Source organism: Lygodium microphyllum, chromosome 6 (genome assembly GCF_053477565.2).
Source record: "Lygodium microphyllum isolate KBCC chromosome 6, Lygodium_microphyllum_v1.1.10, whole genome shotgun sequence".
Lineage (NCBI taxonomy): Eukaryota > Viridiplantae > Streptophyta > Polypodiopsida > Schizaeales > Lygodiaceae > Lygodium > Lygodium microphyllum.
This window is the reverse complement of record NC_141140.1, coordinates 71,531,180-71,603,268: the sequence shown is the minus strand read 5'-3', so window position 1 is coordinate 71,603,268 and position 72,089 is coordinate 71,531,180. Positions and strand designations below refer to the sequence as shown.

The window sequence follows — 72,089 nt, the reverse complement described above, 5'->3', positions numbered from 1 at the left end:
AATGTTAACCCTCAAACGAACAAGCTAGAAAATCCAAAAAATCTAAAGCGGAGGACAAGGTCAAGGCAAAAGTGGAACGGAAGACGAAGGCGTGCCAAGAAAAATATGGAAACACAAGAAGTGCAGAAAAGTCCTAAATAAAGGAAAAAGGTGCACAAGAAAAAGCGCAAGTCAATACTTTTGTAAAAGAGCGCAAGGCGCATCATGATTTAATTTAAGAGCGGCCTGGGCTCTCACCCGGTGCAATTTGTAAAGGTACATGGGCAGTAGGAAGGAAGTTACGAAAATAGGAGGACAATGGAAAAACGGCCTAGTCTACGGCCAGCCATGTGAAAAAGGGGATAAGGGGATGACCGCCCAAAAGGGATTTAGGGTTTTGTAAAGTGAATAAGCTCACTCTTGTGTGTGGCAAAAAGTGGCTCTCCTCTTCTTATTCTTGCTTACTTGAGCTTGTGCTTGAGAGAGGCAGTGTGAGAGTGTGACAGAGTGAGTGTGTGAGGGTGAGGGACCAGGGAGGAGAAGCTCTCCATCCTCTTCTCTTCTCTTCTCTTCTCTTGCTTGTGGCAATGGAGCTTGGAGTGTGGAGCTTGAGGATGGAGCTCACTTGAAGCTTGCACTTGGATCATGGAGCTACCAGAGTGCTTAGGAGAGGAGGTAACTCGATCGGGCATGGAGATAAGCTCACTACACCCGTAGAGATGGATGGCATGTCGGCTATGTGAGAGGTAGCCATTAGAGCTTGGCTTGGAACACTTGAAACAATAAGCGATCCGTGGGTCTCAACGGTTGAGGGCCTCTACATTTCTGCAAACAACTCAATGAGACCGAAATAAAGTACTCGGCAGCAGAGAGAGGGGGCTTGGCCATGGTATTTGCTGTAAAGAAATTTTGGCAGTATCTTTTGGCTACACCTTTTACCTTCTTTGTTGACCATCAAGCCCTGTTATATCTTGTTAACAAACCTTGTGCTACAGGACGTATCACTCGATGGCTACTTCTACTTTTAGAATTTGACTTCTCCGTGGTGGTACATAAAGGGAACCGACACTACATGGCTAACCATATGTCTCGCATCCCCATAGGAGAAGCTGTTGGACAAGGCATTGTAGACGAACTGCCAAACACGCATCTATTCCGCTTATCCAACAAGAGAGATTTTTTTAGAGCCAACACAACGCCGTATTGGACAGATGGCATAGTCCAAGTGCTTAAGCACGGACTACCTAAACGACCAATAAAAAAGGCCCGACTTAGGCAACTCATCTTGAAGATCCAACCCTATCAGTTCATAGCATGCCAACTTTATAGATTGGGGCAAGACAAGTTGCTACGCAGATGCATGTGTGAGCATGAGATACATGACATACTTGCAGAGGCACGTGGCAGAATCGCAGGAGGACACTTCAACGGAGACACGACAGCCCGCAAGGTACTACAGTCCCAGTTGTGGTGGCCTACTCTTTTCTGAGATGCAGCACAATTTGTAAAGCATTGTGATGAGTGCCAATGGACTAAGGTCCCTATTCGTAAGGATCACATGGAACTAACCCCAATCATTGCACGACAACCCTTCAAGAAATGGGGGATTGACCTCATTGGACCCATTAGTCCCATGGCACAGTATTCACAAGCTAAATACATCATTGTTGCCACATCGACTATCTAACAAAATGGGCAAAAGCACGAGCTACAAGAAAAATGATGCTAGGACCACTGCCAAGGTCTTATGGGATCAAGTGATCTCATGATTCGGTTGTGCCATCGAACTTGTTAGTGACCAAGGCATACACTTCATCAACGAAGTGATAGCTCATCTCCTATCCACCTTCCTAATCATCCATCAGAAATATTCGACTTATTACCCTCATGAAAACGGCCAAGCTGAATTCACAAATAAAATCTTGGTGAACGTCCTAACCAAGGTAGTCTTTGCTTCGCACAGTGACTGGGATAACAAGTTGATGGCAGCCTTGTGGGCCTATCACACAACTTATAAAATTGTTGTGGGTTAGACTCCCTTTAGGTTGACCTATGGAACTGAGGCACTTCTACACTTAGAGTTCTTTGTTCCCTAGCCTAAGGATACCCCTTCAAGAGAGATGGGATGGGAAGGAGGCATGGACAAAATGCCTGGTTGAGCTCAAATGCTTATTAGAAACTTGGCTTTTAGCCACCCATGTGCTAATATGTGAGAAGGCAAGATGCAAAATCCGGTTTGACAAGCATGTCAAGTAGCGAGACTTTGAATAGGGTGACTTAGTACTGTTGCACTCAATCAAGGGACATAAATAGAAAATGAAGTTTTGAGGGTAGGTCCTTTCAGAGTTAGAACCATCAGCTGAACTACCAATGTAGAACTCGAAACCCTAAAAGGTGAGGGCATAGGCTTCTTCAATGGCAACCACATAAAGAAGTACTTCCCTCCCACGCACCCACTGCATGAGCCTCCAATGCTAGTGTCCCCGGTCAAAGTACGAGTAGCCACTATCACTAAGATGGACGATGAGGATGAGGAAGCTGTAGAACCAGCTTACCTAAGCATAACGGTCATTGCCAAGCACACATACACCATCAATGCATTGATCGATAAGGGAGCTGACTTTCATGTCTTAACTCATGATCATTGGACCCAAATTGGCAAATTGCAAATACAACCCACTAACACTAAGCTCAGCCTGTATGGGGGACCGATCATACACACTCTTGGGAAAGTGCAAGGCTGCAGTTTCTATGGAGTCTGAAAGCATGCCGATGATCTTCTATGTCAACTACGAGTCGTCACAACGCATCCACCTAGCCATGGGCAACGTCTGCATAGTTATAGCTTTCAACAAGGGCTGTGTGACTCCTTCTAAGTCCACAAAGCCACGGGTAGAGAAACCCACCATCAAGTCTAAGGAGGGGAACCGTGACTCATCACAACCCGCCAAGCCTCAATGCCAGCAACCTGCTGAACCCAATGCTAAAACCCATGAACCTCAATTCAAATGGGTACCTAAACATCAAGGACCGCCACCTAGGAGCAGACACCCACACCCTCACAAAGCTAAAGACCCACACTTGAAACCTAGGAGGCATAGCAGAAGCTACCGATATCGACGAATGGTCAAGCCGTCACTCTATCTTTTCCATCATCTGAAAAGCTGATGATGTCTTTGACATTGTCTACTCAATAATTTCTCTCTAGTAATGGCTAGAATCATGATGGTGTTTGAAAACTGAACAGTTGTCGAGGCAATTGCTGAACTAACAGATTTGTATTGTTGTAAGCTTCCCAAAATATGACGTATAATCATTCTTGCCAGCTACACATTCCCACAGTGCAACACCAGAATTTTTTAAGATGATAGCCTTCAGTAAAAGAACATTCATTTTCCCAAGTGAACCTTAGAATCGCAATTCATGAACATCCCAAAGACCTTATTGCAAGCACAAGGTTACTATGAGGGTAATACACATGTCTGGGTACCTAAAGCCAAGATGGCCAAAGGCACTCCTCAAAAGTCACCCTCAAACTTGACCACACGAACCATCTCGGCAAGTCTGGCACTCGGGTCACAAGAGAATTAGGCCGCTAAGTCTATAGAACCTCTAAAGCCTAGATCAGCAGAGCCTAAACCAATCTATCGCCCAAAACCTCTGCCTATTACTAATAAACCGCCCAAATCTAGTCCCGCTAGTGCCCCTTAGACCTCAAAAGCACCTAGTAGCATGACAACCGCAGCTACAACCAAACCCATTGAACATGAGGCCAAGCTATAACCTCAGGAGCAAACCAAGCAACAACCATTAGCTGTTGTACTCTCTAGTTCTGTCAAACCTCAACCACCTACCAGTCTTAGACCCTCTTATGAGCGGTGATCAATTCCACGGACTTAGCTGAAAATATGGGGGATGACTTAGTTGCTTACCTTAGACGCTTGGACACCACTTTAATGACACTGGCTAAAAGCTACGATCGGTTTGTTGGAAGATCTTATAGCAACGGAAGTGCGTACACTTCCTTGCTCTTGGGAGGAGTTGGAATTTGTATTCATTAAGGCTTCTGAGGAGGCAACTGAGGAGTTAATTGCAACTGAGATACCTAGAGAACAAGCAATCAAACGGCGTCTCATTACATCATATAACAAGAACACGATCATAACCACAAACCAAGAAATCCAGAAGTTGAATCAGCTTGCTAACAACCACTCCGCTTTCTTGCAAAAATGGTATGCTCTTCGATTGCAATGGGAGCTACAGGGATGCCAAATAATGACCAAGGCTGAGCAGCGATGCACAATCAAGGCATCGGAATACGACCTAACCTATGTAGCTCCAACTTTCTATAAGGTGTTGACTACCATCCGTATCCCCTAGAAGAACACATTAGGGGACATCCCTATTTAGATCGCCTCCTCACCGAGGAGGAGATACACATTGCTAGTAGAGTGGACTCCAATGACTTCTTACTTAATGTCCCTACTTACATTACGTATGTAGGCATCCACCCTTTTGACATGGATAGCTATGCTAATTTAGAATATAATCTAAATTTCTATGTTTAGCTCATGCGAAAGTAAAACACTAAAATTATGTGATGAAGGCCCTTCATCCTCTAACCCTTTAATCCTAGGAAGGATTCTTCTCAATTCAGAAGGGGGAGGGGGTAAGGTGAATCAAACCAAACACATAAGAAGATGAATCAAACACATAAGGAAAATAATAAAGGAAAAGCACACATTGGAAACCTCAATGGTAGGATGAAACAACTTGTGATTGAGGAAAATGCCAATAAAATTTGAAATCAATAGACTACTTGGAGGAAAGTCTACTTCTGCACTCAAGCATTTTAGTTCAGCAAGTATGTAGTCATTTTCTTTTGCTTGTAATTATTCTGAAAAACACTAATGGTGAATATGGCTTCATGACATGCACCCATCATGGCATGCCAACAAAAGATTGGAAAATTGCCTTTTTCAGAAGAAGAGCGGGCAAAATATGGCCTTTTTGGTGGCCTTTAACCAATTTAAGTTTCGGCATGTCTTCAACCTAGAAGACATGGCCATCAAAGAACGGGCTATGAGAGGGCAAATCATTGAGCAATGCAACCTGCAGAAATACATGGAAGCAGTAAGCCAAGAGGTAGACTACATCCATTGTGCAAAGTTCTTGCGGACTTTTCACAGGAACCACGGCACCGTGACCGTGCGAGAGGGAGAGGAAACTCGTCGGGTGCAAATTGAATTGACCTCGGAGTTAGTAGAAAAAGCATTGGGCTCGACAAACAAAGTAGAGAGGAAGTCGAAGAGAGACGTATATGCCTTGCTAGGAATGGACAAGGTGAAGGTCCACACCAACGACGACGGTGTCAACTTGGCAAATATTTCGGATCCCGAAATCCAACTCCAAGCCAAGATGGTGTACGTTTTGTTCTCTAATTAGAGGTACAACACAATCATGAGCCGCATTAATGTCCCCTTGTTAGAGAGCATTGCAGCACGATCGTTAGATGAGGTAAACCTCAACGGTTTTGTGAGGAAGACCATCGAGACCTCAGCAAAGGTGTTTGGCAACAAGAGGACAACGCGTCGAAGGAGAATCCCTTGCCACAAAGGCTTAAAGGAAAGCTTCATCTTTAAAGTCCTCGACCATTCTGTATAGATTAAACACAATGAGTCTACATTCCCACAAAAGAAGTTAAATTTTGAACCCAAACACTAGTGGTTGCAACCATTCTTCACCTACAATAGACTCAAACTAGCATTGCATATCCATGCAACTCACAATCCTCTATTAGCTAGTCAACCTTAAGCGAACACACCTTAAGCGGACATGGTGGACTCCTTAACGCTACACATTAGCAATATCAATTGCTCTTCGCAATGACGAGTGACTTTCAATCCACATGAATAATTACAATTAAAGGGGTGTAATGGGATGGAACTTTTAGGGGCTTTGCACGCCAATTTGAAAAGTAACTATTCCTATTTTTAAGGCAAAGATATATGGTGCAATGCAAAGTTTCTAGATTTGTGGGGAACTAGGTACGGTTGGTTACACGTTGCCCTAGATACCTTGGGCAGTGTGAAAAATGTCCACAATTTTGTTTTCAACGCTCCGCTGCCAAGAAATGTTTGTCAAACAGAAAACATGAACCCAGTAATAATTTGGCATGTCATTTCACAAACTGATTTTTTCCCATGTGAACTTGTTCATCCATCCCTCTTTGTGTGACTGGCTTAAGGCTAGTTACCCACTGCCCCAGACAACCAAGGTAGTGCAAAAACTGTTAGAGATTATGCTTACATACATGTCACGACTAATATAAATGATTATCAAATAGGCTTTGGCCCATTGGTTACAAAATTATCCCAATTCCTATTGACGAGAGGTCAATACTGGCAGGTGCTCTTTTAACTTTTTGTGGTAAAACGAGTTGTCATTTAGTGGTTGGGTGTGAACGAAAGTCTTGGGTGGGGGGAGATCCCATGCCTAGGTGTGTCCACCAAGCGCGAATTGCGGAGCCAAATACTGGAGCACGTGGGCCTCCTAACACGTTTTTTTAATGTGCAACCCGTCTCTCGGCCTTGCATGTGACCACCCTAATTTTTTGTGTGGGAAGCCTCTCTTTGATGCAAAAAGGGGCACAAGGGGCATCTGGAAGGAATATATTCAGTAATCCAATGTTGCACAAGGAGAGAGCCAAGTCAGCAGCACAATTGGCGAAATGTTTAGGGTGGATAAGGCTTAGAGAGAATGGCAGCCATTGCTTGAGAGAGACAGAGAACCAGAGAGACCGAGGCCTCCGTCGCGTGGCCAGCACTCTCCTGTCGAGTAAGCCCTTCGTCTTTTAGGGCCTCGTTGGAATTTTCGCCATGGCTATGGCCGCAACCAGCTTCTCGTCTCACATCGCCTCCTCCTTCCTTGGCAGCAAACAGCGCCTGTCTTCCTCCTCCCCCACTCCCCTCTCCCCTTCCATGTAAGTTTCCTCTGCCTGTAATTTTTCCGCCATGGATGTCTTCTCTCCTTTGTTCTAATCAGAGAAGCAAAATATTTGCAACGACTAGATAAAAGAAACGGATTCTCGCTCTTTTAAAATAGGAAGAATATTTGGTCTGTTACATGATGGTTCTTTATTGTTATGAGAAAAAAAAAACTGTGGAATTTTTCTTGAATTTTGTCCTTTGTAACTTTTATTGGATCGATTTTGTCTCTGCACGGTTTCTTGGCTATTGTGTTAGAACTGTATGTTTCTTCATATCAATGCTCGAGCTTCTTGTTAATGGGACCTCGATAGGGGGTTGGGAGTTGGGCTACTGTCACAGCTTTACAAGCCATCTGGCCCAAACACAACACTTCTCATTACCTTTGATAGCCATGTCAATGCACAGGCACTCTGTTCATCCGGGGTTTGGTGCATTCTTTCACTTGTTTCATATGCATTCTTGGCATCTGTTCGGACCAATACCCTAACATCTACCCGTGCTTACATGCATACCTGGAAGGCAGGAAGGCAATCTTTCCCATTGTCAAAGCTACAGCTCGAGTTGACAAATTTTCCAAGTCGGACATCATTGTTTCTCCCTCTATTCTTTCTGCAAATTTTTCCAAGCTAGGAGAGCAGGTTAGTTTTTGAACACAGTTTTTTCATACTGCCTCGTTGATTTTTCGCATAAAGTAATCGGCATGTGTGAAAGGTTATAACAAACCTGAGCTTGGGAGCATATTGAGTTTGGATCTATCAGACAGAAAATAGAGCTAACGACATAGCCATAATGTATTTAAGTGGTGTTCAAGGTTGTTGCTAAAAAGTTAGCTATTATATAGGTCAACACACACACACACACACACACAGATGAGAAAGAGGATGTACACACGCACTCACAGCCATGCTCTCATGCGTGCACACATGCACACACAAAGAAAAATATAACTATTCATAATTATACGTGCAGTTAAAGTTTATCACTATTGTAGTTATACAATCAATATAAGTTGAATAATGAAATGGTTTAATGTATATGTATGCATGTCTTGCAATCCCAACTCGTCACACAAGACAATATTTATGGTCGTGTAGGGCTCAAAACTCTTGAGCTCAGTCGCAGATACTTCACTTCACATTTTTCCACGCATGGTTTTCTAGCTTTGAGGCTTTTGAAAGAACTGAAATGCTGGGCTAGGAGAGTGTATGAAGAGATGCATGTAAGGTAAGTATGTATTCACTAAATTGGAGGGTTCACATACTTGGCACAGGTAAAGGCTGTGGAGGAAGCTGGTTGTGATTGGATACATGTTGATGTTATGGATGGGCGTTTCGTACCGAATATTACCATTGGGCCTTTGGTTGTGGATGCCTTGAGACCTATTACTGATCTTCCACTGGATGTGCACCTGGTGAAGTTCCCTCTTACCTCTTCTACCTATTTATTAATCTATCTGATGTTTTTTTTGGAGTTAAACGTGCCACTTAATGAACTAGATTCAGTGAGATCATCTTCCTTAGCGTTCAATGCCACTTTGTTTGTACATCTACCAGACCTATCAATTGAGTGTGCAGAATCTAGATCACTCTTGGGTACTATCATGTCTCATGAAGTAAATGGTCTGATAGAAATTATCAATACTGTTCACTTACAGGATTGAAAGGATAGTTACCTGCATATATTGATATGCATCAGCTAGTGTGGCCAAACTGCTAGACAACTTATTTTCTTCAACCCATTCTGAGAGGGCTTATAATTTTTCTCCTAGTGCTGGCTCACTGATACATTGAGTGTGGCTGGGATGATGGGGTTGCAGTCCTTCCTATTTTTGCAAGGATGCATAAATGGTTGATTTATGCAAAGTAAACAAAGTGATGGACCAGCTTTGGTTTTCTGTTCTATAGATGATCGTTGAACCAGAGCAGCGGGTACCAGACTTTATTAAAGCTGGTGCTGATATCGTTAGCGTGCACTGTGAGCAGTCCTCCACCATTCATCTTCACAGAACCTTAAATCAGGTAAAGTTGTCAGTTGAAATGATTTGGTTGTAATGGCATTCTGACATCTTTGTAAGGAATGGGTTTCATGTGGCCACTATTTGTATTAGGTGAAGAGTCTAGGTGCAAAGGCTGGAGTGGTACTTAATCCTGGCACTCCATTGACAGCTATTGAGTACATTCTTGATGGTAAGAATAGCATCTGTATGGATGCTGCAAGATAGTCTGTGTTGTTGAGTTTCTAACAATTTTGTGACTGCTGCAGTGGTAGATTTAATTCTCATCATGTCTGTAAACCCTGGATTTGGAGGACAAAGCTTCATTGAGAGTCAAGTGAAGAAAATCTCAGAATTGAAGAAGTTGTGTGAAGAAAAAGTAAGGATTGTTTTTTCTGCAATCCTCCTTTGCTGACATGGTTATGGCTTTGTATTTTGCAACATTGACCTCTTTGCATTCTTCTCCTTAAAGGGAGTAAATCCATGGATTGAAGTAGATGGTGGAGTGACTCCTTCCAATGCATACAAGGTGATATACTATTTCTCAGAATCTGCCTGTTTGGAGTCTTGGAGCTGACCTTGTAATTAACATACTGTTTTCGGCTTTTTTAGGTGATTGAAGCTGGAGCGAATGCTTTAGTTGCTGGATCAGCAGTCTTTGGTGCTAAGAACTATGCTGAAGGTAATCTTTTGCCATTGTCAACTGCCATTTTCTTTTACCTGTCTTATATCATATGGATTTTGTTCAAATATTTGTTATCATTGCAACTGTCAGGAAGACACTGGCCATATTTAAACTACCCAAATGTTGTGGTTCAGTTGAATTCACTCAGTTAATCAGCCACCACTTATGTTTTGGCTTACAGCTATCTGGTTTTATTGTTAATCAAGATTCCAGTTCTACGGTGTAGTTGCTCATACATGCCTCCTAGAGTTACAATAGTCAGTCGTGTGTCTGATTGCAGCCATCAAGGGAATTAAAACAAGCAAACGACCAGCTGCAGTGACTGCCTAAGTTTGCCTTGTTTGTAAGGATTCATCATCAGTTCAAATGAATAACCATGTGAACCGAAGGACGCTTCATACTTTGAAGATCAACAATGTGCTGTCAATTTGGGTCAGTCAATTTCAGAAAGCTGCAGCATATAGTTCTACTACTATCTTTATAAACTGGCTCAATGTTTGAGATCCCTTTGCTTCTGTGCCCTCCGGAATCCATTTCACATCCATATATTTTTCTGGAGGCTGCATGTGGCCATTCAAACTGTACATTGCCTTTCTTTTGATGGGTTTTGACTTTTTGACATCCAAACACAATAAGACCATCAGGTCAGACATTTGTCAATTGAATCCTTGGAACAAGGAGGATATCGAATGATGCAGAGATTCTGTATAGACCTGCACCCAGTGTGCCTGCATTTTCTTGACTTGAATTGGGCAGAATATTTGATACACTATGATCGTTCGGCTGAAGGCATACAGAGTTGTTTTACGAACACTGATGTAATTTATATGTGATTGGAATGGATGTATTGTAACTGGTCAACACTAATGGTAGATCATGGTTCTTACGGCAGGGGTTACATAACACGTCCATCTGGACATTATGATATTTGTATATGATAGGACACATGGTTTGTGCTTTATGCTGTCTTTTAGGTCACTCAATATGTATGCATATATAGTTACAATGGAAAGGAGAGTATTACATGCCCATCTGGACATTTTGATTATTGTATATGATACACACATGCTTTGTGCTTTACGCTGTGTTTTAGGTCACTCAATATGTATCAAAGTCCAGTTACAATGGAAAGGAGAGCGTCATGTAGTGCCCCTATCTCAAAAAGGAAATCTCAAACCCCTAACCTTTATACATGTTACGTGATAAGTATTCATTCAACAAATCGGGGAGGGGGGGAGGGGATCTCATCGTTTTTCCTCTATGTATACACTTCCATACTTGTATGTATGCATAGATAAAATGCATAGGAGAAAAACTCGAAAGCTTACGAAGAAAAATTGACAGTAATGCAATCTTCAGCTTATGGCAGCCAACCAATCTAGATGTGCATATGGAAACGCATAAGGGATTAAAAAGAAAGCTCAAGAAGAAACACTTACTGTAATGGATTGAGTGCAACTGCTGGGCATAACTGTACTGTCCACACAACGATCAGGCAATGTAGAGGCTCCCTGAAACCCATCAGTTTGAGGCATAATAGGTTGAGCACCAATCTGTCACAACCGAGCTGGGAGAGATTTAGTCAATCAACACTACTATAGTCTACAGGGGTCACTCTCACAGTTGCAATCACATACAACCAAACAGTCCTGCAATCCACTTGTATGCGAATGCAAACCACCTATGTGCGACTACACGAAAGACTCTCTGCTCCCCGAGATGAGAGCAAGAGGGGATTTGCAAAACCAGGCCCAGCATACATTGTCTGGCCGTGCCCCTTAAGTCCCACGTAGCCACCTAAAGAGTGTTGCGCCAATACTTAATGAGGCTCTTACTAATACCAGTAGATTTTGCCATCGTCACATTAGGATCTTCCCATAACTAAGTAAATATCTAGCTTATGTGTTAGTGTTAAAGACTTGTGGGAGGATAACTTGTGGGAATTCTGATCCTCTTAATCATTTGGACATGTCTTTGTTGTGCTCCCTAAGGCACACGTGACACCTCCTATCACTTAGCCCATTGGTGGTGGTTATAGAGAGTGTCTTAACCCAAGAACAACTTTGTCAACTCCTAGAGGAAGTCCTCATCTAGTCCGAGTGCTTTAGAATCTCCTTTCATCCCTGAATGAACTTGATGTGAACACTATCTCTTTTAACCTTTAAAATAAATGGGTATACCATTTTTGTTTTATATCGAACCATGCTTCCAATCACACAGAAGGATGTGTTTTTGGAGTGAGTGTGTTTGCTTTATCAACGATTTTTGACTGGGACCTCCTCTGACGAAGGGGTCTAATATCAAGCTCCAACCCCCACAAGTCGTTACATTGTCAAACTTGAAGTTAAAAACTTCATGGAGACAGAACCAATCTTCTTCACTACGGGAAAGGTATGATGCATCGAAAAGTAAGTTGGATCATCTCTATCCCACTTGCTTTCACTTGTGCTTTATCGTATCCAAGAATATCCAAACCCCTTCTTTGTAGATGACATCTCTCTTGTTCTCACCTACATAAGCCTTGTGCTTTTGCTAACCAATTCTTTAGGACTCTATAGATTTAGATTGCTTCTCACTAAATTGATTAGCCTCTATTCAAATATGTTGTTCAATGTCATGAAAGTTTGAACAAACTATCCTTCCCACTTATGTTACTGATTATAATTGTCATACTAGTTGGTTGCAAATTTTCATCAAGCTATCTATCTTTGGTTGAAAGGCACTAGAATATTAAGCTTAATACCCAAATAAGCAAAAATTCAAAAGCTATTCCTACACTTATTTTGTGCATTGTCTTGTGCCCATAAATCTTGTGACAGCATTTCATTGATGGATAACTTGTGGCTGTGTTTTCAATCAATTGTATAATGTTGGTCTCTTTAGTCTTTCTTGGATAGTAACATACTTCTTTAGATAGACCATAATAGCAATTCTCTATTTGCTTAGCCAAATTACCCAACTTTTTTGTATATGCTCTTTTGGATTAGCATAATCAATTGCATCCAATTTGTGCCAAATTGTTACCACATCAACCTCAATAGTTTTTCAAATTGTACCCAAGCTGTTAATGCCTTGCCTTGCATCAAAAGAGTTGCTAAATGAAGCTTATTTGATAGGCTTGGTGCTTCAGAACAACTTGCCCTAGTTGCATTTACAACATTTGGAGTACACGTTGCTTTATCAATCTCCTCAATTGTCCATAAAACAACAAATTCTATTTCTTACAAGTTCTTGGTGTGAGGTTCTCTGGCTTCTTTGATTTTAGGTTTATTGTACCCCCAAAATTTCAAAAACATACATTTTGCATTTGGTGGAGAATTAGAATAAGCTATAATGATCCCTTGTATTTTAAGAAGATGAACTTCAATGCGTGAAGATCCACATCTAAAATCATATCCACAATACATCTCCATTAGATGGAGAATTAGTATAAGCTATAATGATCCCTTGTATTTTTAGAATATGAACTTCAATGCGCAAAGATCCACATCTAAAATCATATCCACAAGACATCTCCATTTCAATTGACATCTTATCATTGCTAAGTATGTTAGATTTCTTTCCATTGAATAATGTGACTTCTTTGCTTACTCGTCTTGGCATTGTACTTAGCTTCATCACATTATTCACATCATCAAAACAAAGTTATGCTTATCTACATAGGCTGTAAGATCCACCTTCAATCTAGGCTCATGAATAGTAAGTGAGCACCCATTTCAATCAATGGTCTTGATATTTTCCTTCTTACAAGCTACTTCCTTTGTCTTCTTTTCAAGCTAAGAGAGACAAGGTAAGTAGGGGGATAGAAGTGGAGGCAAGTTGAAGTGAGGTGTGTGGAGAGAAGGGCTATAGTGAGGGTACATACTATGAAAATGTATAAAGGTCACGATGAGGGGATGCACACCGCAATGGTGTCGAGCATGGAACAAGGACAAAGGGTGACCATGGCAAAGATTGCATTGTGTGCTGGTGAGAAGGAAAGTGCACTTATGGGGCGTGCAATGAGTGGCACCCTACTCTTGCGACTCAACAAATCATGTTATGTTTGGTTTGCAATGTTGTGTCACCTATGCAATACACGTTATTGTGTCAACCATCAAACACTCTCAAGATACTCAAATCCATGAAGCTCAAATAGTCTTATGCAAGTGAGAGCCACATCAACGAGGCTTCAAGCACACATTTCTCCCATAAGACTAAGTCGTCAAGTTTTCTCTTAAATTTTGTCGAGTTTTCTTTTCTCTATGTATTTTTGCTCTACCATTATCTCTTTCTCTAATCTACTTTTCTCCCTTTTTTATTTCTAATTCTTCAATTGATTCCTCACTGGTTGGCTTCTTAGTTAGCCATGTATGTTTCAAAGCAAGCAAGATACACAAATGGAAGATATGTTCCTCACCATTCCAACTCACTCATGCTCTGCCACACTATGAGAATGTAATCATTGTGAGTGTATTGATTATTTCCTTTGTCACAGCAATGGAACCAAAATATCGGTCTCTACTAGACCTCACAGCAAGATATTCAATGGAGACCCTAAAACCAACCTTCCTCCTCAGATAGGGTGGTAAATAACCTGATTAAGTACTAATTAGAGCAAGCATAAAATTCACATAAATTGAAAATGTACACTTTACTACTTTAATCTTGGACATTGGATATCCTATTGGCCCCAAAATTGGCACCCCTTGCGATATTTCTTAATCTTATATTGCAAATGGAAGGAGTACAACTAAGATCCCCTTATCTCCTCCACTAATCCAAGTGCCTCTTGTTGTCAAAACGGACCAGTAAGTCTCCAAATCAATTTGCCCCTTAGTTTGCTTAGGGATTGGCATTCAACCTACTCCTTGAAAGACAAATTTAGCCCCAAATCTGATCTTCGTTGGCTAGTCTCTTGAATCTCCTTGAAATTCCTTAATTTCAGCTACCAGAATTCAAGTCATGTGCCCTCAATTTTAATATTGTATCTCAAGGCAATTGTTAAAATCCCAATTTCTACTGTGTAAATTAGGGTTTACAACAAAGATTAACTCAAATATCTTCCTCTAATGGCTCAAACTCCTGGAAAATGCTAAGATAACTTGAGAAATGGTTGGGGGATGAGAGAAAATGTTATAGAGAAATAACTTTGAAATTTCATCGTGACAAACATTAAAAAACTATTGTTGCCTTGCTCAAATAGCCATGGAAGCTATTGCATATACCTTAAGACCATTAGAAGATTGTTGCCCCCTCTTGTATGTTGTCATCTACACCAAAAGGACCTCAGGTTGCTATTAGCTGCTCTTGGAGGGCTCCAAACTATTGTCACATGCTATAGGACTGATCCCTGGTGGCTGCAAATCACATCAATAGCCTCTTCTTACTCTCTAATAGCCTCCTTCTCTCTCACATTAGCTAGAATTGACTCCACCAATCGCTAAAAATGTTTTTCCTACTTGCCTGGGCAAGTTTTACCAAGTGGCAGCCTTCTAATCCCATTTTTTAGCATTATCCAACTCATTAAATTAATTTTTAAAATATTAATTTTGTAAATCAATTTAATACTTATTCTAGTACTTAAAAAATCAATTCCACTAATCAATAATTAAATTGGCTAGGCCAATTTATCTTTCAAGTATCCTTGAGTTGTTGATTCTAAGGCCAGCATTAATTAATTAATTAATGCATAGTCTCTAATGTCAACACTGACATTAGTGACCAATAAATTGATATAGGCCCAAATCTAACACCGAGTACCACCTAGTATCTGTCAAACCACATAACTTATTGCAAATTTTGCCTTTGGCACCCACTACATCCTTGGGGTCCTTTGCATGTTACCATGAAATAACTACCATGTGTATCACGTGCTAAACAGCCTTGCACATTTGATTAATATCTTAATCAAATGTTATTGGCAATATTAAAGCGTCTCAAAATTTCACATCCCCATGATAAAATGTTATTCTTTAAGAGCTCAACACACTCATGGCTCAACTATCTCTCACCTACTCAATTCCCGCTTAAAGATTCAAGTCATTGTGCTCTCTTATTAAAATCCCAATGCAAGCAAGAAAATAAAACGCCTCAAGAGGGCATAGTAGTCTCACATACTTACCTTCACCATATTGTAGTCTTAATGCCATCAAAGGTTCGTTGGTAGCCTTATGATTCATGTTGTACTCCTCAATTCACTCCTACTACTCCTTTGTATCCAATTCAATCCACCATGGCTCCGCTAATGAGAGGAAATGTAGAGGAGAAGAAGAATAAGAAGAAAGATATAGAAAAAAGCTTCTCCAACTGATTCCTCTCTCTCTCTCTCTCTCTCTCTCTCTCTCTCTCTCTCTCTCTCTCTCTCTCTCTCTCTCTCTCTCTCTCTCTCTCTCTCTCTCTCTCTCTCTCTCTCTCTCTCTCTCTCTCTCTCTCTCTCTCTCTCTCTCTCTCTCTCTCTCTCTCTCTCTCTCTCTCTCTCTCTCTCTCTCTCTCTCTCTCTCTCTCTCTCAAGCTATGGAAGCATAAGGGGAAGAAGAGAATGAAGAAAAGAAGAAAATGGCTTCACTCTCCAAGCCCCTCTCTCAAGCTCTTACTCTCACTCTCTCACGATGAATCAATAGTGCACAAGAGGATAAGATACAAGCAAGAAGGGCTACTCTCAAAGTTGCACTAAGACAAAAATAAGCTCTGTGTTTAATTTTTCACTTTTCATACATAAGGTTGACTATAAAGCTTTCTATTTAAGTTGTTCACTCTCTACCCTTTTCCACTTAAGTTGTGGCTAGTTCTTTCCCTTTTTCTTAGACTTGACCTTTCATGGATATGGTTTAGCGAAAAATGAATAGAGATTTCTCGCAACCTTCTTATTTGTTGTTGTAGGTCTTCTAGGTGTAGCTCCAAGTAATATTACAATTTGCACGAGCGAACCGGCTCTTACTGAATGTTACAAAAATGTAATGTTTTATCATCTACAAGCAATTGATCAGATCAAATTACAATTGCACTTGATGGATGAGTAGTGCCTAAAATTATAATATGAAATCTAAAATATTAATCTACTCTCGAAAACAATTTTTGGCACTTGGACTTAGTGTACTTTTGGTATTCCAACTTTGAATTTCCATCATTCATCACTTTTTAAGGTAATAGTGGAAGATTTAAATACTACAGGAGAGATACCCACTTTTTAAGATAATAATGGAAGATTTGAATACTACAAGAGAGGTATCCACTTTCAACAATGATAGAGTGTCGTCCAATTAGATTTGCAAGCCATTTCAAATGCAAAATTTTGGCATGCACATTTTGGTTATCTAAATTTTGCTAGTTTGTTGCACTTATAAAAATTTGGTATGGTGTCTTCATTGCCTATTCTTGATACACTTGCAAAATATACTTGTGAGAATGCATATTTGGCAATGTAGTATGCTTCTTTTCCACAAGATGGTTTAGTGTGAGAGCTATTTACAAATTGCAACATGTATACTATGATATTTATAGTCCAATGCAAACATTATCTTTGGGAAATTACCTATACTTTGCGACTTTTGTTGATGATTATTTCAAGCATATATGGATATATTTATTGAAATCTAAGTCTGAAGTGTTTATATGCTTCAAATAGTTTTTATGTATGATTGAAAATGTATTAGGACATATATGGACACTTTTCATTCTGATCAAGAAGGAAAATATGTGTCTAAAGAATTTAGTGCATTTCTCGATAAATGTGGAACAAAACATGAATGTACAATGTTGTATATCCTAGAACAAAATGTTCTAGGTGAGAGAAAGAACAAGTATCCCACCAAAGCAAAGCAATCTATCACTCTATATGAGGCTTGGCATGGCAAAAAGTCATTTGTTGCTCACTTACATATTTTTGGTTGCTTGGCTTATGCATTAATACTAGTACACAATGCAAAAAATTGGATGACAAGGCTCTGAAATATATCTTAGTTGGCTATAGTAGTAGAAGCAAGTATTACCAATTATATCATCCATAAACTAAGTGTATTTTGGTCAATCGTGATGTTTTTCTTTGTAAAAGATATTGTGGAAGCTTTACTTTATGTATCACAAAAGACATAAATGTATGTTTACAATATATATGAATTTTATTACTTATTTTCAATGGGGGACGATAGTCGAATCTAAAACCAAATGACGCAACTTTCTCATGAATCCATAGATCATCCTATTTTTTATGCACATGTGAATGTTGCACTTCTTGAGTTAATAGAGATTGAGCAATATAGATCTATGTCAAAATGGATGATTGTGTAATAGTATATTGGATATATATTTATCTAATCTTACTTGTCAAAAATGATACTTGGTCCTTATGTGAATTGCCTTCTAGCAAAAAAATCTAATGGTACTTAATGGATTACAAGTTGAAACATAAGCTAGATGGTAGTGTTGATCACTATATGTCTAGACTTGTGGGAGAGGGTTATGCTCGACAAGAGGCCATTGAATTTTATGAAACCTTTGCTCCCACATGTTGCCTCTAATTATTGTAGTCTATATCAATGACATGCTACTTATTGGTCCTAATGAGACAAATATCATCGATTTTAAGGTTGAGTTAAAGTTGGCCTTTGACATGTCATTGGTCATTCAATTCAAGTAGCATGATGGGAGTATTGCGTTGTGTCAAACAAAGTACATTGAGACATTATTGCAGAGATTTGATCTTGAGGATTGTAAGACTATTGCTACTCGTATGGAGATACGTTTGAAGCTGAGCCTTTCAAATGCTGAAGATTGCTTTGATTTCTTTTTGTATCTATAACTTTTTGGATACTTGATTTATATGTGCATTACAAGGCTTGACATTCAATTTATAATATCATTTATGAAAAGTTTTCTGCATATTGTTGAGCACTAAGCATTAGCAAGGAGTGAGCTAATATGTTGCTATTAGAGTGATGCTAGTTATCTTGGGCTATTTTATTTCAAAGGGGGATCATTACCACTAGAATTACATGTTTTTTCCAGATATTTATTGTTATGAAAATTGTGTATCCACAAGTGGTTTTTGCTTCATCCTTCGCAACTCATGCATGTTGTGGTTGAGCAAGCAACCCACTATGGCCACTAATTGTGAAGCTGATTATAGGGTAGCTTTCATAGAAGCTATGGTTGAGTGTATTTACCTCAAACACCTTTTGGCTTATTTGGGTGTTGGATAATCATCTACCACCACCATCTTCATTGGTAATTAGAGCACATTGTCATTGCATGGAATCCACCGTTCAATGCTTGTACTAAGTAGATTGGGATGCCTTATCATTCAAATGTGGTTGGCCTATGTGCTAACACAAGACAACCTTGCAAATCTTTCACAACTGCTTTGCCTGGAGAGAAGTTCAAATATTTTTGCAAAAATTCGGGCTTACTCCGCTTTGTGGATTGATCAAAGTCCACTGTGCTAGTCACTTTCCTATACATGAGTGCCAACTCTTGTTCACCACATCATTCAAGAGGTTAATTTCATTATAGATTTTAAGTCTTGATTTCCCTAGTTGTTGCATAATGAGCGCATGGGGCCCACTAGATTGTGCATGGATTTTGTCATTGACCTTAACCGTGAATATTCACTATTGAATTATTTACCCTAATTAAGCCATTAAATGCTAATAAATTGGCAACTACTTTTGGTAGTGATATACATGAACACACAAGTCATCCAAGGCACTTCTTTTCCTCTCTAGGAGGGTTTTCCCCCCCTAGTCTTACATATATTCTATTCACCGTAGGGCATACTCTCCTTGTAACTCTTCCCTATTAATACACTTTGTGTCATGTTATCTCAAGCTTCTTCTTCTCCAACTAGTGTGTGTGCATTCTTGTAACCTTAAATCCAACCAAAGGACCTACCAAAGAATAGTAAAATTGAACAAATTTGGTTTGTAATAAATGCATTTTTCATTTTGTCTCCACAATCCTCAATACATGTGCTAACGAGCACTACCTTGCAACATGTTGTTTTGGTCATATCAACTTGCTTACACCCATTGGTAAAGCCTAGTCCTCATGTATTGCATTTTGTAACATAAATTCAATTACAAATCACATGCACAATTCCTCACATATTCTAATTGGGAATGTACATCAAATGACAAATCCTAGTTAAAATTAAACTAGCATTCAACCCGCTAACTCTAATAGATTTGTATATACATCCTAGTTGTCTAATTATCTCACCCTCATAAATAAAGGCTTGTATTCTCATAAGACACTAGAGAGAAGAAAGAAATATTAGTGAGAGAGAATATATATAAATTTAAGAAAACAAAGAAGAGATTCTTGTTTGGGTCCCCTTCTATTTTTTGAAAATGTTTTAGATTCATTGAGATATATATTTATTTATTTGTGTGTGTGTGTGTGTGTGTGTGTGTGTGTGTGTGTGTGTGTGTGTGTGTGTGTGTGTGTGTGTGTGTGTGTGTGTGTGTGTGTGTCTGTGTGTGTGTGTGTGTGTTTGTGTGTGTGTGTGTGTGTGTGTGTGTGTGTGTGTGTGTGTGTGTGTGTGTGTGTGTGTGTGTGTGTGTGTGATTTGTTTGAGATGGCACCAATAAATTTTGAGATACTTTATAGTTTGTAATCACGACTTAAGGAATTGCAAAATGTAGCACATGAAGTGAGGTATGCCATGTATTGGTCAATGCATCTTATTCTCTTGATTTTGTAAGATGTGAAGGAGGCTTTTGCTCTCTAGAGAGTCTTGTGAAGGTTCACCAAAACTTATTTTCATGTGCATTTGAATATTAAAGCTACAAAGGCTATGTGTGTGAAGTTTCTTTTGCTCCTTGCATCATTTTTTGGGAATTTGGGCCCCTATGTGCACCTAGTGAAAACAATTTGCAATCTACGAAAACCACATGCATGAATAAGGTGTAGATTTATGGAAACTTGAAGTTCTAAACAATAAGTTTCACTAAAAACTATTTGCTAGAAAATGCCTTACATGCTTCGATTCTCTCCAAACCAATGCCCACTATGTACATGGAAAAGGCCCATGCAGAGCTTGTGATATACGGTGACTGTATCTCAACTTAAGCATTAACTCCAAGCAAATTAAAATACATAAGACAAGTCAAAGTAGACCAAGTACATCAAAATACATGAGAAATGTTGAGTAGTTGCATCACAACAAATCTTGTAGTTTTTTAAAAGGAAATTTATGTAATTCCCATAATACTTATAGAGAAGCAACTTGAAAATTGTGTTATAAATACCATCTATGAACCTTACTCTTAATATAATGATGAAAAACACACTCCTTAATCAAGATTACACTGGTTTAAATATGTATTTGATGCCAAATCACTTTATCCATTTCACCACGCTACATTTACCGGTGTTATAGTGTGCACATAAGCAAGACTATTACGTGGGGGTGTGAATTATGGAAAGTCATGTGTATATGCAAAACAATCAACATCAACATGAGTTCTACAAGTACACACCTTTGCGTAAAGATGATAAGGTCATAGATTGGGATGAATTCACATTTATCATGTGGTATGCCTCCATGTTGGATCAAACTCCTTTTAACCCGCACCATTAATTAGATTGTACACAATGCATATTTAGGGCTATGTATTGGCCTCAATTTTGAGTTCAAAGTTCACTTTACTTGAATAATGGATCAGGTAAACGACATACACTATGTAACCTATCTTGTAAGCCATTGCTAGTCTAACTCTTTTTTGACAAGTAAATATATTCCTAAGAAGGAAAAGTACTAGCATAAACATGTAATGTTTATCAAGTAGTCGCACATCCACAAGCTAAGCATGCCAATTGCACCCTTAAACATTAACTTTCTTGATTTGACCATATTGTATAATTCCCATACATACAAATCTTTATAGGGTCAGTTGAAAACTCAATAAATAATTGACTACCAATATCAAATAGATGGTAAAAAACAAACCACGATTACAAGATTATCATTAAGTGTTAGTAAAAAGAAGTTTGAAACAATTACATAAGATGATAGGGTTATGTTCTCCCTTGCTTACTCTCTATATTGCTTAAATAGTAACAAATTCATTGTTTCATATTAATGTGGCTTAAGTTGGCATGCAATAAATTCCATAAAACTATCCAAAGAATGGAACCTACTTGTGATTGGAATATTTATGGAACAAAACATGCAATTCAAACTCTCAAGGTATGATAGTCGAACGCACATGCTTCACTATTCATTAATGAAGATACTTTATTTGTTTCCAAAGGATTCTTTTCAATCTATACTTCCCTCAAAACTCTTCGTTCATATTCCTCTTGACACACTTTACACACTAAGCTTTAGAGGAAATCAAAACACAAAGCATTTAACCACAACATAAGCATGAGGTTGATTAAGTGTCTTGGGATGAAGATACACCCAACTTCAATCCAAGCTTTAGATTCTAACACCTCAATTGTGGGAGTGAAGCTATTCAATGAGGGAAGGCCCAAAGAGGAGACCAAAAGGCACACATTACTAAAGACTAGTTTTGGCCCCCTAACCTTATCAAATCTCTAGCCATAACTATCAATCTTTCACGCTCATCTTGTAAGAGAAAATTACCAATGTCAACAATAAGACCTAATATTGGATAAGCCTTAGAAAATGGAGCATTATTGGCAAACGATACAAAATGTGCATGAGTTACATAAGAATCATCGTAAGGTGGATACTCTAGTTTTGTTAGACATTGACATAGATTGTGCATGATCCTACTTTACACCAAAAGATTACGATTTCTTTTCCTTGGATTCTTTAGTTGCAAACACAAGGGTATAAAGGGACCAATATTTCACACAATCCTATTCTTGGTGCTCAAAGAACGATGGTGTGGAAGGCAGAACATCTAAGATGATGTTTCATATGAAGTTGCTAAAATGACCTACTCCTACACAATTGATTATGTTGATTTGAATGTGGGTTAACTTTAAAATTGCGATATTGAACGCTCAAGCTCAAGAAGATTTATTTGGTAGTACTTCTACACTAAAGAGAATTTGGTTATATTCCACTACACATCCTCCCCACCTAGGATGAAATCCCTTGGCCCAACGTACTAGTCCATGGAAACTTATCCAAATCTTCCAAGAGACGAACTTTAGTTTCAAAGGACCAATACTACAAGGATAGAAGTATTCTTGTGAAAAAAATTTGCATGCACGCTTTAACATAAGAAGTCTACCAAAGAATTGGGAGTATCTAAGGAGCCAAAGGCAAGGAAGCCAAAGCCTTTTGCCTTGAAAGTTACAATCTTAGACAACCAGACATGCATAGCGGCCTCCGCCTCCTAGTTTTTAAAGAAATCAATTTTGGGCTCTTGGCGTACTTATCAGACAAAATAGAGCTACTTTCTTTTGTTCCTGGCGTATTTTTTTTCAACAATGTACATTTGATGTTAAAGAAAATACTAATTGCATAACTTGTAACTTCAAGCCTAAGCCATCTTAACCATTGTGCTATACAAAACCTTGCAAACTTGGGCTTTTGTGAGCTTCCTCATGAGTTTTATTGCATTAACCCCAGCTTACTCTACTTTTCATTCCATCACTGACCTACTGCATTCCACCTTTGATAATACATGGAAGTAAAAACCCTTTCAATTCGACATCAACTGTAAACACATCACAGCCCTTGTCCTTCAGTTGACTTGTACACCGCACGCTTGTCATGAATTGCTGCCTTACTTTATAATAATGTAGGTAAGACCGGGGCTGCAATTGCACAGAAAGCTTTTGGAGCACTGCAGTGAATTGAGGATGCTCAGTGCAGATCTCAAAACCATTGGCTCCTCTGCCCTATGATATGAACTAGAGACCTCTGGCTACTCAATCACTCTCCCAACCAATCCAAGCAGCTCCATGGCATCTTATCCTTTGGGATGATATACATTCAGATCAATAAGGTTGGGTCTGCAATCATCAATCCTCTACCCTATGATTGCAAAAACTTTCATCCCCAAGCAACCAATGAAGAGCATCGGAGCAGTACCCCATAACTCTAGAATAAATGTTTGCCCTGCACCAAAATCACAAAGGGAGTCACTGGTATAATTGGCACTTTTACCTATACTCCAGAATTCAGTAATCACTAGCAGAACGTTCCATATGTTTACCTACCATGTCGCATATTACACAATACGCCCTTGAAATATCATAAACCAAGCATGTGGTGTATTGCACAGCATGCCCTTAAAAAGATGCAAAAACCACTATGATCTTAAAAGACCAAAAACCACACAAGCCATCGCAAATCATTTGATTCCTTCACCCAGTGAAAGCAAACCCAAAATTCTATTGTCAAGTGTCATCTGTCCAGCTAAAATCTTTGAAAGTTGGGTATTTGAACTTTTAGTAAACATGCAATCTAGTAGAAGACAACTTAAGTTGCAATGGACTGAAGTATATCTTGTTGCTGTATATTCTTCCCTCAAAATCTTTGCAGGATAGAATTGATGACACATCTAGAAACCATGATTAAAAATCGGTTTTGATCTCTTTGCATCTGACATGAATTTTACAATCAAAGGAAGTCTGGCTGAAAGGCTAAGACTATGGTGATCAAACAGTCGCTGTGAACAAAACTTACGGCATGCTCTCCTAACCTCAGCTGGAGATCTGAACTGTCACAGTTGTAACTGATACAAATGAATAGACTCCTGTACATAGCATAGACCTTTTGGTCTATAAATGAGAAATAATGAAACACTCAGAATTGAACCATTTAGTAACAGTTTGTACAGAGTGTTTCAGAGATCTAACTTGATAACATTCTTCATAAAAGAACCTCCAAAAATTGCATTTTCCTCCTTCTGTATTTCACCAATGTTGCCATGAAATAAAAAGCACAATCATTCCAAAATCCAAAATGCACGACAAGGGGCACAAATCGTATTCCAAAGAGGACTTACTGCAGCCGGAACGCACAGATGGCTGTCCTTTGATTCAATTCCCATCCCTGCTTGTTGCTATCAGAAACTTATCAAGGGATTTTTCACTGTACCAAGCATTCATCAAGTTACTTTATGTGTTCAACCAAATTGAATACAAAGAAAGTAACACTGAGGCTACCTTGATGCCATGAGATACCGTATTTCCTTTACTGCTGCATCGGCAGCATGAATGGCCATTTTCTTAACCTGAAAATAACCTGAGGGTGTTACAACCTTCTGAATCACAATAAACAACAGGTGAGATGACTTACTATCAAAAAATATCCGATATGCTGAAACTCATCATAACCACAGATACAGTATTCCCATCCCAACTAAGACAAAAATATCTGACATGCTGAAAGTTTTAGAACCACAGACACAATGTTGTTCATCCCAAAATCTCAAAGGTACAGAATGAGGTAGAGGAAATTACAAAGTGTACATATGCCAAAAAGGCCAGTTGAAGTATGGTCATGTAGGGGCATGAATCAAACAGCATATAAATGCACCACCCCTCCAAGCACTTTCAATTCATCAGAAGGTCACATGTCCCCACACAATTATTGTCTTAGCAGCCTTGGCCTGCTGCATGACTTCAAGAGCTTTTTCCTGGAGTCTTGTGCAGCTATATATGCCAGTTGTAGGACTTTTGCCATTTGGTGGCTGCCTAATGCCTCACATTGTGACACTCAGAATGATTTTCCATCAAAGTTCTGACACATGGGCTGAATTCATTGACCTCAACAAAACCTTCCCTTCCCACCCAAAAGATGTTTTTCCATCCATGAGCCATACAACCAGAGTATAAACAGCTCCAAAGCCTACGATACCACAAAGACAGGTCATGAACAGCACACAAAGCAACCGCTACATTTTTAGATATCCCCTTCAATTTACCCTAGTACTCAATAATGATGCATCTTATCAAGCACCCAACAAGTGACATCAGGCTGAGAATGCCGCTGCTCCATATATTAGCTGGATCTAAAAAATGTCATATATCTTCCTATCTTTTGGCAGCTGATGACCTGAAACCTAGATTCCTCATTTAAAACTAAGAAAGAACACAACAATCAAGACTTGTGTTGAGCTAAAACATGCACTACTTGTTGATTAGCCTCTTAAATAGCCCCAAAACACACTTAATTAATGAAAAACCCTAAAAAGGGCAGCGGTCCAAGAGAGTTTCAGTGGCCTCCCAAAACCTTAATTTTTGGGGGAACCCTTCTACATCTATAAATAGGCAGGCTGGCCCCATTCAACCCTTGTCCTTGTTTGCAAGTTACACCAGCCCACACACCCTCTGCTCTACTGTTGGTGCCCAGTTTCCAGCCTACAGCCTGCCTCCGTTTGCTGTCCAGCCATCATCGACTGCAGCCACATTATCCTCAGCCTGTCCATTGCTGTAGACGACAGCTCTCAGCTGCTGGCGACTGCTCCAGACTATCCCAGACTACTGTTCAGTCTGCCGTCCATCATCGCCAAGGTCAGCCAGCCTGCGTTTTCAGCACTGCAAGCCCTGACACTCTCCAACACACCTCCAGCTATCGCCCTGCTATTTACAGCGCCTGTGCACAATTTCCAATTTCCGATCAGTGGTACATTGCTGCATTTACCAGTTTCCAGCCTCCAAACTGCTGCGTTTTGGTGACCAGCCTGCTGCCATTCACTATTCAGCACTCCTACATCTCCGATTGGTGGTCACAGACTCGGGATCCGTCTCTGGTGGATGTCACACTCTGACATTGCTCTGCCCTTGAGCACACTGTACACTCTTACATTCATTTATAGCATTCATTCACTTCAGAGTTGTGTTCTCTCTCTCCCTTCTTTTGTTTGTGTTTGAGTTTTGAGTTTTGCGTTTAGGGTTTGAGTTTTGCTCTCTGTGTCTACATCTGTCTCTTTGTATTTATGTCGTGGTCGTACACTCTGTGTGTCCTTAGTACAAACCCTAGCAGTTTTCTTCACACTTGATACTGTCATTAACCCTACCTTAAGGTCTGTAAATGCATGCTCTCTCCATTTCTCTGCACTAGATATGTTTGTAGCCTATATGAGTCATGATGTACCTAAAGCAAATTATGAGACCTTAGAGATGTCTTTACATTTCTAACCTTCATGGTTGCCAAAAGTTTCAAAAACGAGGACACAAAAATGCATTTTGGAGCCACGAAACGGAGTATTAACCTCGGTCCACAACGGCAAAGCGGGGAAATGAGAATCCTAGAAATACAATATAGTGTCTGAGAGCGTGTGATTGTAGTTGCACTATATTGCATACACTACTACTTTAGCCTTTATTTAATTAGATGCTTACATTGCCAAGCATACACATTACACTCACTATTTTGTAGCTAGTGGTTGCTAGCTAGAGTTAAGAGCTAGTATAACCTTCATTGTTACGCAAATCTTATGTGCGACACCATATGTCATCTCATTATAGATGCCTTTAATGAGAGAAACAAGCATGCAAACGGCTACAATAAAAGTAGAATTTGAAGGTTGTAACTTGTAAATGAAAGTCGAAACTAAAAGACATTGCCTGTCAACCAAAAGACGGAAACACAAGTGCGTACAGTTCAAAGCCCCACCACCCCTCACCCCAAAAAACCCCCCAAGAAAAAAACAAAACTTTTTTTTGAAAACCTATTATAAAATTTATTTGCTTTTCTAAGAAAATATGATCCTAAAACACATTTCAATTTTGAAACATTTCTATCGTTTGAATGTTTCAGTCTCATTGGTCTGAAATGCCATTTCGAGCAACAATACTAACCTTTTATGTGTGTATAGTGATAGCCCCTGTACTTTGACTCGCTGTCAAAGGAGCCTTTGAAACCTCAACAAATATGCATCCTCACAATGTGAAGATATCCTGGGCTGGGTTTGCACAGAGAAAACGATCCAAGTGTACACACACTGAACTCAAACATGAATGCAAAGGAAGACAAAAGAATAATGATTAATTGGTTACCAAATTGAGAGAGCCTGATATAGATGGGAGCTCAGGGAGCAACAGTCATTGTCTCTCATGCGAGCAAACTAAGGGGAGTGCCACAAACCATTGTTCTCCATGGAGATCCCAAGGTCAGCAATACCACCAAATCATGGAGTACATTGGAGTTGTGTTACAAAGTAGCTAAGGGCCAATAGAGTGCAATAAAAATTTGATGTAGGGGGCTGAGCACAACAGGGAAGCAGGCTCAATGTCAAAATGCAATAATCTCTAAGGCTGGAATGGCAAAATACAGTAGTGTACAGCACGGTAACAGCCTCTAAAGGTGTAATAATGATATCGATGATGCAAAATCTATGTTATACAATTGAGGCAGCAAAATGTGCATCTACAGGTGATAAAATCAGTGAATCTAGAGCAGACCCAATCAAATTGCTGCTGAGGTATGCAACGTGGCAATAGGGGACAGGTCTCCAGCTGAATACAAGTGAATGCAGCAGTAAACAGGTTGTGGGCAGCAACAGATGAAGATGGCCCAGCTGAACATCGAGGCACAATAGGGCAAGTGTCCATTGAAGCTGCCGACAGCAGGATGCAGCCATGAACAGGTTGGAAACAACCTTTGGAGTCATCTCCTTGACCACAATGCAAGGCAAGATCGCACTCGGCGTATCAATCTTGATTTTGAGCTTCACGAGTGTTCCAACAAGGGGATGATCTGAGAGTCAAATTGGCCGAATATCAAGAGCTACTCATTGAGTTTGAAACTATTAGCTCTCCAAAGCCAGATGACAATCAGGTTACAGTCTTTTTGAATAAGTTGCCTGAAAAATACTTCCATTTCATACAGCAGCAGCAACTCCACAGTTTTCTCCACATGTCGGGCCATTCATTAGCTCACCCTAATCACATCCGTCAATGGAGAGCCTACAGCAACTCCATAGTTTTCTTCACATGCTGGACCCTCGATTAGCTCACCCTAATCACATCCATTAATGGAGAACCTGCAATGTCACAGCCAATGTTGATCTTATGCAAGGGCTGCTTCTTGAGTTTCACTCTCAGTTGTACCATTTCCCCTTGCAGATGTGTCCCCTTATCTTCTTTTTATCCCCCTTCATTCTATGGATAATGGAACATCTAAGTTACCAACCAAAAATTTATCTCAAGAGCAATCTCTGTCGGCAAAAAGCTATTCCTCTACACATCCAACCATATATCACAAAGAAGGCAGTCTTGAACATAAGTTTGAAACACTGTTCTCATTCTCTGGCAAGTCTCAATCAAAACATTGAAATAACAAGGAAACAACCATGGATCTCAAATTCTGAGAATTTAGAGCTTAAACGTAACTCTCTCCTTGCTGCTATCTGAATCACATATCGTGTCACTTCCTTAAGTTGACCCCTCTATCAAACTCTTTACCTTTTGCCAATATCAACCATATCAGGCAGCTGACATCAACAGGCAACATGTAAGGAGGTGACGTGTCAAGTCGCGGATAGTCTACAAGTCAGAAAATTTCTGTTCAGTCGCAGCCAACCTGCATTATTTCATGTATTATTTGTGGCCTATTTATAGGCCCTAGTCTCCACACTTTTTTTACAATTCAGTTCTCAAGTTTCTAGATTGTTGTTCGTGGAGATTGCCCTAGGGGTTCATGGAGTGTGAGATCCTCAAGGTGGAGACATATGCACAAATACTCTTTGCACCCATGTACATATGGACATCCTTATACAGCATTCTTCACTGCAAATTTTCCGTGTTTCACTCTCTCTCTCTCTCTCTCTCTCTCTCTCTCTCTCTCTCTCTCTGTGTGTCTTGGTCATACGCTTCCCCATTGCTTCATTCTAACATGGTATCAGAGTATTAAAGGACTCACCAAGGATGGACCTATCTGAAGAGGTGATTTCAGCACGACATAAGGCTGTGTTTTCAGCGTTCAAGGACGAGCAAGAGGACTGCACATTAGAACAAGGCTGAGGCAAGCGTGGGCGTGCGAGAAAGGAGCAGATTTGCTGAAAGTACTACTGATTTTTGTTATTTGGGAAGAAAGAAGGCTGTGTTTTGGGCCTTCAAGTGCAGATTTTACCTTTTGATCGCCTCTAGTGGGTGAAGGAGTGGGACAAGCGGCGAAGAGCCCTAGCAGGCTGGATTCACACAGTTAGAGGGGGCTGTTCTTTGTATTTTGTGTAGGCATTGTAGGTGAAGATGTATTCTAAGGCCGAGACAGAGTTTTAGACGATCATGGACTGGAAGGTGCCCGTGTTACCGACTCTTCCATCAGATCAAAAGCTCGATGGCAAGAACTATCACATCTGCCGGGTTATGACGCTTGCCATTTTGGAGTCCTATTTGCAGAGCTTGTTACGGAGGCTATTCATCGCCCTTCTTCACGAGACAAGTCCAAACTCTTTTCAATTGATAGTGGAGTTGGCAAAGGCTCAAGCACATTGGGACAAACTAAATGCTCGCATCCACTTGTTTTTATCTCTCTCATGCACTACAATTATGATCTCTCATATAGAGCATTTGATGGTGGCCTGGGAGATATAGCTGGAGCTTGCTCACATATATAATCGCATGATTGTCACGAAACAAGTTTATTTGGAAGTGCAGATGAGGACCATGAGTGTCAACAAGTCATCTTCTATGTGGGAGCATATTAACAAGCTAAGGCAACTTCAAATGCAAGTACAAAATGCAAGGAAGGTGATCACTTCTGAAGACATAGTGATAGCTATTCTTTCATAGTTACCGCCCCGTTTCAGTGGCTTTTATTTCGCTTTGATTGCTTCAGGGCAATCTGAGACTCTTCGATGGGAGGAGTTGGTTTTTATGGTCTTGGACCAAGAGAAGCAGTTGAAAGGGACCAATGCTTCTAAATCTAAGGCTTTGGTTGGTCTAAGAAGGGGAAGAACCAAAAGAAGAAGAAGGAGAACAAATCAAAGAAGAACAAGGAAAAAAAATCCACTTATCACGCCTGTGGCAAGATAGGTCACTAGAATAAGGATTGCCCCGATAAAGAGAAGAAGAAAAAGGAGAAGAAGATGAAATCTTCAAAGGATTCTGGATCAGTGGTGGCTGCTCCCTCATCAACTAATTTACTCCACTTGGAGGTGGTTGAGGCATCGACCATGAAGGCTTCTGATGCTACGTTGACGGCACCATACACTCGGGAATGGATTGTTGACAGTGGGGCCTCATGGCTCAAGACTCCTTCCTCAACAAGTGTTACTCATTTGTGGCCTTTGCATGGCCAAATTCTCATTGATGATAGTTCTTCTATTGCTATTCACGGACGGGGTGACATACATCTTATTCCAGATGGGGGAGGTGGTGCCCATACATCCGAGGTGCTTTATGTGCCCACCTTGGGATATCATCTACTTTCGGTGCGTAAGATTTGTATCCTCGGCCTCTTGGTTAAGTTTAATGTGGATTCTTTTTGGATTCTTGATCATGGCTTGAGATAGGTTCTTTCTTCAAGTTATGAGGAGAATGGAGTCTATAAGTTGCGGTCTTCTTCTGCCTTGACTACTCTTCTTCTTACCTCTCAAACCAAGTCCGAGCTTTGGCATGCTCAATTTGGCTTCCTCAACTATGATTATCTACGAAAGGCATCTAAGGGACAGCTTGTTCGAGGTTTGCCGGATATTGTGGTGAGCCAGCAACCTTGTGTGTCCTATATCCGTGGGAAGCAAACTCATGATATTATTCCTAGTCAAGCTTTGAGGCGGTCTTCAACACCCTTGGAGCTTGTTTCTACCAATCTTTGTGGACTAATGCAGATGAAGTCCCTTCGAGGGAGCTTGTATTTCATGCTAATTGTGGATTATTACAACAGTCAAGGGCTTTCTTCAACTTTACGAATTGGTTGCTCTTTGAGAAGAACCGATCGGGCCGAAATCTGAAGACCTTGCGATCGGATAAAAGCGGAGAATTTGTTTCTAATGAGCTTGCTTGTTTTTGTGTAGATCGTGGTATCCACCAAGAGTTTGCCAATACAAACACCGCTTAAGAGAATGGCATATTGGAGCAGAAAAATTACAGTGTGATTAAGATACCCCGTACCATGATGAAGCATCGTCAGACACCTCAGTGTCTGGGCTAAGACTATGGCTACTGCAATTCACATTCTTAATCGATCCCCTACTTCCACTGTCGAAGGGGTTTTTGTCGAAAGGTCGTATCCACCAAGGATCAAAGATAGAAATAAGTAGAGATAGGAGATGGGAGATGGGAGAGAAGAAAAACAATAGATAAGAGGTAAACACGATAAAGACAAAGCACAATGAATCAAATCAATATGTATTGATAAAACCTTAAATCCCACTGTCTAAGGGGTTTTTGTCAAAAGGTCGTATCCACCAAGGATCAAAGATAGAAATAAGTAGAGATAGGAGATGGGAGATGGGAGAGAAGAAAAACAATAGATAAGAGGTAAACACGATAAAGACAAAGCACAATAAATCAAATCAATATGTATTGATAAAACCTTAAATCCCTCGTCTGGCACTGCTCAAAAGCACTCTCCAAGCATTAGATCTCCTAGAGCTCTCTCGTAGACCAAAAACGTGCATCAAAAAAACAACTTCCTCTTTGCTACTCGAAACCCAAATCTGATGGCTCCGTTGGCTTTGAAAGAGGAGTAAAACCCTAGGACACTTAGTCAGGGATCTCCCAAATCACTTCTTCTCTCAGTTCAAAGTGTTGTTTACTGCCTGTTAACTGCAATCGCGACGCACACGATTTCGCCCATCTTTCTTTTATGTGAAAAATCCCAAAACTGACTGAAATAGCAACTTGTTTTTTACATGCCACCCTAATCTAGAAGTCTAGCGTTTTAGGATATTTACAATAAATAATATCAAAAATAGGCTAAAATTATTCAAAAATCTAGTATTTTTGAATCATCCATGCCATGGACACTAGCACTAATGACTCGGATCACATTAACTCTCTAGATCAATAAGAAAGTCAGATGATAATACATTCCATGTTTTTTCACACTGTGTGCGTGTAGTAGCACGACATCCACCCCCTCTGAACCTACACATCCTCCAATTTGTGCCACCGATGCACCACCCGGGTCAAACACCCATAGCGTCAACTTATCGCTTATCATGCATATAAGAAGGCATCCCCCTAGATCATAGATCAAAATACTCAGTATCTGTGTAACTCTTGAGCCATACCTAGTACCCCCTCTAGGTTTATAAGGCCTTGGGTGCGAATCATACACTAGAGACTGTTGAATCTCCATATACATGCCATCAATGAACCCATCAACAAATACATAGCAGCATGCTTGCTCTTTCAAAGTCCATCGTATGGGAAGTTGCTTCTGATAATCTTTTTGCTCCACATCCAACATAAACTGAGCCTCACTTGCATTCAACACATTCTCACCATCAACAATAGTGAAGCAATCCATATCTTAAAGTATCTTAGAATTGCCTATAAAGGCCTTTGATAAGGCATCTAAAACAGTTTCCAACTATGAAGCATTATATCTAACATCTTGTAACGGCATATCCTCGAGCTCATGAACTGTTTCATAAACGATAATTGTATCCTGCAAATCATGTGTATCCAACACTTCATCAATCTCTCTTTGAATCTCTGCATCAAGTAAAACATGATCTTCGTAAACCTCTTTAGATGCATTAAGAAAATCTATGGATGCAATGACTGACTCTTCCACTATAGGATCTTTCAAGGTATTCGTGGTTGTCTCAATATCAGACTACAGCTTATATCCCAACTATTTGCCCTCTTGCTTGCCATCCTATTTTTGCTCCTAGCCAATCTCTTTCATAACATACTCGAGAGGTGGTTGATTTGTAGCTTTAGGCAGACCACACTTCTTGTCACTCCCTTAGATATACATGTATTATCTTCATCTCTCTTCTGTTTTTCTTCCACAAGTACATCCGTGAGACATTTCACTATCAATAACTTTTCTCTTTTTACCTACATGCAAAGCATGTGTCCATATTGTAGCCTTTGGACCTAGCCATACATTCTATCCAACTGTAGACCAAAAGTAGAAGCATATATAGCCGCACAAGCATTTCGAACAGTCACGTCTTCCAACAACTTCTGTATACCTTCCTTTCCAAAATTCAAAGCAAGTTTCTTGTACATGGATCTTGCCATCTTTCCAAAAGATAAGCTGTCGTGCCAAGGTCTCCTGATAGACAGCACAATCCTTTCTCTCATGCTGCAAACTATCACACCACATACATCTTTTTCCTGACTTAGGGAATGTTGTCTGTCCCCTTTCCTCTTGTCCTTTTTCATCCAATTTTGCAACCTTCAATTGAAAATCCCGCATATCTTTGGCCAATTCATCTAATATATCTTCCCCAACAGTGGAAACAATGGCAGGTATAGCCATAGGGTTAGCCACAGAAGTAGGTGGCATACCGGATACATCAACTGTTTTGCCCGTAACAGTGGGCAAGCTAGAGACATGCAATCTTTCTCTTCTTCTATGCTTTTTCACAAGTGCAGTAACAGCTTCCTTGACATGTTTCCACTCTATTTTAAGACCTGTCTCTGTAGTCTAATCCTCTAGCAAATCATCAAGCTTCTCTTGAAGCTCAAGATCAACTGCCTGTAGAAACAATACAATTTTTTAACTTACAAGAGCTTGCAATTCTGCAAGATCTAACTGATCAAATTGACTTTCAAATTCTCTTAACAATTCTATAGCCACAAGATCCTTATTGGGCTGTAAAACCTACTCCTAAAAAGTCTTGCACGTAATCAAACCGGTATCTTCAATGTAAAATTCTTCCCTAAGTGTCTTCTTGAAAGCTACCCAGTCAACATCCTGCATGTATAATTCAGTAATTTGCACTTTCAATTCATGTACAATGATCCGAACAAAATACCGGCTTCATGCAAGTTGAGCCACTTCAAAGAATTCCATCTTTTGAGCATAGGTCTGTACATATGCATATATATTCCTACCATTGAACTTCATCTCACGCTCAACTACTTGCAAAGCATTCATCACAACAGTTTCTTTTTTAGCAAAAGCCTACATCACCTGTTGTTGTTGTACCTACATAAGCATGTTCATATTCTGCACTAGCTGCTGCAAAACATCATTGGAAATTGTGTTCGAAGGTTCCCCCATCTTGTATTTCCTTCTGAACGACCTTTCACGTCAGGTTCACCAATGTTGGAGGGGTTTTTGTCGAAAGGTCGTATCCACCGAGGATCAGAGATAGAAGATGGAAGAGAAAAAAATGAATAGACAAGAGGTAAACACGATAAAGACAAAGAACAATAAATCAAATCAATATGTATTGATAGAACCTGGAATCCCTTGTCTGACACTACTCAAAAGCCACTCTCCAAGCATTAGATCTCCTAGAGCTCTCTCGTAGACCAAAAACGTGCATCAAAATAGCAGCTTCCTCTTTGCTGCTCGAAACCCAAATCTGATAGCTCCATTGGCTCCGAAAGGGGGGTAAAACCACAAGACACCTGCTAGGATCTCCCAAATCATTCCTTCTTCTTCTCTCAGTTCAAAGTATTGTTTACTGCCTGTCAATTGCAATCGCAGTGCGCACGATTTTGTCCATCTTTCTTTTTTATGAGAAATCCCAAAACTAGCTGAAAAAGCAACTCACTTTTTGCGTGCCACCCTAGTCTAGAAATTTTCCTAGCTTTTTAGAATTACAATAAATGATATCAAAAATAGACTAAAATTATTCAAAATTCTAGTATTTTTTAACCATCCATGCCACAGACACTAGCACTAATGACTCAAATCACATTGACTCTCTAGTTCAATAAGAAAGTCAGATAATGATGCATTCCATGTTTTTTCAAACTGTGTACGTGTAGTAGCACAATACTATTGTTGTTGGTATGACTCCTTAAGATGTGTACTTTGAGTCTAAGCCAAATGTTTCTTATTTCAAGGTTTTTGGCTATGATGCCTATGTTCACATCCCAAATACACAACGTGACAAATTTGAAGCGGCTTCCAAACAACAAGTGTTTGTGGACTACAGCCCGCAATCTCAAGGTTACTCATTGTATGATCCTGTTAAGCGGAATGTCTACACGAACCGTGATGTTTGGTTTGTGGAAGTTCTAGCCTCAAAGGGGAGTAAGAACCACCCCATTCTTGGAGATCCCAAAGATAGCTAGGAGCCCGCAACTATTTCACTGGAAGCTATGCCTCCTAAGGACTCTTCTTCAGATGAGAAGCTTAGAAGTTAGTTCTCAGCCACTGGACTCACTGATTGTGCCCCATCACTGGACCTTCTAGAAACTTCAGCAGCTTGTGAGCAACGAGATGAGATCCGGTCTCCTCGTTGGGCTCGTGACGCTCTTCATGATGCAAGGATTGAGGGGGTCTCCGAAGAGTGACAGCCACAGAATGGCCTGCAGCGTTCTCAGAGAAACTGGGAAAAACACATCGAGCTTGTGTGTACACTAATCACTATTTGATGACTCATGCCATGCAAGATCGGAAGCCCTTAACTACGTGTGAGATGAAGGGATGCAAGTCTCTTTCGACTCCTATGGACCCAAATTGGAAGGCTACAGCTCATTCCGATTCTCCTTGGGCGGATGCTACCCGTTATAAGCAGTTGATTGGCTCCTTGATCTGGCTTCTCAATACTCGTGTTGACTTATGTTATGTTGTAGGTGTGCTGGCCGAGTCCACAAGTGAACCCAAGATGGTGCATTGGCAGGCTGCTCAAATGATTTTGCAATTCCTACAAGGGATCCTTGATCTTGGGATCTATTATCCAGTAGATACAAGTGATGCAAACTTGGTACTTACATGCTGAAGTGATTCAAATTGGGCTGGCGATGTGGATCATCAGAGGTGCACAATAGATTATTGCTTTAACTTGGGTGTTGGTGTTGTTTCATGGAGCAGCAAGTAGCAATCTACGGCTGCCCTATCTTCGATAGAGGCAGAGTTTCGAGCAGTGTCTTCTACTACATGTGAGACAATGTGGCTTCACATGCTCTTGGAAGACTTAGCTGGCCGCAAAGAGATCCTACTATTCTTCAGTGCAACAATGAGAGTTGCATTGCCTTGGCCAGAAACCCTATGTTTCATGCTCAAACGAAGCACATCAAGATCCAGTACCATTTCATTCAGGAGAAGATTCTGGATGAGACCATTGCCCTAGTCTATTGCAAGATAGAGGACAATCTTGCTAACTTGTTTATGAAGGTGCTTCCCCAAGCTTTACTTCGACAACACTCCAAATCCCTTAGCCTTATGCCGTGTCCAAGATCTAAGAGGGGGTGCTAGAGATCGGCATTCCTTGGACACGCAGGTTCAAATATGAGCAGTTTTCGTGTACTAAGCAGTCCATGTGGCAGACAATTGGCGTTAGCAAGCGACAGGCAAGGCAGGCAACACCTGTCAGGTCAGAAAGTTTGCAGCACATTAAACTGTGCAAGTTGGACAGCTTCTATTCAGTCGGCTGCATTTAATGCAGTTGACCTACATTATTTCATGTATTATTTGTGGCCTATTTATAGACCCCAATCTCCACAAATTTTTTACATTTCAATTCTCAAGTTTCCAAGCTGTTGTTCTTAGAGACTGCCCTTAGGGTTCACAGAGTGTGAGATCCTCAAGGTGGAGACGTACGCAAAAATACACTCTGCCCCTGTATACATATTTGCATCCTTATACAGCATTCTTCACTGCAGATTTTCTATGTTTCACTGTCTCTTTCTCTCTCTCTTCTCTCTTTATTCACTCTTTGTCTTGGTCATACGCTTCCGCACTACTTCACTCTGACAAACTCCAACCAAAATGCCTCAAGAAAAAGCTATGTCTATGGGGCTCCAATAGACATATATTCCATGTGTAGACTATTTATTGGAGCCCCATAGACATATATTCCATGTGTAGACTATTTATTGGACACCTTCTGATAAGCCCCATCCATGCTTTCCACATACATATTAGCCTCAAAGATCTTATCCTTAATCTACAAGATGGTGGAACATCCTTACACCTTCCATAATCTCAAATAAAGCTTTGCCAGTAGCATTTTACACTATATTGTTGCATGCAAACTCAACCAGAGGTGAATAATATTCACATTGTGTCTTATGCTCCAATAAATAGTATCTAAAAAGATTCAAGACTATGGAATTTGTCCATCTATCTACACATGGAAAGAAGATAAGAATTTCAACATAGTGTCCATATTCTCAAATGAGCCCTTCCAATACAAACTTGTCACAATCTAGCATGCCATGATACTTATTTCCTACATAAACACCCATGCGATATGATTAGCCTTGATCTTACTTTCAAATAGAGAAAATGTGTCTATTTGCTAAACTTGCATATGATAGTCCAAATGTCATCATTGCCAATAGATGTCCTAGGAAGATAAAAGATGAAGTACATAGAAATGCTCTACCAGAATTATCCAAAATAGGCCAACCAATCCGTCCAAAAAAAAGGGTGCTCAACTGGCTTAATAGAGCATCAATACCTCCATGTCCTACATAAGGTGAGCATGAATTTCAATCAACACTTTCCTACATAAGGTGAGCATGAATTTCAATCTGCATTTGTTGGTTTTCCCTCTCCTTTGCTTGTCTAAAACTGATCCGGCACATCTTTTGTTGCACTGGTTGTTGTTCGACACCTTGGAGACTGCCTTGTTGCACTTCAAGAACCATCAAGAGTACAACATACTCTCCACCTTAGTACCTCTACCTCAGTCCTCGAGACACGAGAGTTCAAATTTCAGTATTCATTGCCTACACGGTTTGATTGTTGCATGAGCATTGTCTGTTTTATATTCATTACCTTTTTCATTCAATGTGTTCATTGTCTCTATGTTACCCTAACCCTAATTGTGTTCCATGTTGAGTTTATGCTTTGTTATATGCTTTTATTTGTGTTTTTGCGTTAGGATATTTCTTTACAGTACTATCATGTCCTTAAAGAATGTACCACAAAGGCCTTGTGTTGTTGGAAAATACTATCCACCATCCGATTGAACATGGTTGGGGCATTTCTAAGACCAAATGGTATCACCAAGAACTCATGTAGACAAAAAAAAAAGTCCTAAAGGCTATCTTATGTACATCTTCACGCCTAATGTATATCTAATGTTTTCAAGCCAATGCAACTGAACATGACAAAACCCTACAACTTATCCATCATAGCATCTATTCTAGGAATCACAAAAGGACTCTTAATCGTGATCTTATTCAAATCACGATAGTAAACATACATGCACCATGAATCATTCTTCTTATGCACAAGCAATACAGAAAAGCAATATGATGATGAACTAGGCTGAATCAATTGTTTTTCTAACAGCTCCTATACTTGACTTATAATCTCTTCTTGTTGAGCTATAGTCACTCTATAAGGTGGCAACTCACCAAGCAACTGAGAAAACACAATCCTCAAAACTCTTTTAGGAATGCAATGTATTACTTATCCAACATTCACTATCATCAGCACCTTTTGCAAAAATCAAGTATGCAAAAATATTGTTTTTTATTACTTTAGATATGGTTGAAGCTGAGATCAGATTCTCCTTCAGTTTTACATCCAAAACATGAGTTTGCCCCCATGCTAAAGGGTCACCTCCTTTGCATATGTACGAAGCAATGCATGGATACTAAGACACCATGGCATCCCAAGCTGAACATTACATCCATCAACAAAACCCATATGTTCCATCTCATCCTCTCTTATACCAAGTTTTGTAGCCAAATCTCTAGAGAGAAAATTTGCACAAGGTACAAGATTATCGAAGTAGCTTGATTCCTAACCTTATACCACCTTGTACATAACTCCATGCCATCATTATTTGTTGCTCACCTAGTACATGTGGGACCAAATTTGCATTTAGGATCAACCCTATTTCCAGCATTCTCAATTCACTGCTTTTATGGACATTCCTTTACAATGCTCCCTATTCACATACAATGCTCTCTTTATTAGTTGAGACATGTTGATTATTGGTTTTTATACAAAAATCTTAATTTTTCTTGGACAAACCACAACAATACTTATCACTTTTCTTAGAGAGACACACATGTCAATGAGTGTTGATTGGCAACACTTCTTCCCAAAACTTCTTATTGTGCTCTTCCAAGTTAGCACATTGTGAAGAATTCAATTTGTACCAAGCAATCATGGCATCCACCGTAGAAGCGCTTGTCAACCAAGCTTAATCAAGCACACACTTAAATAAAACCAAGTGGATGGTACTCTAACTTACATTAAGAGAGAAGTGCACCATTGCAAAGCATTTCCCTTGAGAGCAAAATTGCAACCTTTTGCACTTTCAATGACACAATGCAATTACCCCCTTAAAAAACTGCATCAAACTATTGAATGATTCATGAATGTCAAAGCTTTCAACTTACCCAAGAACCAGTAAAAGTATCAAACTCTACATCTTTGCCCTTGTGATGTTATCATAAAAAGGTGGCTGCAAAAATGGTGCACTTGCTGTCATACCACCCTAGTTAGCATTGAACGTGGCATTTTGTGGACTAGCCCTAATTCCATGGGTATCAAACATATGAGCAACTCTAGAAACATTGCCAAACATCCCAGTTTGCATACCAAGTACCATACCAATGTAACTATACATGGGATTTTGCATGCCAACCACCACACCAAGATACATCTATCCAAGCATTCCATGATTTCCTGGCTGATCACCAAATACATTTGTGCCATAGATACCAAAAGAACCAGTACCATGACCAGTCATAGGATGAAAGACGGTTCCACCACCAAAGTATCCTCTGTCCCACATGTTGAGACACAGATTGCTGACCCAAAGGCTTAGAGTATGCATTTCCAATATTCCCATGCATTTCTGGACCATGTCCCAGTCCCAAGGCAAACATTATCATCTATTTGATAGATGCATTTGGTGAATTTTGAGGTTGTACCACACCCACTTTCAAAGTTAGCATGCTGCCCCAAAGCATCAAGAGGTGCTTTCTCCCTTTTACCCTTGGTTGCCTTCAGTGACTGCATAAATTCAGCTAAAGGTGGGCCTTTCAAAGCTGAGACAGAGGATCCACTACTGCCTTGAGTTAAGCCTTGAATTGGGTATCTTCTTCCTCTTCCTCTTGCTGAATTTTGTGCACATGTGTGTGTGCACACATGCATGCGCATGTCGGATCTGATGCCACATCTTGCCTTTCCAGCTAAAATTTAAGGGAATGAGATGTTTGGCTTTACAGTGCACCACATCTCAATATGCTTAGTCCCCTACACTCACTAGATGTAGGGTCCATCCCTTGCATAGAGAAAAAGAACTACTTTACATCGGGATGTGTAATGGATGCTCTTCATTATTTTGCAAAGGTTCCTTGATGATCTTGTGGTCTGCAGGAGTACCTTGTATAGGTCCTTCATAGGCATGTAAAAATGGCAAAATAAAAGGGAATCCTTTTCCCTATATTATACCCCCTTCCCCAAGTTCATGCCATCTGTAGCCTCAAGACCAGGTACCCCATCTGAATGTTACCACATGTCTTTGCATGCATGCTGAAATCCCCAAGTAAGCAATCACCTAATTGGATAGACTCCTCCTTGCCCTCATAAGTATAATATAGCTCAAGGTTCATGTCAATATGCATTGATGTTTTCAACTGCGTAGCAACTAAGCTAACAGCTGTCCTAATGATCTGGACCAATCATATATGAATGTATTGGCATTCACACATGTACACCAGATTAAACTGTGTTGGGTCATTTGAGTCACCAAGTCCATCAGTTTGCCAAAAACTACAAGCAAGCCATACTCTGTCACATACTGATACGTTCCCCAACTTTCCATTCAACAATGAGATATCAAGTCCCGCTCTAAGCGGGTGCATGAGAAAAAGTTCTTAATAGATCCCGGGACATGGCCATTTATGACAACAGTCCTGACCACAGTTGACAGTACAACTATCTCATACTTGCCAAAGTCAAGCAAGCTCTTTGGAAGGGCAGGCGTCAGCCTTGTCAGTGTAGAAGTTCAATAGAAGCAAAGTGACAAGATTTTTCACAGATCATTTCAGTCTATGCAACCAGAAACAAACTATGCTGCAATGCAACAGATCACTCCCATCTAGCCAACTTTGGACAACCTGGCACATTGCTGAAGATGAGATTGAGAAACTTCCAGATTTTCTTTACCATCTAACTGCTAGGAGCTTCTTAGATAAAATGACTCAAAGAACACACTGGTATGTTAATTAATGTTGAAGAATTAAAAATAGGAAATTTAAACACATGCTTCCTGCACTAGAGGACCTCACTTCCTCATCCATGAATAATGGTTAAAAATGTAGCTTTCAATCCTTTGTAAACAAACACAACCAGATTCTCTATTAAGAAGATAAAGCATCAGACTTCATAAAAACTCTTTCCACCTAGACCACAGAATCTTCAACTAACTTTCTAGAACGTGAGTTTGACAACAAAGTTCTAGGTTGTCAAGGTGAAAGTTCTCTAGGTTGTCAAGGTAATCAAAAGTAATCAAATGAATGCTAATTTATGATGCAACTTTTACGGTTCAAAATTCATGTTGTAACAACATTATTTGAAAAACATAAAAATGTTATGGCCCATGATGCATTAACATAATTGCACACAAGGACAAGCCAGAAGAGAAGTGCAAGTCACAGTCAAGGCTCTCTTTGACAAGCCATAGTTAGGATCTCATAGATGAGCCTTCTCTTAAGATGATCGAAAGATTTACCTCCAGTTTGTCCTCTTTAGCACGATGATCCTTTGGTAGCAATCGGTACTCCTCAGCCAAGCGAACACATTCTTGCACATTCTCAGGTGCCACAAAATCCAAAGCCACCTTGATGCATGACTGCATATAGTCAAAGCAAAAGAAAGTTAGTGAGATGTAAACAGTCAAATTATAGCATTTGTAAGAAGGAAGCAGATCAGTTACTCAATAGCAATGAATAGAACATTGCAGTCATTTTACCACGTGGAAAACCTTCTATACAAAAACCATGTTATCCCAGTGTCTGAAGGAACGTCCTGTTTGGATAAGGTCAAAAAAAGATGGCGTGGTTCCTATTAAAGTACAAGTTGAGTATGTGGGCAGATTTCATGACTCCACAAAACCAGTCACAACCCATGTAGCTGGGCTTCCGCCATACTTAGCCTTCTCTATTTTAGAGGTCCATGCTGACCTAATCCATCCACTAGCTCCCATGCATAATTGGTAAATCTTCAACTCTCTCTATTTTTGGACTCGCATGCTGACCCAAGCCATTCACCAGCCCCTATGTATAATTGGTACATTTTTTCAACCAAATCTAGAACCATGATGCCACATTCCCATGGCAAGTCTGTTCTACATAGCTTGAGAACTTAAAGAACCACATCTTCAGTTATCTCATGATCACGCGCCTTAAGATCTTTTTCCTTATCTGCTGATAGCTCTCTAGTATCAGAGAGTTTGGGTTTTGTAATCTCGACCTATGGTCCACTAGCTCACACTCCCCTCTATGCGCATGTGCATGGGTGCACATGCACAAGAGATACATGGTTCTTAGGGCTGCTCCCAATTCGCATGTTTTTGGCACTTGCTTGTATTCACCACTACACACTCAGGTGTTCCCAAGGGAAAGGGAGTGAACGAGGAACTTGCATGCTCAGACTCTTAACTCAAAAATTCTAACCATGGTCAAGGCTTCAAACAATCCAATGAGGGTCAGGATGATGTGTAGCTTAAGGAAGCGATAAGGAGGCAACCCCTGTAAGCAGTAAGGCATTTTGTTGTTGCATTTTAGATGAAAATAATTGAGCCTGATCGGTCCTCGTTCAAATCCTGCTCAGCTTCCGGCTCCTATTATTAGCGTACAAAACCATTACCCCAGCCCATACTTCCACTGTCCAACCAAAAGAAACTGTCTTGGTGGCATCTGCACTATCGTTAAAGGTGTCACAAATTTTCTCAAACTATTCAACATGAGTGAATGGATCACCATCACTTAAACTATGTATTCAAAGTGCTATGTGACATTTAAAGGATCAAATGTCATCAAAATCAGCTATCGTCTTTTCCTCAGTTCCACCTCAGGGCAACAAAGTAATTCCATTCACTGGGTAATGATTTTAACCATAGATCTCAAAGATTATTTCGGGGGGAACAATTGCCGCCATACAATTGGCCCCTTTCCCCTGGTCTCTAACACTACAGCATGACCAATAATCTCACTATTGAGAGCAAATCACATACAGGCACACTGTATACTGCCATGATTGCAGCACCTTCCCTACCAATGTCCTCCTACAAAACCTGCATCCCGTCAGCCTGCATAATTCAAGCATTTCCTCTATAACTCAGTGTCTTGAGGACTCCATCAAGGCTGCAAGTGCCAGCAACTTGGACTTGAGCCTCCTCTCAGTAATAGCCAGTAGAAAGAGACAGACAAGTATGCCACATTGGCTATAAACAGAATGCAATGAATAGTACAATGCATATGATTGTGGTGAGATTTGTCATATCCCTCATCGAGTATAATCATCAACCACAAGTCCATGAACTGTAAGCCATTGTTGGTAATATATGAGCACACACTATATTTGGTCCTATGTGGAATGTCAGGGCTACCACCAAAAACCTAGACCTCTTTGCTATGGGAACACAAAACACAAGGGTTTTACAAAGAGGGAATGCAAGAGGAACACTTAGCATAAAATGCTGGCATGATCACACCACCACTCCCAACAGATGAGACAACCAGATCAAGTCAGTGAAGAGGATGCATATGTCATATAAACACCATCTCAATGCCACCTCCTGTAAGTGTTTCCCTGGATTGGTATCATAGTGCTAGAGAGTGGTTCATGATACCAAGATCTAAGTGCTGCCTGCAATACACAAAGCCAGGACTGCTTTTGGCTGAAAACACAGCTACCAGGGCAGTTATCAATGATGGACCTCTTGCAGTTGAAAAAGCAGCTACCAGGGCGATGCTCTTCTTGCCGAATACATATAAGTTGGAAGTGACTGCAAAATGAAATAGATGAAGCAAGAGGGATATGCATAGTTGGAGCATGATTGGTAGTAAAAGTAACAGGTCATAAAGCAAAGTAGCTGAAAGACTAGAAGTATGCGCATTCTCAGTGTTGTCACCAGTACCCTCACACCAGAAGTATGTGTATCCAAAGCGTTGTCACCAGTACCCTCGCAGCACATTTGCATTTGCAAGTAGGTGAACAGGAGCAGCAGTGAAAGAAACTAATTGAAGGAGAGCCATGATAAAAAAAGGTGGTACAACAGAAGCTGTGACGTCGAGTGCAATAAAGCTAGGAAAGCAGAAAAACAAATTGTTATAGCACTAACACAATAGTAACCCCTTCTGAAACTAAGCAGCAGTATTAGTCCCCATCTTTGAATGAGCAGAGCAGTAGAGACGGTTCTGGGCAGGTCCAGAACTATCTAGCATAACATTGAACAATATAAATGGGAACACATGATGCACTCTCACTGGAGAAGGATCTCTAAGTGCAGTACATGTTCAGAAACTTGCTAAGCAGCATAGCTCTGAGGTTTTATATTCCTTTCCACCTCTGATCATAGGATAGCTCTTGACAACAATCAGTACAAAGAAACTATTTTCAGCCATGATAAGAACAACCCTCTACATGGCCATGTCTACCACATAGATGCAATCTACTGAGTACGAGATAGGGACCGCATGCTTGACATACCAGAGGCCAAAGTAAATGGTAAATTAGCTTTTTACATCTAAAATGCATACAATAAAGCAAAACTTGGGGATTGACTTGCATTTCAGAGTCGAGATTTCAATAGGAAGTCAGGATTGACAGGCTAGCAGATAGCAGTTCAAAAGTAAACATGTGAGACAGCAAGTGATATACTCTTCAGCAGGATAGTTCAGGTAAAATGCTACATGGCCTGTGATTAAATCTCAGTAGGGTAGTAGTTGATTATGGGGAGTACCTTCTTATTTCTCACTTGGTGAGGGCAGCCAGCAGGTATGAAGACTGCCTCTCCAGTGTACTGCTCAAATGTCCAAGGCTCCACACCTAAAACACATCAAAAGTAAGGTCAATCAAACAAACTCTTGCATTAAAGCCTCTTCCTGCACTCACTTATTCGATCACTTACCATACTCTTCCTTTAACTTTTTCTTATGCTCCTCATTTAAGAATATTGTTTGGTCATGAATAGGGTTGTCAACCTGCAAAAACATCAACCTTGAGATGCACCACGATTCGTTGACCATACAAAACTGGCTTAAGGAGCCTCGCCAACTTACATAATCAAGAAACCTTTCCTTGATATGCTTAAATTCTTGCCAATGGCTTGTTAAATAGGCTTGCAGTTTAGGTACATCTTCGCGTCGGAATATATCCCACAATGCCCCACCACTTGCAGCTTCTGTTTTGATTTCATCAGTCATACAGCAAGTTCCCTCATTATTGCCAGAAGTGAGCACTTGTTCAGCCTCATTAGCTGGAAAACTATGATTTCTTTTGTCATCCCCATCCTTTTTGTTTGCAGAAGAGCTAATAATATTCGTAGTCAGATCCTTAACTTCACTTGATGCGATTAAGTGAACTTTCTGGGTATCCCCATCACCATGGTTCACATTTTCTGCATCTTTCGCCGAAAAGCGGTCTACTCCCCCTTCATCTTCAACATTGCTGCAGAGTTTATCATCAGGTCTATGATGCAAAGATTCTTCTGCTATCACTGAATAGCAAACATTTCTTACATCAACATCTTCCTCGTTTCTATGGCCAGTTACAGCTTGACATGCACTTTCAATAGCAATACAATCTTCTCTCTTGGTATCATCCGTGATTTGATCAAGCATTCCCACTCTTATTGAAGGATCTTTTCTGACAGGAGTAACCTGTTCTTGTTCATTTTCTATGTGATTAATACATTCAGCTCCATTCAGACCAGTCACAGCAAGTTCATCCACAGCAGAATCTGTAACATGCACAGGCTCTTCACCTTTGATCAAACTGCTCATCTCTCTAACCACTTCCTCTTCATCTGACTTTGCAGACACAAGCTCTGTATGTATTAAGTGGTGATCCTCCATAACAAGAATATCACTTGATGTGTTCAGGATCTCAGTTCTGTTTTCAGCTGCACCATTCTTACATTCAGTAAATGGGTGAGAACTCTCTCTCTCTTTTCTTGAGCAGCTCTTTGGTTCATCATCAACGCTTTCCTCATGCTTGCCTACAATAGTCTTCAAGCTCTCTGTGGCATCTGTGTTTCTTTCACCAGTTGGACAACTCGTAACTTCATGGACTGGTGCAAGCACAGCCTGTTCTTCATTTGAACCTACAAACCCTTTCTGGTCATTAGTAGCAATCCCTGAGATTATGTCAACAATTTCACCAACTTTACCTACAAGCTCAAACTGTTCTTTAGAACATGTGTTTCCTGTCTGAAAATCTACACTCTTCAGGTGTGTATTTTCACTCTCAGCTTCAGACCCCCCTGTCTCAGCTGTTTCAACAAAGTCTAGCCCTTTTGCAATGTGATCAGATGAGACACCCATGTCACCTGCACCCTGCTTTGTAATGTGGAGGTGGATTTTATGATCTGCGGCTTCTAGAACAGAACATACCAATGCATCAGCTTCCTGCTTAAAATTTTCCTGTATAGTATCTTCCAGTAAAACAGCCCCATTCCTCTCTTCTGTTTTAGGTAGAGAGTCAACTTTGTCATGTCCTTGCTCTTTAGGAGGAATTATATCAGAGCCACTTCCTATATCTCTATGGAAGTTATTTGTCAGCTCCGAACCCAGAATCATCTTTTCATCTCTGCTGTTGTCAGCACCATCATAATCTTTGTCGGTAACCTGATTTCTTTCTAAACATTTTCCAACTGCAAAGGAAACTGCACCCTGTTTGTCAACTGCACACTGCAAAACAAACTTCATCATATACAGCATTACCTCATAATCAATAATCAAGCTCTGTTATTCTAACAGCATAGACAAAAAATAATTACCAACCTCGCCACTTGTTTCATGTGCAACAGATTCCAGCATTGAAGAAGCTGAAAATTTTCCCCCATTTCTGGTTTCAGAAGCTATATCAGGTGTAAGCTGCTTCTCAGGTTGCTCCTTTCTGGGTCTACCTACACCTCTGGGACGTGACTGTTCTTGGCCTAGCACCTCAGGTTGCTCCTTTCTGGGTCTACCTACACCTTTCGGCAGATTACCAGAAAGATTGTGACCTAGCAACTCAGGTTGCTCCTTTCTAGGCCTACCTACACCTCTAGGCAGATTACCAGACTGACCTTGACCTTTCTTTTCAACTCTTTGCTTACATCGTTGGATTTTAGCTAGTTGCCATTTGGGAAGCTTCACTTCTGAAACATGTGTGAGAACATTGACCTGCAAAAGAAGAACATGTAAATGAACCAAGAGAAATATGACTTTGGAGCTTACTGTCTGGCGCGAATGGCATTCTTACCGCATCTGACATGTCACAATGTAGCTTTGTGACGGAATCGCCCCTTCCTAGTTCCTCTTCAAAGCCATAGGCAATGTAGGTTTTAGGTCCCAAGTCTGGTTTGGCAACATCTTTAGGGAGCTTTGTAGCCAAATTCAGCATCCCCCGAGTAGGATGCGTGTAGTCATGAAAAGGCAAAGCAGTAATAAACTCAGCACCATGACGGGGTAATCGCTCATGAAAAAAGTTGGCAGGAGGCCAGTCTTTCAGCTTCAACATTTCTGGCCAGCCATCTTTGTGCATGCGTCCTTCCTGGTATCCTTTGAAGAACTGGTGGATGTTGATCTCAACCTGGATTTAGGACACAATTAGAGGAGAGTTTGTTTTCTCTTCAGGCCACAAGTAGCATCTGTACAGGGGGTAAAATTTTACCTCACACCAATCAAGACAATCAATTGCCTTGACAGTCTTAGTGTCTTGATCAAACTTGTTCTTGGTTGTCTCCCTAACAGCACGCCACATAACCATAGGCTCCCAGCTCAGGCCCTTGGTTTTTTCCAAAACATTCCTTACAATTACAGGCTCCCCTCGAAGCCAATGCTTCTGAAAGTGCTTGAAGCTATTTTGATTCATATCCAAAGCCGAAGGACAGTAAATAAAATTGTCACACGTGTTTGTTCTGTAGGCAGCCTGCCTCGAGCAATCGCCATCCTTCTTATTCATACATACCTCACACTGCTCAGACAGATTGGTATGGACTGACCTCTCATTGCCAAGTAAGCTGCCAACATTAGTAACAAGGTCAGCAATCCAATTGCGTCTAGCGATCCGCCGCAGAGAAAGCTCAGAAGAACCACACCCACCCCGTTCATTTGGTGGGCATGGAATGCTGTCATCAGCATTTTTTCTCCATGCTGGGGGTTTACACTGTCCATTTAGGCTGGCAGGCAATGCTTCCTCTTGTTCCTTTGCTCTTGCATGAACTTGGCTTTCTGCAGTACCTGCTTGATTACCACCTGGCTGTTTCCCCTGACGAAGCTCCCGGCAACAAGTTAAACAGACATCATAGCTGCAACTTGTACAGCTCCTATATAAATCGACAATTGAGGTGTTGCAGTTATCACTGTCCATCCAAAACAGAAATACTTATCAAAACTTGATAGGATTCCTCAGTTCTATGTGCCATTGAAATCTAGCAAGTTGCAAGTATCTGCCTGACATCAAAAACATGTCTACACACATGAACCACAATACAGCTGCTTACAACAATAACTTTCGCCACACATAAAGTTTAAACACACACCTTGATATTTGCCCACTTCCACAGCTTCAAGCAGATACATATGGGACTGGTATCAGATCCTCAAAACACTCATTTCTTTTCAAGTTTCAGAAAGACAGTTGGATATGATAACAAGATGCACTGCCATCATGCGTTTTTGACATTACATGTAAAACAAATGAAAAAGAAGGCAAAGTTAAACCATCTAGCAGAGTACCAACATTATTGAGCACTCTTGAGCATGGAATTGATTAAGAGGTACTGGAATGGAAAACCATGTATCAGAAGTCTCAGACACGAGATTACTTTACTAAAGAAAGAACATCTTTAGCCTTCTAGGAGCATCAGCATGCAACCTGGTACATGTTTAGTCTTCTAAGAGCATGAGCATACAGCCTTCACAGCATAGTTCCATATGCTAGTCAATAAATATTTTCACACTGGAAGATTTCTAGTTTAATTTGCCATCCTGAACTGAAGATTTATTCACATGTCACAAAAGACATCTACATGCAGTAATAGTATCACAACCTAGCAACAAATCACAAAAATAGCTAAGCCCAAGTCGTGAACTCCATGCCAACAGAATACATAAATGCCCTTATACATGTTCAACAGCTGCATTGTCCTGCTTACCATGTTTGCTGACATCCACTTGATTTTAACACATACCTCTCCCATATGTATAGAAGTATAGGCAAAACATGTTGGGACACCCCAGGCTTTGTGATCCTATTGGTCAATATTTCTTAAGGCTACTGTACAGGTATAAGGCATAGAACTTTTAGTTCCTTAAAACAATTCAAATATATAATCAAGATTCAGCAAGATGCTGCTTATAGAAATAACAGTGTACAAGCTTCTGAAAGTATCAGCTAACAACATGCAATGTATAGTAGCAACAGAATTACAAGTTACATTTTGTCAAAGGTACACAGTCAACAGGTTACAAGCGAACTTGTGAAGACACCAAACTCAAAAGGTGAACATAGGACAAGCTCAAAATAAGCCTGGAGGTTATACTGAGATAAACCATCACATTCGTGTTTTTCCAAACTTGAGGATGAAACCATTGTGCATTTTAAGTATGAACTTATATCCATACATAAACCAGCAGCTCACTCCTCATTGACAAGTGAAGGGGTCTGTAGAAACCCAAGTTGCACACCATAGAGCCAATTCAGTGCAATTCAAGATCAGTAAGACAAGTTTGTCTTTCAAACACTCAAACAAAGGATTGTGGCAGAAGACACAGGAAGAAAGTAAGATGCAGCACTTACCAATACAAACGTTCATCTGGATCAAGTTTGCACTTTCTGATGTCAACATGAGTTACTCCTGCACCCAAAAGAGAGATGCCAGCCCATTTTCAAATCACTCCTCTGTGACTGAATGCTTGATACTCAACTCAGAAAAGTATTCACACCTTTTAGTTTAGCTTCTAGTGCAACTTCTTCACTTTGCTGCTGATTTAAGTCTTTCAAAATAGGGAAAATGAAAGACAGTATGTAGCGCAGAGCCGATATTCGTTCAGCTGGGGTAGCTTGCTTAACTTCCTGTTGCATACAAAATACTAGTGGTGAATCATGAAAGAGGGAAATTGTAAAGCCAATAGCAAAAAGAAACTTTAGCATAAATCTGCTAAGCAATACCTCTTGCACTCTACTGGACACTGAACCTTTCATGCGAAGGCAGGCTTTGCAATTACAGTTATTTCTGCAAACTGGGCAGGCTTCTTCAAAATCCTCCTCGGTCATTTCAGGATACCTAAACCGAAGAAGTTATATCAACATTTCACATTGTGTCTTAAAAATCACAAAAGACTAGACTAGTAATATTTGTTCTACCATCTGGCAATGCAGTGTAAGCAGTAGCGCTTGCTATGGCATTTTCCACAATAAATGACATCCCCTTTGTCATTTCTTTGGCACTGATGACACATTTTGCTATCCTTAAGCCTTCTCTGTTTTTCTGACCTCTTTTCAGCAGACTCATCCTGTATCAAATACTAAAATTGAGAATGAAGTTATAAAGTCTGACAATGAACAAGTAAGGTCCTCAAGAATTCATAAAGCTTGGAATAAATTTTCACTATCCAAAACCTTGCAAATTTATTGCACAGGTTTGATCTAACAAAACTAGTAGCCAACAACAGAGCTAAGTCTTACTTCGAGAAATTGATTCAAGAGACATAATTAGAAAAGCATTTTCAAAACCAAAGCAGTCAACCATTACCTTCACATCAGAAACATAAGGAGCCAAGTCGTTGCAGATAGCTTCATTCTTAATTCCATGATCATCAATTATCATATCGGTGCCCTTAAGCTCCAAGTTTGTGTAGTGTTCATCTGTGCTGGGTTTCTTTCGTTTCATTCCACAGCTCTCAAGCCCATTTGCAGCTTTAGTACCTAAATGAGGAGCTTTGGATAGCTTGGAATGCTTTTCCCATTCTCCCTCCTGTTTGCAACCAAATTCAGAATCTGACCCATCTACCTTTACTGCAGAGAGATTTATGTTCACCTCCAAGCCTCTTCTGTCATCCTGCAATGACGACAGGGTGACCATCTTGCGGTCTAAATATTTACCAGTTTCCTGCAGTAATGAAGTTGAGGTTTCCTCTTGAGCCCTCTTGCCCTCCTGATCTACTGAGAGTCTGGAATTCTTCTGCTCTAAAACCGTATCATCTTTCTCTGGTGTTGAAAGAAAGGCCTTCTTCTTCTGTCCAAAAGCCTTACTTTCTTCCTGTAACAATGGACCAGGGGCCTTTGCTCCCTGAAGAATCCTATCTTCGTCCGGAGGAGACAAAGGTCTGGCCTTTCTCTTTTTGACAGACAGGCTGGCATCATTCTCCGCAGAACCTCCCGTGGCAAGCTGCTTCTTACCTTTCTTCTGTGCAGAATACCCTTGTAATCTATTCTTGATCTGGTAGTAATGTTTCTCGCACAAGGTCTTGCCATCCATAACCCGGGCAGAGCACCTCCATTGCTTGCCATCAGACCTCTTGCATCTCAGTTCATCAGGGACTTCCTCCACGGGAGCTTTGGTGCCCCCTTTCTTACCTCGATTCATGGCAGCAGGTTAGGAGAACAGGTACCCTTTTTGGACTCTGTGCTCTCACATACTAAAACACAGACAGAACAGTTCTGTTTGTCAAGACATTCTTACCTCGATTCATGGCAGCAGGGTAGCAGAACAGGGACCCTTTTTGATGACTATCTCTGCTCTCGCATACTAAAACGCAGAAGAACAATTCTGCTTATCAATACCTCTCACCTCGATTCAATGGCAGCAGGAGATGAGAACAGGGAGCCCTTCTGGTTATCTGCCTCACATGCTAAAACGAAGCAGGAGATGAGACCAGGGAACCCTTCTGGTTATCTGCCTCACATACTAAAACGCAGAAGAAACCAATTTTGTCTATGCAGAAGAAGCAATTGTGCTTATGAAGATCAAGACGGGGACAGGGGCCGACTGGCAGGGCCGCATGCCCAAATTTGGGCGGCCGAGTGTACCTCTGTTAGTTCTTCCCCGTCCCAAACAGAGCCATCGAAAACCCAAACAGAGACACCCAAAAGAGGAAAGGAGAGAAAAAACAGGTTCTTTTTTTTCTCTGCGCACACACACACAAAAGCAGGATTGTTGCTAAGGGATGTACGGCATTGTCCTAATTTCCTGTGCTGCTGCCAAGACATAAGAGCTCTCTCTCTCTCTCTCTCTCTCTCTCTCTTTGCTACTACTGGTTCAGAACCTCCATCCTAGTGTATGCCTATATGCCCTCCCTAGCTGTCTCTGTGTATGTACTAGTCTCTGTATGGATGTACATGTCAACAACCTACAAGTGTAAGACTAAAACCTTCAGAAAATTAGGAAATGTCCAGGCCATAATGAGCTTAGATCTTGCAAACATTTGTTGTTCCTATTTTGGCCCGGAACAGCTTATGGGTTCTGCACGTTCAGTTCCAGTAGGCCAGACAGGATGTTGATCATCAATGTGATATGCATTGCATCAATATGTGTGCTTTAAGCAGGCCCTAATGGCAGTACTATTAGCTTATGCATTGGTTACCGAGGACCCATCCTGAAGTATGATCTCCTTTTTTAATTGTTTGATTCAGCAACTTCAGCAATAGAGCTGTTTCAAGTGGGAGATTAGAATCCATGGGCTGAGCTAAAGTCCAATAATGTGGGAACCCATGGGCTGAAGCCAATCTCACTTTCAAGGCCTCCCACAGCTCACATCTTGTTGGGTTTATTGCTGGGTTTCTCAGCCCATGCCAATCTCACTTTCAAGGCCTTCCACAGCTCTCATCTGTTGTTGGGTTTATGATTGTGCAATGTTGTTGCATCACTTAGTGATAGTTTTGCTCATAGGCCATATATCGTTCTCCCTCCCTCTCCCTCCCCCTCTCTCTCTCTCTCTCTCTCTCTCTCTCTCTCTCTCTCTCTTGCAGGTTCTCTCTCATACCATAACCCATCCCTTGCATGTATTCTCTTACATATATTCATCATTTCAGCCTTTATTCTCGAATATCAAGGTTGTTAACATGCCATCTTAGCAACTTGGCAAAATTTTTGGTCTACTATTTTCAACTAGAAGCTCCAACCAAACGAGGTGCTCTTTGTAATACCTAGCTTGAGGCACGTATCCTCCTCTAATCACATTCGTTAACCCTTTTGTTATATTTCAATTCATTCCTCATCATCAATTACTAAAGTTGTTTTTATGCCATCTTAGCACATTAGCAAAGTTCTTTCTATCCTAGCTTTGAGCTAATGGAAGGCCCCGACCAAACAAAATGCTCTTTTTTGCACTTAGCTTGAGGAAATTGTACTTCAAATTACAGTCCTCTAATTGGACTCATTAATCCTTTTTTGTTATTTCATCGTAAATGCGTCGTTGGATTTTGTATTTTAGAGGATGGTGTGCATGTTGCTCCATGATCTAAAACTTTGTGATGAATGATTGAGTGGTGAAAGCCTAAATTATAATCCTAGTGAAGGTCTATATAATTGTTTGCCTTGTTTTTGGTAACTTTGAGCTTCCACTAATGCTTTGGGACAAGCCTTTTCGTGTATTCTAGAAATCCACCCACTCCCAATTGTTTGAAGTAATATAATCATTTATTTTGTCCCAAGATGGGCAATGATTTTTTTTTCATGTTGACGATCAAGCTAAAAAGAAGAGCCAGTAAAGAGAAGGTACCTACTTATATGCATAAAAGCTTTTGGAGCTTTCTGTCTTTTCCCCATGCACTTTTTATATTGACATCATATGACTTGCACCAAAATTAAAAAACAAAGACTATACAAACATGAAATTATGGAGGATTGGAGGTCTTTATTCCACTATAGGTTGCACCAAAAAGGAGAATGTTTGCTTACAAACCTAGCACTCAATTGACATTTAGCCTTGATGAACGTGTTTGTGCAACATAGTGTGGACCATTAAATGCATTCTTCCTTAAAGATAAAAATTCAAGAGACTCTTTAGATCTCGAACCACATAAGTCAAATGAAATTTGCAAAAAGGGAAGAAGTCTTGATTAATTTGATTATGGCATGCCCACTCAAGCATAAAACATCTCGCTCCCTCCCCCCATGTGTGTGTGTGTGTGCATGTGTGCGTGCGTGCACGCACGCTATGCCAATATGATATTCAAAACATCATGAGTATAGAGAGAGAGAGAGAGAGAGAGAGAGAGAGAGAGAGAGAGAGAGAGAGAGAGAGAGAGAGAGAGAGAGAGAGAGAGAGAGAGAGAGAGAGAGAGAGAGAGAGTGTGTGTGTGTGTGTGTGTGTGTGTGTGTGTGTGTGTGTGGTGGAAGTATTAAACAAAGAAACACATGCTCTTTGAGTCAAAAGATATCATGTTTTATGTACAATATACTCCATCAAATATATACAAATGTGTGATGTATGCATTTCAATATTTGCTTTACAAAGCCAAAGGCAACAAGGAATGAATGAATGCATAATCCATACAAGAGACAAGTGAGAAAGCTAGAGGGGGCTAGCTTGTTTCCTGCAAATTTGAGTAAGAAACCTATTAGCAAGGACTAAAATGGTGTTCTTACATTGTAGGTAGGGGATTGCCCTAGTTGTTATCCATGTCACTAGCAATACAAAGATACCTTGATGGATTCCATGTAAGGTGTTATACTCCAGTCACAAGTTAAGATGCGGCACACAAATAACTCTAGCAAAATGAAAGGAGATGCAGCACACAAATAACTCTAGCAAAATGAAAGGAGTGTGTGGAATAGAGCAGAAAGGAAGGGACCCCTCTTCGTTAAAAGTGATTCATCCCTCTTTCTTTTTTTGTCATAATCCAAGGTATGACAACAGCAGCCTAGGAATTAAACATGGATGTAAAGGGTTATTTGGAAAATAGTGGCATTAAAAAACATAATGGAGGAATGAACGTATAACAAAGAAGATGCAAAGAGGGAATAAGGTATTGTAAGGAAGATCATCCTATGGGATGGGAAAGGTTCTAGGCAAAAGGATATTAGGGTGCGAAGAGGAAAAAAGAATTTAACCTTACTAAGGGTTATATCGATGAATTAGCATGCCAATAGTAATAAGAGGAAGGAGAACTCATTGGGATTGTAAGGGAACGAATTGCGTAAGGAAGCATGTACATACTTTTTGATAGGTACAACTATTAAAAGCATTTAACCAACACATAATAGGTTAAATATACATTCAAAAAAAAGTTCCAATGGTATTACCTTGTGCATGCTACTAAAACATGCAAGCTATTGGTAATCAACACGATACGCATGCATAAGAAGGATTCACAATGCATGCATCAAGGAAACATTTGTATAAATACCAGGCCATATCTGTAGAGGTGCAATATGTATAAGCAAATCACAAAGAGATCACCTTATAACAGACTACTCTAAATGTAGCAAATAAAGGTGACTTGAAACAAAACTATGTAAACCTAAAATGTATGCACAATTCACAAGTGGATTATCAACTGTCATTAACACAATAGAAGAACACGGTAGACTTAAACTAAAATTGGTAGTATGTACTTTGTGCAAATAAAATGTATATTTCAACATCTAAAGTAGAACACATGAAAAGATTACAAAAGATTGTTAGTAGAATCACCGATAAACAACTATGATCAATGCACTACATGACTTACTATAACCATAGACTAGAATCTGTGTGTATATGTGTACAATGTGTGTGTGATGAGTTGGGCACTATCATATGGTGGTGGCTAATGCCCACTTCTAATCAATCAAGCATGTATATACCCTAGATTATCTTTGCATGAATAGATTTTGATAGGAGGAGAGTGGAGACACTATGAGTTGGTTGTTGCCATAGGGTGGTAGATAGCCACTCCTAGTTAATTGTATGTTTACACATAATCTATATAACTTGACCCTAGACAAATACCATCGTGATCTATATCTTGTAGGAGGAGGAGACACAAGTTATAGTCCCCACATGGTTTTTAGATTGTGACTCCCATGAATGCAATGCCTCTACTATATTACATTTCAACCCAACTTACAATCAACCACAAAGTTAACTAAGCCATTTAGATGGTTTTGGCCAAGGTATCATTAAAGTGATATGCTTGCATTAAGAATGCCACTTGGTATGAACATGGTAGAAACACCTACCCTAGTTCTTTTGGAATGATTTTAACTAGATACATGTCATTTGAGACATGATGCAAGTTAGCCAAGGTCCAATAGACCTCATGATGTCAACTTTGGACCGAGAGAAAGAGACACTTGAGATTGCATGAGAGGTAAAATATGTGATAGTTCCCAAACACAAATGTTGATAGTAAAAAACATTGCACATATAGATTGTGAGAGTTCCAATGTCTATTTAAAGAGGGATTTGATACACTAAGTAAGATCACGACATTCCCAATTTGAAGTTTCACCTCCTTAAATTTCACAATCATATAGTGTACCATTTGATTTTTTAAAAGAAGGAAACATTATGCTTTTTTTAATAATGTGGTCGTAATATATTGATAAGTAAAGAAAGTGATTACATGAAGAGTAACATTAGGCCATAATAGTCTTGGCCAACTTCCTATATAAAACCTTATAGACATGAGTTTTAGACTTGATTTTGCCTAGCAAGGCAAGGATATCATCCCTATGTATAAAATTGTCATCCATAGGTACACTAACGATAGGCTTACAAAAAGTTGTAGAAAACTCAGGAAAAAGCCCTAAACAACCTCAGGACTTTTGCATAATCCTCATCAAGATGCCTAGCATCCCCAAATAGGTAGTCTTGAGAGAGGAAATCACATTGAAGTTTGGCCTCCATGTTTTGGGTATTTAGACCCATAACAAAAATACAAGAACATGCAAATATGCTGACATGCTAGACTTCATCACTGACATAATTCCTCCATAGATGCCAATAGTCATACTTGATAATATTTATGAATACATAACTCATGAACAATGACTTTGGTAATCAGGAAACAAGACAAAAAAAAAAAGATTGATCAGTAGCAACAACCAACAAAACATGGCATTTTCATTCTCTGCATTCGGTTTCATTCATCTGATCTCAAGAAATACAACTGCCCAAATGTCAAAACAAGAACCTGTAATACAGGTAACATACCACATGACATTAGTGGTCACATTTACATAGGTTGATCTCTAGTAGCTATATGCATATATCAAAGTAAAAAGACTAAGCAACTATTGGAATTCGAGCCCTAAGGATTTGTGCCATAACACCTAGCACATCTCGATGGATGACTAGCACAGTCATGACTCAAACCCATAAGCATGAAGTGAAATGCTGGATGACCCAAATAACATAGTTATGCCTTGCCATAGGCCTTGCACCTCTTAACAAGCCACACTAGCTACCATGAGTAGAGCCCCTAACTAGTTCAAAGTGCCAATCAAAATGATTTATAAAGTATGAAGAACCAAAAAAGGAAGTAAGAACATCAAGTTATAACCAACTAAAAGGAAATAGGAACATAGACGATAATGTCCCTGCATGAAGATATTTGAACTCGAGAATGCTGACCACCATGCTCGGGGGGTTCACTATATATATATTCTCTATATAACATGCATTCATGGCCTATTTATAAATATCGTAATCTGTGAAATTTTCTTGTGAATAAAACACAACCCTTTTCTATCAGATCTGTAAGTAACCCGTTTATATGACACCCTTCTGTATGTAAAAATGTAGAAAATGGTGTTTTAAAAACCCCTTATTTTGAACTCATGTTATATATACATATATTCATGAGTGACCCCCCCCCCCACCGAGCCACCATGTCCTGCATGTAAAGCATCATCCATCTCTTAAAACTCCTCATGAACTTCATTAACCACCTTGAAATACATCACTACCATCAACTGCATGAAAGTGCTTGTGCTGCAATAAAGTGGCTATATAATCTTCACGATTTCTTTTAGCTTCCAAAGCATCCTACAAATTCAATTCCAAGTCATGACACATCTCTTCCAACATCAATATCCTCTCATGCAATGCTTCTTTCTCATGACCATCAACATGTTGTTGCTCTGAAACAAAAACATCTTTAAACATAGTATAAGGTCTAGAAACCAAGACATCCAATTTTTGGGCAACCTTTTGCCATGCTTGCTTCACCTCCAAAACCAAAGCATGAAATCTATCCATCAATAAATTATGATCAACTAGCAACTTCCCATACATATCCATAAACTGTTGCATCCCATCTAAACACTTAGTCTTAATCTCCTTAGTCCATTTTTCAAACAATTGCATTGAAATTTTATTATGCTCAATAACCTACTGTAGCTTTGCAATCTAAGCATGATGTTGTGAGAGCAAGGCATCATAATCAACCCTTTTTTGTTGGAATTGTTGAGATAAAACCTCAGACTTCATTTTCTCAAGCAACAACTAATCCTGTAATCTTGTAACTTTTGCTGCAATCTGTGAATTAGCCTACTCAGATTGTTTGAAGTACATCATAGCCATAACATATGTCATGTTGCTAGCCATAAAATATCAACCCCTAACTGACCCAAAGAAGATGGAACATCGGATATGTGAGTAGACCCAAAATCTTTACCCAATGCATTCTTGATGGAAATAGGAGTATCATCAAAAACATTCGATGACTTATCTTTAGATTGAGGCTTATCCCGAAGCCAAATTCTTCCAATTTTCTGCTTCTTTTTCATTGAATGTACATTATTCAAAGACTTCAAAGCATCCATTTTAACCTGCTTATCCACATGCATTACATGATCAAAACCCATATGCTTTCCATGGTCTTTATCAAATTCCAAGGCCACTTGCCTAGCATAAGCCTCCTTAGACCCTGCTTGAAGCAAATCCTTATAGATTGCATACTTATCCTCATCACCCCCAAAAAGAGTATTAGCATTCTCACTATCTTTACCATGACTATTATCATGAGTCATAGTATCGACATCACCTATATCAATGGATATAGAATCAGGGGTCCACTTCAACAAAGCATCCATAGTCAAATCTGGATATTGCATTTGAGCATATTCATATAAAGCCACCAAAAAGTATCCCATTCGAAACTTATGGAACACTTTCTTTGTCTTGAGCACTTTAATTTGAGTGCGTGCAAGAAGCAAGATTTTTGAGCAACCATTTGAGTGAGCTTTTCTAGGTAACCTTCATTTCTTGTTCCACATAGTCCACTTATTTCTCCTCTTCTCTTGTGCACATATCAAGTACCACTGCTACCCCTTACTACCACCACCACCATCACCGCCACTACCACCTCTACTGCCACTGTCACTACCACCTCCACTGCTTTTACCACTATCCCTCCTATGTTTCTCCCCCCATGTTAATTACCTCAAGTACAACTCTCTCTCTCTCTCTCTCTCTCAAATAGCCACTCCTCTCTTTCTCCCCCTCTTACACACACACACTCTCTCTCTCAATTAGTAACCTTTTGCTTTCTCCCTCTCCTACACACACACACACACACTCTCTCTCTCTCTCTCTCCTCGTGCGCTCACAAAGACACACACATACACTCTCACTCTCTCACTCTCACTCTCTCTCTCTCTCAAATAGCAACTCCTCTCTTTCTCTCCCCTCTCTCTCTCTCTCACACACACACTCTCTCTCAAGTTTGCAAGGGTCATTCATCTGTTTTGCATATATAGGACGAAGAGAACATGACGTTGTTACTATAACTAAAAGTGCACATATACATTTACATGCGTGCATGCTTCTACACTTTTAGTGTAGAAACATCCATCTTGAATGTGGAGGTCCATTGTCTTAGACACTTTTAGTTGTTAATATTAGGATGAAGAGAACATCACATTGTTACTCCTACATGCATATATATGTTCACATATCTCTCACTTTTACGTGCATAATTTGATATTATATCATGATACATCACTTCCATTGTGCACACATAAGCGAAACTACATCGCGCATAATTTCACTACTTTCAATTGAGTATTGTTGTGTGGACTTACTACAAGAGGATAGGGTATCAAATAGTTTGTTACACTCATTGCAATAACATGTGATATCTATTGTTTTTCACTTTGTTTGAATAGTTAATATCGTGACAACAATATCACCTCATTGTTACTCAATCCAGTGTGCACATATGCATTCACATGCGTGCATGTTTCTACACTCCACCTTTCCCTAGATATTTTGCACATGCTTTATTTACACATCTTGTAGTATTGCAATTGAGCAAATGCCTATACACAATCTCCTTCACTTGCATATTCCTCCCTCTTTCTCCTATTCCCTCTCATCCTCATTTCATTGCGCTTGTAAATAAATACAATCTAATAATTCTAAAAGTACATATTCATCATGCACATCAAATGTTAATCAAGTTCCATTGCTGGGGGGTGGAATTGGTGATTCCTAACAAAGTCTAAGACTAAACCATGGAAGCACGCTAGCTTAATCAAGTAGGGAAGGATGTGCTCTAGAAGGATAGTGTCCATGGGGTTTCCCTCAAATGGGAATGGGCATATAAAGGCATTGGGTGGGTTCATCTACCTCTTCTCCATGTGCTATCATCCACAAATAGTGTCGTTGTTGGGCAGAAGGGGCTGAAGTGCGGCCAATCAATGTCATCAAAACGTTTCATGAAAAGGGGCTTTGTGTAACTCTTTCCGGAAGAAGTTATTGTGGGAGTTGCTTTGCACTTGCCTTGTCCATATTGAAATACAAAGGTCAGTGCTGCTTTGATGACTTCACACATTCACTTCTAAACAATTGGAGTAGCTTAGTTAAGCTATCTTCCTTCATGGAGCTCCAGATGGCAATGTAAAATAATATAGATATTTCCTTCAAAAACCTTGCAAGACCTGGCTACAAAATCGCCCAATACTTGCTCACTTCCAAGGGCTTCACCAGTAACGATCCCTTCTGCTTTGGCCATCTATGTAGAAGCACCGCATTCACATTGAACACGATTAATTTTTGGGTTCTGGGAGGTAACTATACATACGCATGTGGAAGGGTGAGCACCCATGTATTGGTATGACAAAAAAGAACACTACATTATAGTCAAATATCGTGAAAGTTTATATAAACATGTTAACTTTGTTGTCAGATATCTTCCATCTTCAGCAAAGCGATACCCCACATGCAATCTGTCTATTGGAATTAAGCACTATTGATGCAAAGTCACCACAACCCGCATTGCAATCTAAAATGGTAATCCCTTCTTTTGTGTATGTTTGCAAGAACGAGCTCCAAAAAGCCCTGCCACGTTGCATGCCACCTAACTACAGTATGTGGTATTCATATAATGGATTATGAATCTACTAAAGGTCTACAAAACATCTCTATAGTAGTTTAACAACCTTGGATCCCATACTAACCTCTCAGTGGGGATGCTGATGTATCTTGCACCCACTCATTCGCAGAAATATCATCTTTTGTGAACTCTAGAGGGATGATTCCATTGTAAGCTATATATGAACGCATGTACACTAGAATATTTATCACATGTATATGCATTCAAATCTTGAAATACTAATTAGTAATTGCACTCACTAAATGGAGCCAACAAGTGTGATACATAAATAGTATCCAGCATGACCATATAATGACTTTAAAACTCTCACCTCTCTACCTCCAATGACATAGGCATGCATCTCGCAATGAACAACATGTGCCATACGTAAGGCCCAACACTTTTGCCCTGACTCCATCGGTCGATGTCCATCCTTCACAACTTGCTCAACAAGCTCTACCATGGAGTGTGTTGTGGCAAGGAAAAGTAACATTCTTGTGTCCTTGAGAACACGATTAGCCATATACATGGCATTGACTGACTCTACCTCAATATGGGAGTTCCATGATAGAATTCCATCCCCCAATCGATGCATGGCACTATCTTCAGGGAGACAAACCACCATGAAATTGCATACTGTGTTTGTGGTTTCTTCGTCAACCTCGACCAATCGAGAGAATGCCTCATTTGGCTAATCATTTTGCAGTGCATTTTCTATCTCGAATGATCCCACAGAACAGTATACCACTCCACCTTCGCCATCATAGTGGCATGGGAGATAATGACTTTTAAGGGGTCTTCCATGGGGCTTTTAGTGTGGACCTCTACACATTGACTCCTCCATTAGTAACATATTCTTCTCATTGAATGTTAAAATAGTTAATATTCTTGATACACGCTTGTTTACCTATGTGTGTTTTTGGCACATCTTGCACCATTATAGCCTTGTGGGAGATGATGTCTTATAAGGGGACTTTCACGTGACTTTCAGTAAGGCCCTCTGCACATGATGAATTCACAATTAGCAATATATTCTTTCTTCAAAATGTTATTGTAGATAGTATTCTTGAGGCACCTTAGTTCACTAGTGTTTATGGCTGGCACATTCTCCAATATTATAGGTTGATAATAAAAAAATGTATTCCCCTCTGCAAAAATATTGCGCTTTCTTATTGACATTGTATCGTGGTGGGAAAAAAAAACATAAGTCATGCTTGTTTATCGATAGCTGCCACATTCCTTGGCACTGCTAGTCTATGTTCTTGCATTCTTTCCTTTCCTACACCAAGGACACACATCATATAATGATAGAATGTTTTAACGCTCTGACATCATCCAATCACAGCATGTGTGGAATATTTTTTCCATCCAGGAAGGGATTGCCGGTGATGCCTTCTCAATAAGAAAAAAATACTACATATTGCATTCTCTCTCTCTCTCTCTCTCTCTCTCTCTCTCTCTCTCTCTCTCTCTCTCTCTCTCTCTCTCTCTCTCTCTCTCTCTCTCTCTCTCTCTCTCTCTCTCTCTCTCTCTCTCTCTCTCTCTCTCTCTCTCGTCCCCTCTCCCATCACTTTGTTACTCTCTCTTTCCCCCATGCATTCCTGGACATGTGTTTTTTTCCATCAAGAAGGGGTCGTTGGTAGCCCCTTCTTGGGTGAAAAAACCCACATTTTGTTGCTCTCTCTTCTTCCCATGAGATCTATTCTCGGAACTATGGTTTGTTTTTAGTTGAGAGTCCATACATGGATGAAAAAAAAACCCACGCTCTGTTGCTTTCTCTTCTTCCCATGCTGTATATTCTTGGAACTATGGTTTGTTTTTTCACTGAAAAGAGGTTGTTGCAGTAGCCCCTTATAGGGTGAAAAAAAAACCCACAAATCCGATTGTGTGAAAATTTACTCTCGCTAGGAATGGGTCACCAGAATTTTTTTTTCTTTAATAAGGGGCTACCGACAACCCTTTCTAGCGAGAAAAATTTACATATATCGCATGTTCTCTCTCTTCCCCCTCTCTCTCATCACTCTTTCTCTCTCTCCCCCCATTTTTTCAACTAATTAACTACTAATTACTTAATTAACTTTATGAGAGAGAGAGAGAGAGAGAGAGAGAGAGAGAGAGAGAGAGAGAGAGATACACACACACACACACACACACACAAATTAAGTAATCAAATAATTAACTACTTAAATAGATATTACTTACTAGTTACACTTTAATTACTAGTTAGTAATTATCAATTACTAATTTTAATTATGGAATAATGATTAACTAATTATTAATTATTAACTACTTTTTAACTAATTGTAAACTAAAAAATTAATCAATAATTACTAATTATAAACTATTTTTTACAAATTATTAACAAAAATTATGACCAACTATTAACTGACATGTTAAATCAATTAGCTAGCTAATTGAATTTTCTCAACTCACAAAAATATTAATAATTAATAAAATTAACTATCTAATTAAGTTAATTAACCAATAAAAGTATTAATTATTAATATAATTTTAAATAATTAAATTATTAGTAAACTAACTAGCTTTTTAATTACTAAATAATAAATAAAATTAATTAACTAATATAGCAAGGAGTGTATTTTGTTAGGTCGGGGCGGGGGGGGGGAGGGGAAGGCAAGGAGTGTGGGTTTTGTGTGTGTGTGTGTGTGTGTTTGAGGGGGAGGGGTGTAAGGGCTTTGTAGCTATACCATGGCGTTGCCACTAGAAACACCTATATGGGGAGTAGTAGTGACTATGAGCCCTTGATGGGTTTCCACTCTATGTGCGATTCCCTATACCCATTGGTGAACCCTCTTATGTGTGGCGTCACGAGGGTGTAGTCCTGGGATGTGCCTATGTTGTACCATTTCTTTGATTGAATAATACAAGAGTATACCTTGCTCTCACATATCGTGTTACCTTTCTGTGCCATGTTAAGTGAGTAAACAAGGGCAGGTGTATCACACTTGGTATCATAGCAACTCTTGCTCGGAGTGAAAGAGTACTCACAAAAGCAGGAGAGGAGATCCAGTGCCCTGAAGAGAACAAGCCAAAATGACCCACGTCGTGTTGCCATACATTGCGTCAAAACCCCCCAACGTGATGACACAGCGACCTGACACCATCCACCACTTGAAGACGTGACGTGGCTTCCCCATAGCACAACCACCACCCGAAGGCGAAATGCGGGTTCCCTGCATTGACAAACCCGAAAGCTAAGGTGCGGCTCCCCGCGACCACATGGAGGACGACAGAGAGAATGCACCCATCCCAACAATGAAAGAGAGAAAGAAGAGCAGAGGGCAAGAATGGAGAATAGCTCAAGAGGAGAAGGTAGCCAGACTAGAGAGGCAGTTGGAGGGCATGTTAGGCCTATTAACAAGAAGAGGAGAGAAGGCAGAAGCTACAAGAGGAGATGGATAGATTAGGGAGAAAGGAGACTTCTAGGAGGGCACAAGATACAAGAAAAGACAAGGAGAAGGTAGTGGAAGCTGCAAGTAAGAAGAAGGACAAAAGACACAACCATAGAGAAGAGGAGGAGAGTAATAGTTCAGAAGACAACTACGGCAACTTCAAGATGCCCCAACCCACCAAGTACAAAGGAGAGAGGGACGGGTTGGTCCTGAATAAATGGATCGTCAAGGTGGACATATACTTAAAGTATGCCAGGATCACTGAAGACAGGAAGGGAGAGGTGGCAACAATCTACTTGGAGGAGGATGCTACTAGTTGGTACCTGTTGGAATAGGAGCAAGGATACACCATCTTTTCATGGGAAGAGCTCCAAGAGGAACTCAAATATTATTTTATTCCAAATATGGAGAAATTCAAAGTCAGAGATGAATGAAGAAACCTCAAACAAACATAAGGGAAGATGAAGGAGTATGTCAGCAAATACAGGCAACTCATGTTGCAGCTACCCAACATGGACACTAACACTAAGCTGCGTGAATTCTTATTTGGCATGCAAGAATGGACCAGAAGTGATGTAGAGAGACATGGGCTAACTAGTTTAGCCGAGGCCGAGGATGGTTGAAAGGCTAGTGGATCTAGAAGGCAGTAGGACAACCCAAGGGAACCGGACTAGATTCAACACCAACCTCAACAACAATTCATGGATCCCTAGACCTAATACTCCTAGAGGTCCATTCCCAGAGACGTGGAGTCAAACCTCAAGCATAACCCCAGCCGCGGTACAATCCGCCTTAGTACCAAGAGGAGTCGTTGGAAGATGGGGGGGCAACCACTACAAACCAACCCCAAGTGCATCATATGGGACTGCAAGGTCAAATACGTCATGGTGGAGACCCCAAGGCCCAACCACAAGGATTAGATGTTTCAAGTGTGGGGGACCCCACTATCAAAATAGATGCCCCATGGAAGACACAACCTCATCAAGTGGGTCTAGTGTGGTAGCCACTAGTGCATATGGAGGAGAGAAACCACAGCCCCTGTACATCCAAGAAATCCCAAGCAGAAGTGATGAAAGCATGGACCACCCAAGGGTGGGGACAATTGGTGCTTGTCCCCACCCTTGGGTGGTCCATGCTTTCATCGCGGCCCGAGTAGTAGCAGTCCATTACCTATACATCAAGGGCAAAGTGAGTGAAGGGAATCAAGCCATTATGGTGGACACAAGGGCCACCCACAACTTTATTACGCTAGAATGTGCAACCAAACATGGGCTAAAATTGTCTAAGGCTCTAGAAGGATTGATAGTAACGTTCTCACAAGGAAAGACCAAGGAGGTGAAACAGGTCTTTGCAAGCAAAACTCAACTTCTTAGTCATTCCCATGAACGATTTTGAAGTCATCTTGGGCTTAGAATTCTATGACAAGTATGCCATTATAATGTTTGGGAAAGGAGTTAATGAGATGATGTTGGACATGCAAGGAGAAGGCGTTAGAGTACCTTGTGGAAGAATGCAGCTGCCACAGGTAGAACACCAATCAAAGTGCAAATGAAGGAGAATAAGCCTAGAGTCTCATGCCAAACGGTGAAATCAAGTACAAGCCAACCGGGAGCACCAACCTAAGCACCACCTTGTCAGGTGAACCATTTCAGACTATGCATTCTGACATGCAGTACCAAGCAAGTGGAGAAGTCAGTTAAGTAAGGAGACATGGTTTATGTATGCATGATTTGACCATTGAGCAAGAGATCACCAAGAAGCCCAAACCCCAAGCCAAAAATATAGAAGTGGTAGAAATAATTGAGGAGTTTAAAGATGTAATGCCAATAGAACTACCCAAGGGCCTACCACCCAAAAGAGATGTGGAAAGATCGAATTCATTTTAGGATCCGCCCATCAGCTAGAGCCCCTTATTGTAAATCACACAGAACTCATGGAGTTGAAGAAGCAGTTGCATGAATTAGAAGAACAAGGTTTCATCTGCCCTAGCAAATCCCCCTTCGGTGCCCCAGTGTTGTTTGTCGAGAAGAAGGATGTGTAGATTATAGGGCCCTTAATAAGATCACCATAAAAAACAAATATCCCATGCCTCTAGTGGAGGACCTCTTAGATAGGCTACACAGAGCCAAGTACTTTAATCGCATAGACCTTAGGTCAGGATACCATCAGATTCGCATAGCAAAAGAAGATATCCCCAAAACAGCTTCCCGCACCCAATATGGCAGTTTTGAATGGTTAGCCTTAGGTTTTAGACTAAGTAATGGGCCAGGCACCTTTTATGGCCTCATGGATGGAGTCTTTAGACCTAAAATAGATGTCCTTGTCATTATCTACATCGATGACCTCCTAGTATATATCAAAACTCTAGAAGAACACAAACAACACTTATGCTTAGTTTTTGAGAAGTTGAGACAACATAAGCTATATGCCAAACCAGAAAAATGTGAATTTACAATAAAGGATTTAGAATTCCTAGGATTCATTGTTGGAGGGGTCGATATCAAAGTGGACCCCAAGAAAGTAGAAGCCATAAAAATTTGGCGTGTATTGAAGACAGTGAGGGAAGTGCGGGAGTTCCTAGGGTTCACAGTGTTCTATAGACGTTTCATCAAAGATTATAGCCTCATCACTGCACCACTATCCCACCTAACCAAAGAAGATAACGCATTTACATGGTGCAGCTGTAGAGGCAAACCACCAAGACCCACGAATCCATTATTGTTCAAGCGTTTCAAGCGAGCACTAATGGCTACCTCTCACATAGCCGATGCACCATCCCTTGCTACGAGTGTAGTGAGCTTACCTTGATGCCTAATTGAGTTGCTTCCTCTCTCAAGCACTTCGATAGCTCCATGATTCTTAATGCAAGCTCAAGCATCCTCAAACCTCCACCTCCAAGCTCCATCCTCCATAGTTATGCGCGAGACGAGAGAAGAGAAGAAGAACAGAGGAGACGGAGGAGGGCTTCACCCCCAAGATCCCTCACCCTCACACACTCACTTTCTCACTCACTCGCACTCCCTCCCTCAAGTAGTCACAAGCAAGCAAGAGAAGAGAAGAAGAGAAGAAGAAGAGTCCACTTTGCCACACACCAAGGAATGAGCTCTCATTCACTTTTTGAACTTTATATACAAAACCCCCTTTCCCTTGGGCGGTCATCCCCTTTTTACATGGCTAGCCATAGCCTAGGCCCTCTTTTCCATTGTTTTCCTATCTTCCTAACTTCTTTCTTATCGTCCATCTACCTTTATAATTTGCATAGGTGAGAGCCCGACGCTCTTAAAATAAATCATGGTGCACCTTGCACTCTTTTACAAAAGTATTGACTTGTGCTTTTTCTTGACACACCTTCGTCTTCCATTCCACTTTTGCCTTGGCCTTGTCTTCTGCTTTAGGTTTTCTAGATTTTTCACTTTTCCACCTTGTTCGTCTAAAGGTTAACATTACCCCCTCCTAGTTGAGTGCCAGTCCCATGGCACTTGCTAGGTGGTGAGTCGGAGGGTGTTGCAGGGGTAGCTAGGTGGCTTGTTGAGTTTGTATACAAGCTGTGTTGGGAGGTGTGTTGGAGGGATTTATGGAATTGGAAGGCCCTTGAGTTGGGTATGATCCCTGGTATTAGGAGAGACTGATGGGTGGGTCCGTCTTTGAAATTGAATATTGTGTTGGATGGATCCACCACCTGGCCTTCTACAGTGTCCTTCTCTTGCGCTATTCCAAATGAGATTTTTCATTCACTTTTTGACTAGGGCTGTCACGTCCACCCCTTGGTTGGTTGTGCCTGCATGGTGGCATGTTGCGTAAGATGGGGAGTGCATTGCATGGAGGATGGGGTCTGTGGGGCCGATAGTCGAGGCATTGGTTTGTATCTGGAAAGAGAAGAAGGTGCATTACGTGGGGATGTATTTGCCTTATCATGGAGTGTGTGATACTAGTGCTTGTAGAACTGGGAGATTGGTCAACCTTGGGCAAGCCCTCAGTGTGACCCACACTTGAGGACTCAATTTGTGCATGAGGGAGGTGAGGTGCAAGGGACTTAGGGTGACAAGTCGAACCATAGGCAAGAATAACCTTGCTAGGTATGTCCTGCCCTTGGTGTGCCCTAAGTATGTATTGTGGGGGACGGAGCTAGGTATGGAAGCCCTAGGTGCAGTGATTGTGGTGCGCAATGTGCTTCTTTGGGGTGTTCAGTGTTTCCACAGTTTTTTTTTTTTTAATGTAGATGATTATAGCTAACATTTGTATGCAAGGGGTGATATCAGGCTCTACCCTGATCTTCCTTGAATGAGTCATGAGGTGGTCTTAGGGATTTCGTAAAAAAGGCGTGGCTCTATAGGTATTCCTTGATGTTAGCCTTTTCATTAAGAGGTGTGGTTGATAAGAAAGGATGATTGCACCTCATAAAGTGGCTATCGCTCATGTCTTCAAGGATCCTCATACAAAATGAGGGAAGTAGGGTTTCCCTCATCATGAGCTTAGCCATAGCACAGTTATCTATTCCTTGGTTAATGTAAAAAAAGAGTGGGGGAAGGTGCTGCTGGCTTTTGTTTAAGGAAAAACCTAATGGTCCTAAGGTAATTACAAGTAGTTATGAAGGCGGGTCTTTGACAGATGTTGAGAGTATGGGATTTCTCTCAACCTCGACAAATGTGTCTTTGGTGTTTCATCGGGAGTTCTTCTAGGTCACATTGTCTCTGCACAAGGGATAGCAACAGATCCTGCCAAGATTGAGAAGATTGCTGCATTGACAACCCCAACTAACCTTAAATAATTGAGGGCATTCCTTGGCCATGTGGGCTACTATAGAAGATTCATTGCGCACTTTGTGACAAAGGCAACCCCTTTGCATAAACTCCTAAGAAAATATGCCGAGTTTACATGGACAGATGATTTTGACGAGGCGTTCAACACCCTGAAGCATTGTTTAATTGAAGTACCCATATTGGCAGGAAGGAAGAAAAATCATTGAGGAAGCAATTGATGGAAGGGCGCAAGTCCCCTGCTCTAAAGGTCATGCATTCCTCCGGAGTTGCTGCATTGACATTGTAGATATTTGAAAAGTTGTACTTGCCATGCACCCCCTATCGTAATCCACTCCGTGTCTGCGAGGGTAGGGTATGTAGATAGGATCATTGCGTTCTTTCTGTAGCGTGCTGCAGAAGGCCATCCATGCATCAAAATTGGTGTCCCAAATCCTCCTCCACCACTTTGACTGTGACTCATAACCTTGGACGGTTTTGGGATCCTGATAAACCTTGTCTTGCAAGTAGTCTGTGGGCTCCGACCTCCATTGCATGATTATAGTGCTTCGCTCCTCGACCCATCGGTTCGCTAGAGTATTGCCCAAATGAATGATCCTTTCCACTACCTCCAGGGGTAAGACTTGGTCCAAAGCTCGTGGGTAGAGGAAGGAGAACTCGAAGGGTTAGGATTGGATCTCCTGCTATTGCCAGATAGTCAGCTCATGTGGCCAGTTGATGGGATGCTGATCCTTGCATAGTGGCATGGGCTTGTCAAGGAGCTGATGTGGCCATGCTTGCATCCTTTGCTGGGCTTGCTCCATAAGTTCCCATCTTCTTCTTCTTGATGCAATAACACGCTTGGGAACTTGGGCACCCTCTGGCTCTTCTGGGGGTAGATCAGGTAAGGGCGGATTGGGCTCTCTGATTTGTGGTTCTTCTTCAAATGCTTGTCGGCCCTTCCTTGGTGTCTTGTTCCATAATGAGTTGTATTGGGGGTGGATGGGGCTGCTCTTGTTTCTCGAATCCAAGTTCCTTGAGCTTATCAGTGGAGAGGCCGGCTTGTCGCAAGTAGCTACGTTGCTGCTCCTTGGTTATGCCTGTGCTGGTTGAGAGTGTGCGCTCTTGCAAGCCATACTTTAAAGCTCTAGTTGTAAATTCCAACTTCCTTTTCATTCTCTCCACTGAATCATCACCTTCAATTTGCGAGACATGAAGCACAGTGCTCAAAAAGGCTTGCCTTTGCGTGTTGGAGCACACTTCAACGGCCTCAGCTTTGGATTCTGTGAGCACCCTCTCACACTCCGATATTGCCAGGCACTCTATCAATCCTCACTCTTTCAAAGTTACACCTCTCCCACTACAGTGCCTTCTCTTCCAAAATTTCCTTACCCCTCTCCATCTCTTGAGATAGCATCATTACCACTTGTTGTTTCTCATTCCACACTTCCATCATTTGGATCTTCTCTTTATTCCAGCGGTTCAGCTGCTCTTTCGCAATCCTCCTACCTTGTTCTGCGATCCTTTTTTATAGATCTTCAGTAGTTTGCATGCAGCTTTCTAGCTCTACCAAGTGCAGCTTTCTTTCAGTCATGGCCATGGCCATTAGTGCCTCCACCTCCTGCAGGGCATTCTCCAGGTCATCTTACAAGCTTCTTGTGGCTTTGTCTATGGCCTCTTCCTTCATTTCCAACATGACTCCTATTTCTCTCTCCAGCCTTCTTGCTCCTACATTGTCGACCACAATTGGAATACTAGGGCATCCTTCTATTCTTGGTGTCGTTCTTCGGATGCATGGTCTCTTTCTTGCGGGCTCTCCCACAGTTTTGCATGCATAGCTTCCACCCGTGCCATTCGTTGCTGGA

At 40.5% G+C, this 72,089-nt stretch overlaps 2 protein-coding genes across 7 annotated transcripts; one reads left to right on the top strand and one right to left on the bottom strand.

The window, feature by feature from the left end:
- Positions 1-6,670: 6,670 nt before the first annotated feature.
- LOC148034670 (ribulose-phosphate 3-epimerase, chloroplastic-like) lies at positions 6,671-10,675 on the top strand. Of its 2 annotated transcripts, none has more exons than XM_087679628.1 (9): positions 6,671-6,961; positions 7,492-7,606; positions 8,239-8,379; positions 8,873-8,986; positions 9,076-9,154; positions 9,231-9,340; positions 9,434-9,490; positions 9,574-9,643; positions 9,828-10,058. In XM_087679628.1, the coding sequence occupies exons 1-9, from the start codon at positions 6,858-6,860 to the stop codon at positions 9,845-9,847; spliced, it is 810 nt and encodes a 269-aa protein (XP_087535754.1). In that variant the 5' UTR covers positions 6,671-6,857; the 3' UTR covers positions 9,848-10,058. The 2 variants fall into 2 exon arrangements, with proteins under 2 accessions (XP_087535754.1, XP_087535753.1); XM_087679627.1 differs by having other exon boundaries at positions 6,672-6,961; positions 9,927-10,675.
- A 12,083-nt stretch (positions 10,676-22,758) lies between these two features.
- On the bottom strand, positions 22,759-53,673 carry LOC148034669 (uncharacterized). Of its 5 annotated transcripts, none has more exons than XR_015691109.1 (16): positions 51,523-53,673; positions 51,135-51,295; positions 50,940-51,054; positions 50,714-50,843; positions 50,568-50,625; positions 48,438-49,128; positions 48,027-48,356; positions 47,564-47,947; positions 45,842-47,470; positions 45,691-45,763; positions 45,523-45,608; positions 42,289-42,408; positions 24,719-24,786; positions 24,559-24,644; positions 24,410-24,459; positions 22,759-23,666 (listed from the first exon to the last, which is right to left on the bottom strand). XR_015691109.1 is itself a non-coding variant. In XM_087679626.1 (16 exons), the coding sequence occupies exons 2-15, from the start codon at positions 52,246-52,248 to the stop codon at positions 24,593-24,595; spliced, it is 4,623 nt and encodes a 1,540-aa protein (XP_087535752.1). In that variant the 5' UTR covers positions 52,249-52,341; positions 52,453-53,672; the 3' UTR covers positions 23,705-24,459; positions 24,559-24,592. The 5 variants fall into 5 exon arrangements, 4 of the variants coding, with proteins under 4 accessions (XP_087535750.1, XP_087535752.1, XP_087535749.1 ...); XM_087679626.1 differs by lacking the exon at positions 22,759-23,666 and having other exon boundaries at positions 23,705-24,459; positions 51,523-52,341; positions 52,453-53,672; XM_087679624.1 differs by lacking the exon at positions 24,410-24,459 and having other exon boundaries at positions 22,761-23,666.
- Between the last annotated feature and the right edge of the window lie 18,416 nt (positions 53,674-72,089).

Coding starts and splice junctions, on each gene's coding strand:
- LOC148034670 (XM_087679627.1), top strand. CDS start 6,858: ATGGCTATGGCCGCAACCAGCTTCTCGTCTCACATCGCCTCCTCCTTC. Junction 6,962..7,491: donor ACTCCCCTCTCCCCTTCCAT/GTAAGTTTCCTC, acceptor CCTGGAAGGCAG/GAAGGCAATCTTTCCCATTG. Junction 7,607..8,238: donor TTTCCAAGCTAGGAGAGCAG/GTTAGTTTTTGA, acceptor TACTTGGCACAG/GTAAAGGCTGTGGAGGAAGC.
- LOC148034669 (XM_087679624.1), bottom strand. CDS start 52,356: ATGAATCGAGGTAAGAAAGGGGGCACCAAAGCTCCCGTGGAGGAAGTC. Junction 51,055..51,134: donor TTACACTGCATTGCCAGATG/GTAGAACAAATA, acceptor TCTTCGGTTTAG/GTATCCTGAAATGACCGAGG. Junction 47,471..47,563: donor CACATGAAACAAGTGGCGAG/GTTGGTAATTAT, acceptor TTTGTTTTGCAG/TGTGCAGTTGACAAACAGGG.